At 54.9% G+C, this 54,408-nt stretch overlaps 2 protein-coding genes across 2 annotated transcripts; one reads left to right on the top strand and one right to left on the bottom strand.

Moving 5' to 3' along the window:
• Positions 1–17,928: 17,928 nt before the first annotated feature.
• Positions 17,929–33,268, top strand: FAM240C (family with sequence similarity 240 member C). The gene is made up of 5 exons (XM_081490641.1): positions 17,929–18,140; positions 23,751–24,070; positions 30,219–30,367; positions 32,025–32,231; positions 33,012–33,268. The coding sequence occupies exons 2-5, from the start codon at positions 24,035–24,037 to the stop codon at positions 33,037–33,039; spliced, it is 420 nt and encodes a 139-aa protein (XP_081346767.1). The 5' UTR covers positions 17,929–18,140; positions 23,751–24,034; the 3' UTR covers positions 33,040–33,268.
• Positions 33,269–50,349: 17,081 nt separating this feature from the next.
• On the bottom strand, positions 50,350–53,750 carry RTP5 (receptor transporter protein 5 (putative)). Its single transcript, XM_081488831.1, has 2 exons — positions 53,553–53,750; positions 50,350–52,043 (listed from the first exon to the last, which is right to left on the bottom strand). Exons 1-2 carry the CDS (start codon positions 53,702–53,704, stop codon positions 50,591–50,593), a joined length of 1,605 nt encoding a protein of 534 aa, XP_081344957.1. The 5' UTR covers positions 53,705–53,750; the 3' UTR covers positions 50,350–50,590.
• Positions 53,751–54,408: the final 658 nt, after the last annotated feature.

Here is a 54,408-nt window from a genome sequence, read left to right as displayed (position 1 = left end):
ATTTTTGCATCTCTCATGTCCGCCCACAAATAATGAGTAATACCAGCCCAATGTCAACCAAAATAGGTTTCCAGAATCGTGATTTGTGACACCTTCCTCTTTGATAAGAGTTTTCAGGATGTAGTCCCATGTTTGTGCTAGGTTGACATGGCATGACATATTAACAGGCTACCATGACATGCTAACCTTCTGTCAACAGGAGGGTCTGACTGTTTAAGGGCCACGTCAGGGAGCATGTGGTCTGTCTTCACCCCTGGCTGCAGGGGGACAAGACCAGCACAGGACAGGAAACCGGCCCGTGTCTATCTGAAGGGGGCCCAGGCCCTGCGACCAAGTTCACGTCGCCCAGAAAACCTTGGGGAACAACCGAGAAAAAGCAAGCACACCTGCTTCAGTGAGGGCACTCAGGCAGGAAGCAGACTCGGGACCGTGGGGAAGAGCATGTCGGCCCTGTGCCACACTGACAAGCTGATGCATCTGGTTCACGAGTCAGGGAGATCCGTTGCTCACACAGGGCAAGCAACCCCGCAGGTTTTCACTGGCCGCTCAGCTTTGGCATCTTTACCTGCTATTCAGTTGTGAAATATCACCTCTCCGTTACTGAAGAAGGGACTGCAGCCGTCACCCTTATGGTGGACAGCTCTCTGCGTGCTCTGGAGCCACCTGCCCTCTCCACGTCTCAACTGCCCAAAGCCGAGGGGCTGATTTATTTTTCTGTGTCAGTTATCTTCACAGTCCAGCTGTCTCTGTGGCCTTTGAGACAAGAGGGATTTATTCCATCTCAAGCTAATGTTTTGCCCACTTCTGTTACTATGCAAGGAAACATTTATCTGCTAAGAGCATGTTCTTAGGATACTTGAATTGATAAGGAAATACATAATCCCAGCAGTGTTCGTGTTTGCACACCTGATTCCATCCAGGAGCTTGTATAAGAACAAAGATATCATGATGCTCCATAAGTAAAATACATTCTAAGGTGGTGAGCACTTTGAAAACACCACTAATTGCCATATTAAGAAGGTGAAACTGTTGTTTAATTTCATAGACTAAGCACTATATATTTTGCTGGCTTATTTTTTCTCATTATAAATTTTAAAAGACGTTCAAAAAGTGAATAGAAACTTCCATTTTTAGCTAGAATGCCTCAACAAGAGTGAGACTTAATCTCTCACTATAGACAATGATAAAACCAAACCAACTATGTGGGGAAGTGCTTCCCAGCGCTGAGTGGCCCTAGACACTGGTGTGCGACCCCTCGGGAAGGAGACAAGCCCACAAAGCCCCAGACGCTTCCCCACAGAGCCCACAAGGAGGCGGAGGTCGGGGCCCACCGCAGGCCAGAGGTTTGGGGAAAGAAGAAGCCAGCTGTTTACAGCATGGAGAGGAAACAGCTGCCAATCTACCCATCAACAATCGGACGAGGACTTCCCTGGTGGTCCAGAGGTTAAGAATTCACCTGCCAGGGCAGGGGACACAGGGCTTGATCCCTGGTCCTGGAAGATCCACAGGGCAGCGAAGACCGTGCCTCATAGCTACTGAGCCTGTGCTCTCGAGCCCGGAGGCTGCAGCTACTGAAGCCCACACGCGTTAGAGCCGTGTTCCAAAGCAAGAGAAGCCACCACAACAAGAAGCCCACAACAAATACCAAGTGCTGCCAGAAAGACACAAATAGTTTTTAATTTTTTAAAAATCAGATGAAATACTAACTTCTCAGAGCAAAAAAAAAAAAGAATCATTACCAGCGGTTTCTCATTACAAAAAAGAAAGTTGAAAGTCACTCTTCCAGCACAAGGAAAAGTACACCCGATGGAAATTTGGAACTCATCCTAAAAAAAAAGAATGAGAATCGTGCAACAGTTAATCAGGGAAAGCTAATCCCTTGCTCACAGCTTAGTAAATGACAAAGTGGTACCTGAATTCAGTGCAAGAAAAGCAAGAGGTTTTGGAGAAACAACGCTGAGAAGCCTGGCCGGCCGTTGAAGCGGAAGCAGAGCGGGGCGGCCCTCAGACCTCACAGTGGGGCAGCCGGTGTGCCGCGGCGGAAGTGTCCAGACAAAACCATAAGGTCCCAGAAGAAAAGGCCAGGAGCTGTGGTCGCTCCTGGGAGGAGAAGGGCTCCTCCAACTGTGGTCAGACTCAGTGGGCACTCAGGGAAACGTGGAAGCATCCAACCACATGAAACTGTAAAAGCCTGGATGACAATCAGCATCAGAGAGACTGAGGGGGACACACAGGGATGGCGAGCCACAGAGACCACAAGAGACACTCTCCAGCCAGGCTGGGTCCCAGGGCGAGAAGGGCATGGGCGGGTCAGGACAAGGCCGCGGGGGACAGCAGCCTCCTGGGGTGGGGACACCTCCCACCCGTCCACCCTCAGTCCTAAAGACCAGGGGCTGCACAGAGACCGTGAGGATGAGGGTCTGCCTGCCTGGGGCCCCTCCTCTCTCCCACTCTGTCCGCCTGCCTTCGGCCAGGACCCAAAGGACCCAGCGGGCACAGCCCAGAGGCTGGGGGGCAGTTCCCAGCCGGGTCTTGGGGCACGTGGGCCACTGGCCTGCCAAGGGCATAGCAGGTGTCTAGGGAGAGTTGGGTCCCCCAGGACCCCTCGGGAATGGCCACCCTGGGAGGGGGGTTCAGACTGACAATGTGGACACCTGGACACTTCATTTATCTTTGGATGTCGTCGCTGGATAGTCACCTGCACAGCTGGGGCGCAGGGGTCCCAGCCCAAAGTTACCAGAAGCTCCCACTACGTGGGACCATGCTTCCTGGGAGAGTCCCAGGATCTTCCTGCTGTGGGATTGTTTCACTCCAGGCTGGCCTTCCCTCTGGGTGCATATTACACTGTGATCCTTCTTATATATGTGTCAGTTTATGGCAGCTTTTTAAAAAGCACCAGCATTACTACTGGGCAGGTAATGAGAAACCTTCCCAACTTCCTGTGGATTTTTATGTGCTTCACAGTTTTCTGCAGCAAGAAATAAAAAAGAAAAAATATATATAAGCTTGGAAATTCCAGACCGCCTTTGATCTTGGTTTTCTTGATTTTTTTACTTTTTGTTTCTATTGCTTCACTTTGCTCATCCTAGACTCTAGTGTATTTTCATTAGTGACTAATAAGATGGAAAAGCCAAGGACACATTCTGAGAACAGGAATATGCGTAGAAGGCAGCTTTCAGCTGCTATTCATAACAATAATCGAAGATTTCTTGAAAGGACTATCTCCAGCATACAGAGACCCCTTTTTCTCACCGAGAGGCACCAACCTTGAGAGATGGGCTTTGAGCAGAGATGAACGTGGCCTCGGCACTCATGGAGGCTCAGCTGCAAGTCCACCACGCCATGGACAGGACTGGTCTCAGGCAGGGGCTGGCCTGGGCACTAACTGGCCAGAACTTCAGAGAAATGCAGTGGTGAGACTGAATGGTGGTGAGACACAAACTTGAGCAAACCTCAGGAGGCAGTGAAGGGCAGAGGAGCCTGGTGGGCGCGCTGCCACTCATAGGGTCACAAAGAGTCAGACACGACCTAGTGATGAACAGCAGCAGAACCGCGCCCCAGGCTCAAGCCTGCTGTGATGCACGTGGGGATTCATATGCACTGCATGTTTCTTTTTACATGTGACATTGCTTTCGAATACCTTTTTTAGTTCTTTTTGATGGGGGCAGGGTATGAACACAAGTGCGTAATTTTAATGCAGTGCATTTGTCAATACTTTCCATAGTGGTTTGTACTCCCTAGAGTAAAAAAATAAATCACCTTGGAAAATTAAAAAAAAAAAATGCAGTGGTGAGGCAAGAAGCTGCAGCCTCCTCCAGGAGGAGGTGTTTTCCACTCTAATCACATTTTCCACCTCATCTGTGCATTACTCCATGCTTGCACCGGCACTCGGCAAGGGGGTCTAATTTCCCCCAAAATTAGCACATTTGTCTGTTATCTTTGGCCAAACTGCTGAGGTGATTTTGTTTTTAAGAACTTTCCAGTATCTACTCTTTGAGGGGAGTTATCTATAGTAAGCATGTTAGATCAATCATCCATTCTTATTACCCAGCACTTAACCAGAAAGTCAGTCACTTATGATCAAAAAGGGCATGTAAATAATCATAATTGTTAGATGGAGAGATGGATGGATCCACAAATGGCATGATAGATGGATGGACAGAAGAAAGGCTAGATGGATGGAGAGACAGATGGATGGAAGGAAGGATGGACAGATAGTTGGAAGGATAGATGGGTAGATGGATGGATGGAGAGACAGATGGATGGAAGGAAGGATGGACAGAAGGAAGAATGGACAGAAGGATGGACAGATAGTTGGAAGGATAGATGGGTAGATGGATGGATGGAGAGACAGATGGATGGAAGGAAGGATGGACAGAAGGAAGAATGGACAGAAGGATGGACAGATAGTTGGAAGGATAGATGGGTGGATGGATGGATGGAGAGACAGATGGAAGGATGGGTGGATGAGGGCAGCACCCGTGGGAGGGGCCTGGGGGCAGCACCCGAGGGATGGGAAGAGTCTGAAGGTGACCTTTGTGCTGACAACAAGCTACCATAATCTGAGGAAGGTAAATTAGGCCACGGCCATGCAGGTCCTTCAAGACAGAGGAATTGCAGAGAAGCTTCACGTCTGTCTGTGGGTAGCAGGAGAGCCTTCCTGCAGTGGCAGTTGAGTCTGGTTCCCACCGTGCCCTTCAGAGACGCCACAGCCCCCCAGGGCCCCCCTCCTCATAGAGTTTGGGAGGATGGAGCCAAGACAGTAATACAGAAGGGCATGAGCTCACCGCCCCCGTGAGAACGCCAAAATCACAACTAACTGCTTAAGAGCCATTGACAGAAATTGCTGAAACCTACCAAAAAAGATACCCCACAGCCAAAGACAAAGAAGCCACAAGAAGAAGACAGGAAGTTCACAATTAGGATGAAATTAGCAAGCTCTACCTTAGTTATTCCACCACAAGTGCATCATCTTGTGTGACTTTTCAAACAACCAGCCTTTCTGTTCGTTGATTGTTTTAAATTCTTTGTCTCTTTTTGATTTTACCACTTACTTGTTTTCTAAACATAATCAATATATTGGCTTTATTATTTTCTTCCTTCTACTCAGTTCAAGATAAATTTACTCAATTTTTCCAGCCTCTTCTGGTTAAATTGCGTCATTAATTCTGATTTTTCTCTTTTCAAACATAAACATGTGGTACAGAAATTTCCCTCTAAAACTACTTTAGCTTCATCCCGTGCTTGTTGAAATGCTGCATTTCATTTCTATTCACTACACTCTGTTTTCTAATTTTCCTGTGATTTCTCCTTTGACCCAGTAGATTATTCAGAAAGTCAGACACCTCATGCAGATGTGACAATGACTGAGATTTTTTTCTTTCTTTTGAAACTGGAAGCATGGACTGCAGCTGTTCAGACCATGCCACCCACAGGAGACCCACGGGCGGGATCCCGGGGGGCTGAGTGGGGCTACTGGGGGCGTCAAAGCCCCTGGGGGACCTGTAATCAGAGTCCGAGGCTGTCAGAGCGCCTCCCTCACAGGACGGACACCCCACTGGTCCCGGGGCTGTGGCGGAGCACGTGGAGGTGGAGTTAAACTGTCTGCATGACACCTGCCACCGCATCCCCTGGCCTAGCCCAGGTTCTGCCGCCCCAGGAGGAGCTACAGGGACCGCCTGTGCTGTCACACACAGACGTGTGCACACGGGCGAGGACCTGGAGGGACCATCTGTGCTGTCACACCCACACACATGTGTACACGGGGGTGGGTGTCGTATTGTGTCACATACAGTGTGTTGTGTGTGATGAAATATTTCACTGTCATGTGAGACGCGGGAACCATGATACTGGGTCTCACCCAAGCCATCAGTTCCTGGTTCCAAACAAGTTGAAAACTTGCCACAAAACTGTTCTCTCAACTGGGCTCTCACCCCCTCGACGATCGACCCCTCCGTGCAGCATAGAGAGGGAGCCGCCAGCCCTCCTGTGGGAGGAGTGGTACACGGGGCTTTCTCTGTGCACCTCTCCGTCCCTAGGTGCACATTCAGGGTCTGAACTGGTCTGGAGGCAGGAACACCAGACCGCGGCTGCAGGTGGCAGGAAGGAGGCCGAAGGACACACGGGGCACGCTCACATCACATGCACGCGTACACACGCAGCTCCCAGAGCCCGCGCCAGCGCCAGTCCACGCCGCCCGGGACCTCCTCCTCCTGGCCCCAGGGAGCCGGCCACACGGGTGACGTGGAGCCTAAGGGTCTAGATGGGCTCTCCTCTCCACAGGCTCCCAGGGGCCAGACCAGGTCAGCCCCCGGGGCTGGCCCCTAGGCAAGCAGCTGGAGCTCTGCGTCCCAGCGCCCGGCCGTGCAAGGCCATCAGCCCGTGGGGGCATCTGTGGGGCGAGGGAAGGACCTAGGCGCACTTCAGAAATTTTCAGTTGTTTTCCCTCATTTGGACTTTTGCTCTGAGTCAATAGTAGCATAAACACACGCTCACGCGAGCACACACACACACACACACACACACTTCAATCAAGAGCCAGCGGATCTAATCCACCAAGGCACCTGCATCAGCCTTGCTGTGGTGCCCTGAAGGAACCAGCTCCTCTCCAAAGAAATATGCATCCAGCCTGGAAATGCAGACACTGCACACGCAGTGCTCAGCTGCACTGGAGGAAACAAGCTCGTGTCCCCAAGCAGGGGTCAAGGGGAAGTCTGCAGATTCCGGGCACAGGGGCTGGACAGCAGGCACCATGACCACGGGAGGCCCTGAAGGAGTCGCCTCTCCTTGGAGACAGCCTGAGAATCTCATTAACCAAAATAGCTTCCAACGTCACAAGAAAAATTACAGTGTTTCAGGGACAAGACAGTTCAAGTAGAAATGTTACTTGTTCAGTTCACTGTGTTCTTTGGAGCAGAAAAGGAATAAAAATCTAAAATAAACAGCATTTAGTTAATGTCTGTGGCATTCCCTCTCTGCTCTCATATAACAGTTGTCAGCATAAACTCTAAAAATAACATGAATGCATTTTTTTTGAAGTTTACATCTGTGCTTTCAGCACTCACTTGGGAACATTTCCATGAGCTATGTTTTCCTCAGAACATCACTTGGTGTGGGTAGCTTTCTGCAGCGTGACTTCAAGATGAATTTCTCTGCCTCACTCTGAGCTTCCACCAAAATATTTGCTTCTGTCATTAAACCAGCCACTGGGTGAGAAAAAGCCAGCTAATCACTGTCTCACATGGCGGCCAGGGTCATACCCCGTGCCCAGGCACAGACATGGGGCTGACCATCCACTTGGCGGGGTGGAGACTGAATGTCCCACAGCGGCTGGTACCATCCATCCACCTGCTGGAGTCAGAGGCCGTGGGATGTGCCCTCCTCAAACCCACCCCAGAGTCAGCAGCTCCCCAGGCTGGGCAGCCTGTGCCACCCTGTCCCCCACCACAGGCAAGTGTGGCCACCCTGAGTCACAGAGTGGCCTGCGCGTGACTCCAGACATTCCCGGATACAGCCAGCTGGCCCTGACCAAGGCCAGCCCTCATGGGGGACCTACCAGAGGAGAGGCCGCCCAGCCCCCGGGCCGAGAACCTAACACAGCCAGTGCTGCTGGGGGACCACCGTGCTCCCGAGTGGGACGCCTGGTCCACCGCCAATGGACCCCCACCTCCAATGCCTGGGGTTTTCTGAGAGACCTCCATCCTGGACCCCAAAGCCAGGGGGCCCAGGGCCTCGCTTGGCTCAGGGTCCAGGGAAGGTGGAGCTGGATGGGTTCCGAGAGCTCCCTGCTCGCTCCGCTCATGGCCACGGGGCATCTGGAAGGGTCAGGAGCCCCCTAGACCCTCTCCCCTGCCCCAGCACTCCAGCCGCTCCCATGAAGGCCATGGCATCGGCCCAGGAGCAGCTGGGAGGCGACGACAGAAGTCTCCCGCCCGCCGCCCCTGCTGAACCAAACGTGAAACATCAGGCCCCCCGAGCAGGGACGGCGCTGACCTGGCCTCTGGCCCAGATGTGCCGCAGGTCCTGGCCAGGCGCCCAGAGCCAGGGGTGTGGTGACAACCCACCAGTGGGCAGCCCCGTCCCCGGAGCCCACCACGCACACAGGCCAGGACCCCGAGGCCAGCCACCCAGAGACGGGCCACTGCGTGCAGACCCAGAGGCGGTGGGCACCGTGGCCAGGGCCACAGCCTTGCCTCCCATCTGCTGGGTGAGAAGGAGGGGCCTGCGTCCCCACAGAGTGGACAGCCCCGGGCTCTGCAGAGCCAGGCTGGCCCTGTTTCCTGCTCCCACCTCCCACCCCCCACCCTGTACCCCTGCAGTGGCAGTCGGAGCCCCAGGTCCTGGTCGACTGTATGTCAGGGGAGGTCGTGGGGCCCCCCTCCCAGATGCCTGGTGTCCTGCAGCCCCTCGCCCAGGTCTGCACCACCGGGGCCCAGGCTGTCGGTGATTAGAGGCCCCCAGTGTGCACTGGCCAGGCCATTTCTGTAAGGACGCACTTTCTTCACCCACCTGTGGTCACCCTGCAAAGGCAGGCTGTGGGGGGCGGGGGCCAGAGTCCCTCCCAACCAGCCCTCAGCGGGAGGGTTGACACCGCCCAAGAAATGGGAACCAAAATGGGAGAACCGCTTCCCAGGAGAAGCGGGGTCCAGGCCGCGGGGTCGGGGGCCGGGGGCCGGGGGCAGGGGCCCGGGGACTCAGGGTGAGCTTCTGAAGGAAAACTTGGCTCTCAGGAAGCGCCACAGACGGCACACCTGCTACTCGTCAGGTTGAAAAGCTGGTGGGCGGCTGGGAGACGGTGACGTGGCCCCCCTTCACAGCTTGCAGATGCGGGGGTCTCCGCTGTCACCACAGCACAGGGCCTCAGTGTGGGCAGCAGATTGGAGCCGAGACTGTGAGGCCAGCGACAAGAGGTCAACTGAACACCAGCTGTCTGTCCACACGCAGTCATGGCACTGAGTCAGGGGGACGCGATGGCCAGGAGGTGGACAAGGTGAGTCCCATTGGCGTGGACGAGCACTGCATGGTGCAAGATGGGAGTCTTGGGAGTCGGGGCCTGGCCTAGCTGCCATCCCAGCAGAAACGAAGTGTGCCCAGCCCACGGCCACCCTGTGGTCTGTGACTGGACAGTGGACGGGAACAGCTGGGCCCGGGTCCTTTCCCTGAGCCCACGAGAGTGCCATGCTTTCCCTTCCTGCATAGCCGGGCTGGGAGCAGGTCCAGGTGCCCACTGGAGGAGCACACGGCAACCCAATCCAGTGTTCTTGCCTGAGAATCCCGTGGACACAGGAGCCTGGCGTGCTACACTCCAAAGGATGGCAAAGAGACAGACATGACTGAGCGACTAAACACACACACACGCCAGATGCCTGTGGCCTCCAGGCATCCAGGTCTTAGCTCCTGCAGTGCTCCCTAGAGGGGCTGGAGGTGGGGGAGGACTCACCCGGGGCACCTGGCCTGCTCCCGCCTGACACTCCCTTCACAGAAGGGGCCCCTTTTCCAGGCCCCTCACCCTCCTGCCGGGGCTCATCACCTTCTTCTGGGAGTCAGGACCTGGACAGAACCTAAGTGTGTTCACTTGTGTGTGCGTGGCATGCCAAGTCACTCAGTTATGTCCAGCTCTTGGCGACTCCATGGACTGCAGCACGCCAGGCTCCCCTATCCTTCACCATCTCCTGGAGTTTGCTCAAAAGCATGTCCATTGAGTTGGTGATGCCATCCAATCAGCTCATCCACTGTCGTCCCCTTCTCCTCCTGCCTTCAATCTTTCCCAGCAACAGATTCACTTGCACTTTTGCTTAAAGCACAAACAAAACCAAAAATATCCCAGCTCACCTCAGCCCCAGGAAAGCCAGTTTTCACATGAGGAGAACCTACATGGCCCCAAACCCAGTTCGGTACACTAGAATATTCCAGGGACTGGGTCTGAGATAAACCAACTCTCAGTTGAGAGCTGAGCAAACACAGGAGGCACAGGGTCTGAATCACAGCCCGGCGGAGGGGCGGAGTGTGGGGGTGCTGCCCTGCTCTTGCCTCACACTCACACAAAATCACACAGTCACACGTCACAGCTCACACTCAATCTACAAAAAATAAAATCAATCCACCAAGCCATCAAGGAGGATTCCATGTGAACAAGACACCCCATCTGTGTTTGTGTCATTCAAGGATTTTGCCCATTTCATCCAAGCGGTAGAATCTCCATTGATCATAACATTTCTTTCCTATCTGTAGAGTCTGTAGTGATGTATCTCTCTGATATTCTTCTCCCTTTTCTCTGTTTAGTCTCACCAGATATTTATCAACTGCCCTGATCGCAAAGAACCTGATTTTCATTTCATTAATTTTCCCCTATTGTTTTCTATTTTCTACTTCGTTGATTTTCCCCTTCGGTCTTTATTATTCCTTTTTTCTGCTTACTTTGTACTTAATCTGCTCTTCTTTCTCTAAGGTGGAAGCCAAGGTCATTGATTTGAGAGTTTCCTTAGTTCCAAACAGGTGTTTGGTGCTGTAAATCCCCCTAAGTACTGCACTAGTGGTATTCCACAGAGTTTGATGTGTTGGTTTTCAATTTTGTTTAGCTCAAAATACTTTCTAATTTTCCTTATGATTTTTCCTTGGACCCAGGTGTTGTTATAAATGTGTTATTGGTCTCCAAGTAATTTGGGAAATTTTCCAATAAGTCTGTGTTAATGATTTGTAATTCAGTTCCATTGTGGTCATAGAACATACTTTGTGTGATTTGATCTTGTTTCTACTTATTTAGACTTGTTTTAATAATCAAGAGAGAATCTTGCTTTATAAATGTCACGTGTGCACTTGGAAATGATGAGCTTTCTGCTGTCGATAGGTGAGTCTGCAGTGACTGTCAGTGGCCTCTACCGTAGAGCCTGGTGTCAATGTGGCAAGTCCAGGGTTTGCTCGACTAGTGTCAGCCCGGTGTATCTTTTCCTATGTTTCACTTCTCACCCACTCATGTCTTCATTCATAGTGTCTCATCAGCAGCTGATTCTTTATCCAATATGATCCTGGTCAGTGACAGTGAGAAACATGCTCAGGCCAGGTGAATCTCAAGTGGGCGAATCTCAGGCCAGGTGAGTCTCAGGTGGGTGAGCCTCAGGCCAGGTGAGTCAGAGTTGTTTGCACTCATCCTTCTGATGCTTCTTTCCTCACCTGCACATGTCAATCCACATTCCACTAGAGACTCCAGAGGAACTGTCTGCAGGTGTCTGAGCATCTCTGCCCCCCAGGTGAGCATTGGTACCCCCTCCTCCAGGGCCTGCAATCTCTTGGGGGGCAAGGAGGGGAGCTGTGCCAACTCAGGTCTCACCTCATTTGCTTTCCATCTCCCAGAGGCCACTGCCCTTCATTACTTGGTGTCCAGTGTAGTAAAACCACAGTTTCATATTTTTCCCTTATTTGTGGTTGTTTTCATTGTGAGAGTGAACTAGTTTCTTTTACTCCATTTTGGAAGGAAGTGCAAGGCCTAAAATGTCCTTCACTCTTTCCCCAAGTCAGGACAATAGAAGAATGCAGGAAGTGGTCTGGGGGGTTTTCATGCACTTGAAGGGCTCGTGGGATGCGTTGGATAATTCAGGTGGTCAGGACGGCCGGATCAGGTGTCAGCTGGTGCTAACAGCTGTGCTTACCCATGACTGGACACCAGCCAGTCAGCTTCCAGGGCCAGCCTGTGTCTCCCCCTTGGGAAAAACAATGGCAAAAGTTTGAACCCCACTTATGCAAGAGAGTGGAGGGGGGCAGTGTCAGCCTCTGACTTTTTCATGTTCCTTTAAAGTAAAACCAGGCACTGAGGCTCATCAGCCAGCAGCACCCCTGAGCAGGGACTGACCCCACCCCCCTCCCGGGGGGACACACGGCAGACAGACCACAGACCCAGCATCCTGCTGGTCCTCTCCAGCCCCTGTGAGGCAGCAGAGGATCCACGCCCCCTCAGATCAGAAGACGCTCCAACAGGAAATGACACTCTGGTCTCCCCTGAGGAACAGGGCCAGCCCTTCTGGTCCAAAGGAAACAACCGTCTTGAGCCTGGCCCTGCGTTTGAACCTGCGCTCCTATAACTAACCTGTCAGCCCCTCCCCACCACTAAAGGCTGCACCAACCTTAGACAAGTGCACATTCATGGTCAGCCTGCTGGGCACCCGAGGACAGGCACGGGCTGCCCAGTGATAAAAGAGAGGAGCTGACAGGTGGCAGCCATTCGCAGTGGTGGCCAGGATGTGGAGGGCTTAGCGGTGAACAGGCTGGTGGCCATAAGAAGCAGAGGGGTCTGGGCGAGGGTGGGAACAGGAGGCCGGCTGGGCACCCAGAGCAGAGACATCACACCCAGGGATGCCCCCCGCACGGGGCCGTAGGCCCTGCCTTTTCTAGATTGAAAGGGTGACCCCTGATCAAAACAGGACACACTGATTGTTAACTATGAGCCCTGAGTTCAGCATAAGGGCTGACAGCCAGACCCACGTGGGTTCAGAACCAAAATCCAGCAGCCTCCCCATCTCCCCTGTCCCTTTAAATGAGGCAAACCATGTGTTTATTTACTCTATTGTTTTAATCGTTGGGTGGATGGAAGATGGCAACCAACATCTCAACAATTTACCTCAAAGTCCCTGATTCTCTCCTCTCAGCCACTTGGTTTCAGACTCACTTCCTGCCGTGGCTGCACCAAGACCCAGCTCTCCTTCCCTGGTGGTGTTTGCTGGGGTCTCTCCTGGGGCATCTGGCCCCAAAACATCCTCATCCCCACAAGACCAAGTCCATCTGAAGGGCCCTCTACCAAAAACTAAGATAGCCGGGAGGCAAGAGGAGAGTTGAGGACACATCCTTGCAGGGTATAACCAGGGGCAGAAGACTGAAGTCTCCCAAACGTCCAACAAAGCCGAGTGAATTCTGAAGCAGGAACTCATCAAACACCATGTGGGTTTTAACGCGTCTAAGTGCTTGGAACAGCGTGGGAGGACGTGCTGTGTCACATGGGGACAGAAAGGGGCAAAACGATTGATTTTTCCTTCTCAGCGAGACAGGATGAAGAAGAGAGAAAGGGAAAGAGAGACCAGAGGGGAAGGAGAAAACACCGGTCACCTGCCAAGGTGACAGTTCACAGCATCTTCCAAGACATTTATAGTGTATCCCAAGGTGCAGGATTCTGTTCTAGAATTCCCCCTTCTTAAGTAATTTTTATCTCAGGAAAGTAACACATATGCCTGTTTAAGCAATTTTGTGACCAGAAGTTTATGACGAAAAGGGACTCACCCCTCCTCCACCTCTGAGGTCCACACCCAGAGGTGACTGCCTTCCACAGGGCGCAGGGTCATCCTGGGCCAGGAAGGACACAGCTGACTGCGTGCCTGTGAGAGCACGGCTATCACCCAGGGGCTCACCCAGTGAAGCCTGTGACGTGGGAGGCCGCCCCCCACCCCCTACTCCTCCTCCAAGTCAACACTGACGAGTCTCCTTTTCTTTCATCAGGAGGGATTCTGGAAGGGAGATGCGCTTCTCGCGTGTGTGAGACCTGGGGGGCAGAGCTAAAAGCCCAGAACCATATCTCAGGGTACCACCCACGATCACCTGGTTGAATCTTCAGTCTCTTTTGGACAAAATCCAGATCCCCTAGAAATGCATGTGACAAGCTCTGAAAGCCCACCTGTTTCAGTCCCCATGTCACAAATCTGATAAAATTAAACCTTAAATCTGCTTCAGCCACCCAGCAGGGCGAAGGCCTGGGGCTCAGAGGCAAAAGCGCTGTTGGAAATCACAGCAGAAAACCACTCCCAGAAACAAGATTAGTCTGGTCCCAACACAACTCAGCCCCAAAGGAAACACAAAGGAGAAGAGACTGAAAAGGAACAAATGGGGGGACTTGAGCTGCTTGGGGTGACACGAGCAGTGGGCTCAGGGGTCCAGATGGAGGAAGTGGGGAAGGAAGTTGGGAGGTGGCCCTGTCTGCAAGCCTGTGGGAAGTGGGGAGTGGTTGTTACACAGCAGTAGCTGACTGATGTGGGCCTGGTGACCACTCCCCCTTCCCTCACGTGGAGCGGAGCCACAGTGGCCCTCCAGCAGGAGCTTTGCTGTCAGCAACAAGTTCATCTGAGCGGACGGGGGCTGCACGTCCACCTGGACAAGTGCCCCTCTTTCTGCTCAGCTTCCTGACCTCGGTGATATGCCCCCAACCCGGTGCCAAATGGCTGGCACCCAGCACCTGGGCTGTCCTCCCAGCTGTCACCCGCCTCACTCCTCTGGGATGTAAGTAGCATGTGCTCACTCCAGGACAGCCTGAGAAGAGGCCTTCTAGCCTGGAGCAGGCAGCATTCCCCACAAACATTGAGAACTACTAAGGCAGGTGGGTCAGGAAGGAACCAGCGTTACAGATCTCAGAGCAGTAAACATGAGAGCAAAGTCTCCTTGGAATGGACATCGTCACCCTTCAGCCCAGCATCTGGGGTGCACCGCTCAGCTGACTGTCCCACGAGTAGGATGTATCCATTGGTAAAATGAACAAGTTATTAAAAACAGTAAATAGCACTGATGATAATGAGAGAGACATGAATGATGATTTGTGTATCTGAACTCATAATATCCAGGCAGACACAATAAGACATAAAGAAGCCAGACACACTGGTGATTAAATTCAACATCAGGATTTAGTTTCAGCAGAACATCATCCATGCCTTTAAATTAAAGCTGTTAGTCTGAAATGGGTTGATTTTGAGGGTCTGATTAGCACTGGTTTCCATCATTCAGCAGAAAGGAGGTGATGGGAGTGCCTGTTCCCATCTAGTTTGTCTGTACTCAGTGTTCAGTTCAGTTCAGTTCAGTTCAATCGCTCAGTCGTTTCCAACTCTTTGCGACTCCATGGACTTCAGTACACCAGGCCTCCCTATCCATCACCAACTCCCGGAGTTTACTCAAACTCATGTCCATTGAGTCGGTGATGCCATCAACCATCTCATCCTCTGTCGTCCACTTCTCTTGCCTTCAATCTTTCCCAGCATCAGGGTCTTTTCCAATGAGTCAGTTCTTCACATCAGGTGACCAAAGTATTGGAGTTTCAGCTTCAACATCAGTCCTTCCAATGAATACCCAGGACTGATCTCCTTTAGGATGGACTGGTTGGATCTCCTTGCAGTCCAAGGGACTCTCAAGAGTCTTCTCCAACACCACAGTTCAAAAGCATCAATTCTTCGGTGCTCAGCTTTCTTTATAGTCCAACTCTCACAGCCATACATGACCACTGGAAAAACCATAGCCTTGACTAGACAGACCTTTGTTGGCAAAGTAATGTCTCTGCTTTTTAATATGCTGTCTAGGTTGGTCATAGCTTTTCTTCCAAGGAGCAAGCATCTTTTAACTTCATGGCTGCAGTCACCACCTGCAGTGATTTTGGCGCCCAGTACTCAGAGGCTGCCCCTGTGCTACTCAGGGTCCTGGTCCTTGGGAGCTGCAATAATGAAAGCACCACAGACTGAGTCCAAGATCAAGCTGCCAGCCCACCTCCTGGTTGAGGACCATCAACTTCCATTGGTTCCTCACATGGGGAAGGGAGGGAGCTCCCTGGGAGGGGTCTCTGCTACGGGGCACTGATCCCAGTATGAGGCTCCACCCAAGACTCCACCTCCTGACACTGTTGCCCTTAGGGTAAGGATTCTGACACAGGAATCTGGGGGCCACAGACATTCAGACTGTGGTCTCGGGTTCAGGCACTATGACAATTTTGCCGGCAGGACCCTGAGCTTGAGAAGTGGGAGACTCTCTTATCACAGAGGCCATTCGGGGCAGGGGGCTGGATGGTGGCCAACCCCTACCACCCACACAGGTGGTTCTACCAGAAAGAAGGGACCTGGACTGACTCCAGCCCCACAGGATGGGCTGCTCCACCTGTCCACCTCTGCCTGGGTGAACCCAGGAGCCCACGACTCCTCACGAGAGCCCCTTGCCCGTGAGTCCTCCGCCTTTGTGAAAGCCCGTACCGGTGTGGGGTCAGTTACAGCCTCCACCCTCAAACTGTGACCCCAGCAGCAGCACCCCCAGAGTTTCAGAAATGCAGACCCTCAGGCCCAAATCAGATCCACGTTGTAAGGAGGCTCATGAAAACCGTGGTGAGTGAGGGTCCTCTGGTCCTACAAACCCTCTAATCCTGAAATCCTGTGGTGAGGGACCCCCTTCAAGCGTACACCTGAGTCTGTGTCTGTTTCCAGGCCCACTGAATACAAATCAGGGAGAGAGGGTAACATTTTGACACTTAGCTAACGCAGCTTCTAAACTGGTGCAATCACTAGGGAAACAGTATGAAGGTTCCTCAAAAAACTAAAAGTAGAGCTGCCATATGACCCAGTAATGCCCCTCTTGGACATATACCCAGACAAAACCATGATTCAAAGAGATACATGCACCCCAGTGTCACTGCAGGACTATTTACAATAACCAAGACATGGACATCAAGGCTGTATATTGTCACCCTGCTTATTTAGCTTCTATGCAGAGTACATCACGCAAAATGCCAGACTGGATGAAGCACAAGCTGGAATCGAGACTGCTAGGAGAAATATGTAAAACCTCAGATATGAAGATGACACCACCCTTATGGCAGAAAGTGAAGAGGAACTAAAGAGCCTCTTGATGAAAGTGAAAGAGGAGAGTTAAAAAGCTGGCTTAAAACTCAACATTCAGAAAAGCTATCATGACACCTGGTCCCATCACTTCATGGCAAATAGATGGTGAAGCAATGGAAACAGTGACAGACTTTATTTTCTTGGGCTCAAAAATCACTACAGATGGTGACTGCAGCCATGAAATTAAAAGACACTTGCTCCTTGGAAGAAAAGCTATGACAAACCTAGACAGCGTATCGAAAAGTAGAAACATTACTTTCCGACAAAGGTCCATATAACTAAATCTATGCTTTTCCAGTAGTCATGTATGGATATGAGAGTTGGACCATAAAGAAGGCTGAGCACCAAAGAACTGATGCTTTTGAACTGTGGTGCTGGAGAAGACTCTTGAGAGTCCCTTGGACTGCAAGGAGATCCAACCAGTCCATCCTAAAGGAAATCAGTCCTGAATATTCATTGGAAGGACTAATGCTGAAGCCGAAACTCCAATATTTTGGCTACCTGATGCAAAGAACTGACTCATTGGAAAAGGCCCTGATGTTGGAAAAGTTTGAGGACCGGAAGAGAAGGGGACAACAGAGGATAAGATGGTTGGATGCCATCATCAACTCAATGCACATGAGTTTGAGCAGGTTCCGGGAGTTGGTGACAGAGAGGGAGGTCTGGCTTGCTGTAGTCCATGGTGTTGCAAAGAGTCGGACACAACTGAGCGACTGAACTGAACTGAACTGAACTGATATGTGTGGAATCTAAAATATGACACAAATAAACTGATCTATACAACAGAAATGGAATGTTGGACGTGAAGTATAGATTCGTGGTTGCCAATGGGTGGTGGTGGGGAGGGATGGAGTGAGAATTTGGAATTAGTAGATGCAATTATATATAATAGAATGAATTAACAACAAGGTCCTGCTGTACAGCACAGGGAATTATATTCAACATCCTGTGATTAAACCATAATGAAAAAGAATGTCTATAACTGAGTCACTGCTGTACAGCAGAAATTAATACAACATTGTAAATCAACTATACTTCAATAAAGTACATTTTAAAAAACGAAATTTCACCTAAAAAACAAAACTAATGCAGCTCCAGGTGTCTGCACCCCCAGGCCCCAACCCCACCCCACCCCCCAGTTAACTGGCTCCTGGGGAAACCATGCAGTTTAACTGCCTTGGAAAGGCAGTTGGCTCACCTGCTTTAACAGATGAAATGCAGATTCACGGTGAAGTGGTTCATGGCTTCCTTCCTGTTCACTGATGAGCCCTGTGAACTGGCAGGAAAGCGCCTGCCTCCCCAGTTTGCCACTGTAAGTCACCCCAGTGACCCCCGGCCATCAGGACGATTGCTGGACATCGCCATTGTCCAGCGAGCTGAGGCAGGGGGAGGCCCTCTCCTGGGACCTGGAGCAGTGGCTCCCAGTGGCCCGTGGGCGGCCGTGGCCTGGGCTCTGCCCGCCCTCGAATAACAACCCAGATGAGTGGAGACCCGGCTCCCCTGCCCGGGGGCGCTCAGCAGGTAAGCCCTGCTCCCCAGCCCCTCTCCCCTCAGCCTGTGACCCAGGCCCTCCCTCTGCCTTCGGCTTGTAGACCAGGCTGGGAGGCTGAGGTCCCTGTCCCAGGGTCAGACCATCGGGGTCCTTGCTCCAGCATGGACAGTGGCTACTCAGAGAGGCTGGTTTGGGAAAGGGTGGTTGTGAGTCCAGTCATCTCTGGAGAAGCCGAAACCAGGCCCTGGGCACCTGCGGTGGACCCACAAACCCCAGGGCGCCCTTCGCCTGCCCGCCCTCTCATAAGTGTGGGTTGTAGCCAGCTTAGAGAAAGGACTCCCATCTGAACACAGTCCTGCCTCAAGTTTGATACAGCCTGGGGAGTTGGGGTTTCCCAGCCTTTTATCACATAATGCCTTTTAATGAAGTGGAATGGAAAATTACAAAACCAGTAGACTTCAAAAGTGAAATAATAAGAATAAAGGCAGTAATCTCGTTCATTTTCCAGGGGAACTGGGTTTGGTCATTAGAGTGTGTGAAAGTCCCTGTGCGTGAGCCATCTGTCTGTCTGTCTGTCTGCCTCTTTCTCTTTCCTGTGAACTCAGAAGCCCCCGCCTTGTCCATCGATACTGAGCTCAGGCTTCCATTCATCCACTTACCTCTTGAATCTGCTACCATGGACGTTTTCTGTTGTTTTCTAACAGGTTTATTGGGACACTGTTGACATAAGTAGCACACGTTTAAAGTGTGCAGCTTGTTAGCTTTTGATACACGTGCACCGGGAAACTTCACAACTAAGACAGTGAACACCTGCCCCTCTTGACACCCCTGCACCCCCCCCCACCATCGCCAAGGCAGTGTGCATGGAGGTTTAGGGTGAGCTGCTGGCTCAGTGGTGGGCCGTGGCTGCCAGGACCCAGGAGGAAACAGAGCCTTAGCGACTGGTACTGAGTCTTGTTAAAAACTCAGGTGAAGATGTGGCCTTAGGACAGATGTGTTTTAAAATATGGCCAAGTCCCTGCTCCACCGCAAATTCCTTGTCATCCTGGCCAGGAGCAGACAGGTCTTATCAGCATTTGCAGGTTGAAATCATCTCATCTTACAAAGAAATATATGGGGTTTAGCTTAGAATTACAAGGAGAAAAAAAGCAATCACCCAGAGAATTTAAGCAGCAGGTAGGGTTTTGTTTTTTTAATTCCACTTTTTTAAGAAGGGATGGGATTTTTCCACTCCAGGGTTTGGGGAGAGGAGGACAGAAGGGGACTTGGAACCCTGTCCATCCCCAGGATGGGTTTCCTGCCACGTTCCTGCTGTGGGTTCTGCCTCTGGGGCATTCACGGACACGGGCCAAGGGTCCGGATATCTAAGGACCACGCAGAACAGTCCGGCCTCCTTTGTGCAAGAGTCTGCACTGTACCCCAGTGGCTGGAAGCCATGACGTTTACAGGTGAGGCTGGCTCCTATGACTCAGCCACAAACGTGTGGGGTCACGGTGACCCTCAGGGACACAGGGTGAAGCTGCTCCAAAGTGATCAGGTCTTACCCTCGCCAGCAAGTCCTGGGTCCAGGACTCCCTCCTGCCCTGGATTAGATGGTTCTTGCTTCAGATTTTCAAAGGTACCATGGGAATCTGTCAGGAAAACAGTCGATTAGTATCGCATCTCTCTTTGCAATCTTGCTTAACAGAGGAAGCCTCCCCTTCCACAGAGAGCTCCTTCCATGGCTAATATGGACTGTCGAACAGCAGGCTTTGGAAACCCGGTGGAGGAGGAGCCTGTGCCCTTCAGAGCAGGCAGATACAATGCCTGTCAGAGGATGGGCCAGTTTTGGATGGAAAATGGAGGAGGAGACGTCTGCTTGCCCAGAATGCAGACACTGTTCTGCGTGTCTGCAATGCTTCCACCAACACCTGGAAAAGCTCACTTTCTTTACATTAATTCAAACCACATGACATGGCTGATTTCAGCCATTTTCTACCTTCAAACAAGGTCATTTCAAAACAGAAAATATATACAGGTCTGGGGGTGGGGGGTCCCCCTCCTCCTCCTCCTCCCACTCCCCAGACCCCAGCTTTGGAGAAGTGTCCATTCAGTTTCTCTGCCCATTTTTTGTGGGTTGTTTGGTTTTTTGATGTTGCACTTGCCTGAGCTGCTTGTATGCTTTGGAGACTAATCCCTTGTCAGTCGCATCATTTGCAAATATTTTCTTCCATCCTGCTGTTTTCATTCTGTCTACAGTTTCCTTTGCTGTGCAGAAGATTTTAAGTATAATTGGTCCCATTTATTTGTTTTTGTTTTTATTTTCATTACTCTAGAAGGTGAATCCAAAGAGAATGAAATAATGCCATTTGCAGCAATATCGATGGACCTAGAGATTATCATCTTAAATGAAGAAAGTCAAATAGAGAAAGACAAATATGGTATCACTTATATGTGGAATCTTTTAAAATGATACAAACAAATTTATTTACAAAACAGAAACAGACTCACAGACATAGAAAACAAACTTATGGTTATCAAAGGGGAAAGCTGGGAGGAGGGAGGATAAATTAGAAATTGTGGGTTAGCGGACACACTCTGTTAGTGCAGCACAGGGAACCCTACTCAATATTCTGTTATAATATTTCTGCTACGTGGGGAAAAGCTGAGGAAGAATGGACATATGTATGCGTGTAACTGAATCACTTTGCTATACAGCAGAAACTATAAATAACTATCATAACTGTAAATCAACTATATTCCAATATAAAATAAAACTGTTTAAAAAAAGAAAAATGCTACTTAGGCCTGGCTGCCTTACTAAGAGCTAATCCTGTACTGTTTGGAGACCTTCGCTCACACATCTTAGGATAAAGGGGGTTTGATGACAGCTGTTTCCTTAAAGCCTCAGCCTCCCAGGGGTCCCAGGAGCAGGCCACGGGAGGAGAAAGCGGTGCTAACGTGATCCCAGCAGGAGCGGGCACACTCCCCCGCTGCTCTCGGGGCCCATCGCGTCTCCAGGGGCCACCGAACAGAAGGCAGCTCGTCTTTCCCAGCGCTAAGCCGGCGCCAGGCACCGGGTCACCGAGCTAGTATAAAAGGGAGGGGCAGACTCAGCCCGGGCACTGGGGACACGGGAGGACGCCCGCCCACAGGAGCAGCCTGAGCAGCCGGGGAGGACCGCAGAGTAAGCCCCGGGTGATGCGGCCACGAGGGTGAGCCCGCCGTGGGCACACGTAGGAGCAGGCCACACGCGTGTCTTCTGGGGTCTATTTACCTTCATCCGCAGCCTTTCCCACTCAGAATTCTGGAGACCCCATCCCCAGCCTCCCTATCCCTGCCTCCCACCCCAGGACCGACTGCGGCGGGTCTGTCCACCACCCGCTGCTCTCTGGTGGCCTATTCTGTCTGTCTGTCTGTGTGTCTGCTTGCGTTCCTGCTCTGTGAGGAGTCGGAAGGCTGCCCTGCAGAGCTGGGCTTCCTTGGGGTGAGAGCTCTGAGACCCCACGTCTCTGGGAAGCCCCACAGAGAAGAGCAGCCCAACTCCCCTTAAAGTGCCAGGTTTCCCTGGGTCTGCATAAGCCCGGCGCCCACCCTGGCTCCTCCCAGAGGAAAGGCCCTCCGTGGAGTGGATGCCTGCCACGCAGTCAGCACCCCCGTCCCCTCCCATGCAGTCAGCCCAAGTTTTTGCCCATTAATTCGCCAGCTGCACTGACTCTGGAGGGCTCGGCCCTTGAGGATAAACTGCTGCATCTCCAAGCCTCTTTGGTCTACAGGGCCCCCCGCAAAGTGGTCACCCTCCCGCCCCCTTGGATCCCACCCCTACGGCCTTCACAGGCTGGCCTCGCCCCTGCATCCCAAGCTGGAGGTCACAGCAGCAGCAACACCCCGTGACGTTACAAGGAGCACTTGGAAGATGCTCCTGGTCCCTGTCCTTGGCTGCCTGGGCTGGGTTCCAGAACCTTCTGGAGCCCCGCACAGGGTGATGCATCTTGGAGGGGGGCTGGGCAAAGGCTCACATGTTAAACTTCAAGGGTGGAGGGCTGTCCCAGGAGGGGAGACAGCCCCCTTGTTTGCTCCCTGAGCCCCGGGACGGCCGGAGTTCCCAGGGCAGCACAGGGCTCGGGCAGCTGCACACCAGGCATGCCCGCATCCAGAGACCAAGGGCCTTCACGGTGGAAGGCAGCCTCCTCCTCCTCCAGCCTCCTGGAGCCCAGGCCAGCCTCCGTGGGGAGCGGTTCCTCCACCAAGCCCACTCCCTCTGAACTCGGGTCAGCAGCCCGGTGAGAGGAAAAGGCCAGGCTGACGAAGTGGCCCTGCATCCAGGCAGGCCAGGGCCCTGCTTCCCCCAGACGCGAACGTGCGGGAGTCACTGCCGCAGAGGCCCAGGGCCACGCTCATGTGTGCCGGGGAGAGAGGCCCTGGACCACACTCGCATGTGCTGGAGACAGAGGCCCAGGGCCACGCTCATGTGTGCAGCTGGGCTGTGATCAGGAGAGAGACTGAGGCCCCGGGGTGGCGGCGGGCAGGCTGGCCGCAGGCAGGCTGGCCACAGGCCATGCTCTCCTCGGGGCCCTCACCATTCGTGGAGGGGATATTGACCCGTTTCTTTTTTGTGGGGTCTTTTTAGTATCAGGGTGATGCTGACCTCATCATACAATGAATTAAGAAGCATTCCTGCCTCTTTAATCTTTTGGACTAGTGTGAGACGTATAGGTCTCAACTGTTCTTTAAATGTTTTGTAGAGTTTATCTGTAAAGCCATCCGGCCCTGGACTTTTGTTTGTCAGCGGTTTTTGTGGTTGGTTTGCTTGTTTGTTATCACTACTGATTCCATTTCATTCCCGGTAATCAGCCTGATCTAATTCTTCCTGATTCAGTCTTGGGAGATTGTATGTTATTAATACTAGGAATTTGCCCTTTTCTTCTAGGCTATCCACTTTATTGGTGCACAGTTATTCATAGTAATCTCCTCTGATCACTTGTATCTCTATGGTGTCAGTTGTAACTTCTCCTTTTTCATTTTTGATTTTATTTATTTGAGCCCTCTCTCTTTTTCTTGATGAATCTGGATAAAGGTTTATCAATTTTGTTTATCTTTTCAAAAAACCAACTCATAGTTTCATTGATTCTTTTTCTACTGTGTCTGTTGGGGGGTCTCTTTTCATTGATTTCCACTCTCTCTGATTGTTCTGATTTCTTTCCTTCTAATAATCCTGGGTTCTCTTTGCTCTTCTTTCTCTAGTTCCTGTAAGCATGAGGCTAGGTTGTTTGTTTGTTGTTCTCGTTTCCTGAGGCAGATTTGTGTCACTGTAACCACATTGATTGTGGATTGCTGTGCTTCCACTTTTATTTGTCTCTAGGTATTGTTTTTATTTCCTTTCTATTTCTCCTGTGATACATTGGTTGTTTTGGAGCATGTTGTTCAGACTTTATGTTTGTTGGTTTTGCAGTATTTTTTTTAATTGATTCGTAGTCTCATAATGTTGTAGTCAGAAAAGATGTTTGATATGATTTCAATCTCCCTAAAATTGTTGAGACTTCTTTTGTGGCTTGGAGAATGCTCCACGTGCACTTGAAAAGAATGTGTATTCTGCTGCTTTCGGATAAAATATATATGTGTGCATGTGTACATACGTAAGTAAGCTATGGTTTTTCCAGTAGTCCTGTATCGATGTGAGAGTTGAACCGTAAAGAAGGCTGAGCACCGAAGAATTGATGCTTTTGAACTGTGGTGTTGGAGAAGACCCTTGAGAGTCCCTTGGACTGCAAGGAGATCCAACCAGTCCATCCTAAAGGAGATCAGTCCTGGGTGTTCATTGGAAGGACTGATGCTGAAGCTGAAGCTCCAATCCTTTGGCCACCTGATGCAAAGAGCTGACTCATTGGAAAAGACCCTGATGCTGGGAAAGATTGAGGGCAGGAGAAGAAGGGGATGACAGAGGATGAGACGGCTGGATGGCATCACCGACTCGATGGATGTAAGTTTGAGCAAGCTCTGGGTGATAGTGAAGGACAGGGAAGCCTGGCATGCTGCAGTCCATGGGGTCACAAAGAGTTGGACATGACTGGGCGACTGAACAACAACATGCATGTGTATATCTATTAAGTCTATCTGGTTTAATGGATAGTTTAAGGCCAGTGTTTTCTTATTGATTTTCTGTCTAGATGATCCATCCCTTTGATATGTTAGGTGTTCAAGTCTTCACTATTATTGTGTTACTGTCAATCAATTTCTCCCTTTATGGTTACTATTTACTTTATGTATTTAGGTGCTTCTATGTTGGGTGCAAACATATTTACAATTGTTATAACTTCTTACTGGATTGACCCCTTCATCAGGTAATATACTTTTTTTATGTCTTGCTGCAGTTTTTGTTTTAAAGTCTATTTTGTCTGATATAAGTAGATTTCCTTTCATTTCTGTCTGCACGGAATACCTTTTCCCATCACCTCACCTTTAGTCTGTGTGTGTCTTTAGCGGAAGCGAGCATCTGGTAGGCAGCATACATGGGTCTTATTTTTCCATCCATTCAGCCACTCTATGTCTGGAGCATTTAGTTCATTGACATTTAAAGTGATTATTGATAGGTATGTGCTTACTGCCATTTTGTTAGTTGTTTTCCAATAGCTTTTGCAGTTCTTTTTGCTTCTTTTTTGCTTCCTTCCCTTGTGACCTGATGAGTATTTAGTGTTGTGTTTGAATTCCTTTCTCTTCTTTGTGTGTGTGTCTGTTACAGGCTTTGATTTCTGGTTATCATGAGGTTCATATATAACAACCTATAGAAATACAAGATTACTTAATTTGATGACCTCAAGTTCAAATGCATTCTAACAACCCTACATTATTGCCCCACACATACATGTTTAGTTTGCTGATGTCACATTTTACACCTTAACCACTTATTATGGACATAGATGATCTTAATGCTTTTGTCTCTGAATCTTCCTACTAGATTTGTAAGTTGCTATTCTATTACTTTTACTCTATGTTTGCCTTACCAGTGAGATTTTTTTTTCTTTCATAGTTTTTATGGAGAAGTCCCTTTAACATCTCTTGTAAGGCCGATTTAGTGGTGCTGAACTCTTTTGGCTTTTGTTCGTCTGTAAAGCTTTTTCTCTCTCCTTCAAATCTGGACGATGGCCTTGCCGGTTAGAGTAGTCTTGGTTGTAGGTTTCCTTTCATCACTTAGTATATATAGCACCACTTCTTTCTGGCAAAGTTTCTGCTGAAAGGTCAGCTAATGGTCTTATGGGCATTTCCTTGTAGGTAACTACCTGCTTTTCTCTTGCTGTTTTTAAGATTCTATCTTTGTCTTTCTTTAGTTTTGCCACTTGAACTGTAACATTGACGCAAGCCTCTGAGTTGCTCGTGTCTGGGGCTCCCTGCGCCTCCTGGACCTAGACGTCCCTTTCCTGTCCCAAGTCAGGGAACTTTTCAGCGACGATTTCTTCAAAGACGTCATCTGCTCCTTTTCCCCTCTTCTCTCACTCTGGGACCCCTATATGTGATGTTGTTATAGAAGTCTCTTAAACTAGCCTCATTTTTTACTCTTTTTTTCTTTTTTCTGTTCAGCTCAGATGATTTCACCACCCCGTCTTCCAGATCACAGACCCCTCCCTTCCTCTGCATGATGTAATCTACTGTTGATTCCTTCTAGTGTTGTTTTTTTTCCAGCAGCTGTTTTCTTCAGCTCTGTTTGATTCCTCTTTACATTATCTCTCTGTTGAAATCCTCACTGTGTTTCTCCTTATTCTGAGTCCGTGAGCATCTTTTTGCGCATAACCGTGAGCTCCTTATTAGGTGGATGGCTGATCCTCACTTTGTTTAGTCCTTTCCCTGAGGTCCTCCGCACCCTGCTTTCGCCTAACTCTCTGTGTTCGTTTCTCTGTGTTGGGGTATTTGGTTACTCTTCCCAGTCTTGGATGAGAGGTCTTAGGTGAGAGATGTCCTTTGGGGCCCAGCGGCATGCCCCACCCCAGTCCCCAGAGTTCCATGCTGCAGGAGGGCCCCTCTGTGGGCCACGTGGACCCTTCTGTCATGGAGGGCTGACTACGGCAGACCCCCTGAAGGGCAGGGCAGGCCTCCTGAACAGTGAGCCATGTGGCCCCGGTGGGGCGTGGAACAGCGGCCAGCCCCCCACGTAGCTGACCTCCAACCTGGGGGCACTCAGGGTGCGTCCTAGAGCAGCTGAGTGTGGGGCTGGGGGAGCCCCCAGGGCTGGGGCTGGACCCTGGACTTGCTTGTGGGCAGGGCTAGGTCCCATGCGAATGGCTGCCCAGCAGTGGTGGGCGGGAGAGGACAGGTGCTGACAGCTCGTGCGAGCTAAGCCGCTGGCATCAGAGGCCAGAAAGAGGGCTCCAACGTGGTGCCGGCCAGTGCCAGCGTCCACATGGCAGAGCAAGCCTCCCACAGGGGCTGCGGCCAGCATCTTGCCCCAGGGGTGTCCGCAGTGCCCCCCCGCCGGAGGTGCCCCAGGATCAGCAGGTGGGTCTGACCCCGGCTCCTTCAACCTGCCACCCTCTCTGGGTCCCCCACAGCCTGGACAAACAGAGTCTGTCACCGCAGCCCTCTGGGTCTCCTGAAAGGAAGCCAGACATTCTGGGAGCTCATCTTCCTGGTGCAGGAACCCCATGCTGAGGAGCTCAACGTGGGGCTCAGACCGACCTGCTCCTCGGGGGAAACCTCTGTGATTGGGAAACCCGCTCCCCTCCTGAGTTGCAGGCTGCAAGGAGCGGGTCTCCACACACTGTGTCCCCACCCCCCACCTGTCTGGCTGTGGCTCCTCCATTACATCTTCAGTCCTGGGGACCCCTTTCTGCTAGTCTTCCGGCTGTTCTCGTTGACGTCACTCTGAAGTGGTTATTACTCTGAGTGTCTGTGGGAGGAGGTGAGTGCAGGGTCCTCCTTCACCATCTGCCCCCCCAGCACTGCTAGTTTCGGAGCTGTTACTGCCTCCACCCGCGGAGCTCACTCATTGCCTCACTTGTTCTGCGAGTACACGTGCGTGGCCTCCAGCCTCCTGGAGGAGCACAGAGGCCCCAGGGCCCTGCCAGGCGGTCAGGAGGGGTGGGGTCCTCACAGTGGAGACCTGACGTTGGAGCAGGGCTCATCCTTAGGGGCTCAGAAGGGGCCGCCCCCAGGCCGAGGGGGATGGCCGCACGGAGTCCGTGAGTGAGCAGGGGTCTCCCCTGGGGAGTTTTACCATCACAGTGGAGCCTGGCCCCAGCTAGGCTGCACGTGCCCCCACATCTAGCCTGTCCCCCGCCTTGGTGAGAATGTGGCAAAGGAAGCCCAGCCTCTTGTGCCAGGGTGAGGACCAACCTCGACCACGGCCCCCGAAAGACGGTTGCTGGGTGCCAGGTGGGCTGTCCCACCCAGGGCTCCCGGCACAGAGGGCAGTGCCAGGGAGCAGGCGCACCCCACCCTGTCCTCAGCAGGTTGGCACGGCAGCCCTTCTGGCCCTCGCCCCTGCCGGCTCCACCCTCTGCCCTTCTCGCCTGCGAATGTCTCCCTGCTCCTCCATCAAACCCCAGCAGGTGCAGGCTCGGGCTCGGTGCGCCGGGCTTAGTCACACGGCCTCGCAGACCCCGATCCAGCAAGCCGGCAGCTCCAAAGACTTAAATGTGTTTCTAATGGACCTGCTGCCAGCCTGCGGCTTCTCCTTTAGTTTTCATAAGCCCCCTGTGCCCGAGCTTGGAGGGCTGGTCTCCCGAGGTGCCCTTGGACTGAGAAGCGGGCGGCTGGTCGTTTCCCTCTCTTCTCCTGGTTCCCGCACCAGTACCCCTTCTCCTGCCCTGCGCCCTGGCCCCCAAGTCACAGGGAACTCGGCCCCTACCTGCTTCCACAGGAAGATCTGCAGGCTTCGAGCCAGCTTCCCCTGGCTCCCCATTGTGCACCACGTGGGCAAGGGCTGGTCTTCATCCAGAGCTCATGGCCTTCAGATTCCTAGCTCCGGTCGCAGCTGCTCACAGCCGTGCCCTGTGTCCCGAGGGTCAGCCAGTGTCCAGGCCTCAGAGGTGGCTCCACAGCACTCACCCACGCACACGCATGCAGCGTGCAACACACACAGGAGCTCCTTTTGCACCTCAGGCTGCCTGGGCACGGTGGTGAAACCCGACCCTGTACTCTGAGGCCACTGGGGGCTCAGGGAGCCTCTTCTGCACAGGGGCTCCGCTGGTCTCCACGCCCATGGCCTCGATCCCACACGTGGCCCAGCCCTTGGCCTTGAGGCCCTGAGCACTTACAATGCTCTGCTCAGCCAGACCCCTGCCCAGACGCAGAGGCACAGATGCCAAGCGCCACGTAGATGAGGTGTCCTGTGCCCACAGCTTCTAACAAAGGTCCCAGATTGTGCATCTCACCATCTTCCCACCAAACACAGCTGCAGACTTTCTCTAAGCAAAGCTGCCTCTCCATCCCTTCAGACAAGAGCATCTGTCATGTGGGTCTGAGCCCGGGGTGAGGGTTTCCTTCTGGCCCATCGAGAAACCCCGTGACAAATGGCAGCACATTCAGCAGGGTCAGGGTCCTGCTGGGGAGCGGGTTCTCCCAGCCACGCCAACCACGGGCACCACACGACCCACACTACAAGTGCCAGCTCAGGACAAACACCTGTGCCTGAGACTGAATTCTCAAAGTCGAGTCTGACCAGCTTAGGGGGTTTGAAAGCCCAAACATGCCCTAAGAGTAGAGACAGTCTGCACTGGGCCCCTTCTTCACGACTTGCGGTTAGAAGCCAGGTGGACGGAGTAGCAGAGAAGCCAGCACTGGGCGGGGGGCCTTCATCCACTGCTGCCCCTGACCTGCTCCTCCTCTGCTGGGAGGAAGCTGGTGGGTCCTGCAGTTCCCACAGTCAGAGGTTTTAACAACAGCCAATTCCAGATGAAAAACCTTGCATTCTGTCCCCGGAATCTTACCTTGATCTCAGTTCCTAATTATGCCAGGGGTGCCTTTGGAATGACCATGGCTGGTCTCAGGGGTCCACGGGGGGTCTGGGATCTCCCGTGAGGCTCCCTTGGACCAGGGTCCACCTTGCATCTTGAAATGAAGGGTCTTGATAGAAAACATGTGATGCAGCAAGGCCCGTAGATGAGGCTGTGACTGCATCGGACAGTCTGCCCCTCACGGTCCCCAGGGAGGGTGGCAGGGTCGGCAGGGGTGGGGGCAGAGGGAGCTGCGGTTTCTGTGGGAAGGCCCAGGGCAGGCAGGTGGAAGGTGGGCAGGTGGGATTCCAGGGGTCCCAAGGTGCAGGGCTGTCCCTGTGTCTGGTACCCTGTCCTGGGTGCGGAGGGCAGGTGGATCGTGGCCCAGAGCGTGGGTTCTCCCGAGGAGGAGGGGAGGGTTCTGGATTGCTTGGTGTGTATTTCCAAAGTGCACCCAGAAGGCCCAGACCCAGCACTGGGGCGTCAGAACAAGGCGTGTGGGGGCGGGTGTGCAGGGCGGACACCAGGACCTCAGGTCCACAGACGCCGGAGACACGGTGAGCACAGTGACAAGCTGGGAGGGACCACAGACTTGCAACAGAAGGTGACATGTGTCCTCCTGGAGGCTGACTCAAAACCCAGGTGTGGGCTGGGTGGGTTCCCTTGAGGCCTCACCTGTTGGCCGGTCCCAGGTCCAAACGGGGCGTCCCGCTGCGATCTGTGTCCCAACCACCTCTCCTATCAGGACACGGGTCCTACGGGTCAGCCCCCCTGGTGACCTCATTTAGCCTTAGTCGCTTCCATCGCGCCCTGCCGTCCTGGGGTCGGACACACAGCTCAGCCCATGGCAGCCGCTCGGGGCTCAGGCACCACACCCACCCCGGCCATCTCCGCTTGGGATCAGCCACACGAGAAGCAGAGAAGAGTCGCTGTCACTTAAGTTTCCAAACTCTCAAAGGCCCCAAATGGGATTTACCATCAGCTGCTGCTTCCCCTAATCCAGAAAACTGGCCCAGAAGGCGGCAAGGCCGCTGGTTGTGACTGTGCTGTGAGTGACTGACAATCCGACCCCCCAGAAAGGTGCAAGGGGGCGAGGGAAACGTGTGGGGCGGAGCCACCTTCTTACCGGTAAGGAGCTGGTTTCATGAGCTCTCGCGCCAGTACAGCACGGCATGACAGGTCTGCACGTTCTCCTTTATCCAGAACATGAGCAGAAGCTACACCATGAAGAACCACCGAAGGGTTACCTACGATGCCGACGTGCTAAAGATGTTCTGGGAGAAAAAAATCGAGCTTCACATGGAACAACTGCAGAAGGAGGACATGAGGATCCGCAGGAGCGCCCTGAACAGGTGAGCTCGGTGCCAGCAACCTGGGGGCACAGAAACATACCTCTGCCAGGGCTGCCAGCCTTCAGGATGCAGGTGCCCACAGACCCCCCCACCACCCACTTCCTACCCCCGATCAGTGTCACCTGAGGAATGGGTACGAAGCACTGAACATCAACCTTCCTTACGCAGCTTCAGATCACATCACTGAGTCACTAGTGGGAGAGAGGAACACCCTATCCTCCTGCTCCCAGCCCTCCATCACCCCAGCCCTCCATCACCTTATCCCTCCATCACCCATCCCTCCATCACCCATCCCTCCATCACCCATCCCTTCATCCCCACTCTTCTGAGGGTCTTGTGGGAAGTTGCCCTGCAGAGTTCATCTGATTTAATCTGTTTTTCTGACAGTTGCTCCAACTGGATGCAGGATCAATCAGCAAGTCCATCCTGCTCCTTGTCACACATGTGCTTGACTTACAGACTCAAAGCCGACTCCACTTTCTTTCTGAGTGGATGCCAGGGGCCTGTGGGTGTTGAGGGGTGTGTCCTAGGTGACCCTGAGCAGTGGACAGTTAAGAGGGAATGTTAGCACATAATTTGCACCGAGACAAAGACTCAGATGGCCAGAAACTTCCAAAGTGGCCCCAAGCTTAGTCCCCAAATAGCACCAGCAGCTGCTGCCCTGGGAGCTGGGCTGGAAAGGCAGATTCTTGGCGACTGCGGAGGGGTCAGCCTTGGTACTGACCTTGCCAATGGCCAGAGGTCTGGTTGCCATGCTGTCCCCCCCGCTTCATCCAGTGCTTCTGGCCACACGGCACAGGTGTGGGGCTGTGGTGCCTCCTGTCCATATCGTGTGGCCCCCCAGAACTGGTCACTGTACTCATCTGGCCTCCTGGGGTGGAGGTCCTGGCACAGAACCCTCATCTGAAGGGCTCTTGGCCCAGGATCCCTGCTGAGTCTCCGTGGCCTCCTCCCTGCCCTTCGGGTACCATCAGGCCCTGGACATTCTGGGTCTCAGCCGACGGGGTAAGGTCCCAGGAGCAGGCTGTGGGTCAGCACTGCCCCGACAGTCACTGAGGCCCTGGGCGGAGCTGACATCCTCACCTGTCGGGAGAGACGTGTTGGTGGTGGGCCTCAGCCCGCCCCCAGCCCCGCCCCTGGGCAGCAGCTCCGCCCTCGTCCCCACGCCTTGGGCAGTCAGGCTGGGGTGGGGGAGGCGCCCTCCTCCCTGTGCGGCCGCTTCCCACCAGTTTGCCCAGCAGCCCCGGAGGTCGGTCCAGGCCAGGCTCCCTCCAACCCAAATCCCGTGCTCACATGGGGCCCAAGAGCATGTTGAGTCTAGGGGGGCCTGACCCCTGGGCCGGGCCTGTCTCCCCCGGGTCACCACTGGGCGTCCTGCTGTGTTCCCCACAACAGCTCTCCGTCCCAGGAAGCGAGCGCCCGAGGGCCCGCGTGGGGGTGCTGGGTGGGGCAGGCCGACCAGGGCGCTGCGTCCCGGCCTCTGGTCCTGCGGGGACCGGCCTGCCCCTGGCTGCGCTTTCCCCTCGGGGAGGAGCCCACGGGGCCCGGGGCCCTTCCTGGCGGGCAGGCAGGGCCCTCGGACGGGGCGGGCACCGGGCACGGGCCGCTGGCAGCCCGGTGTGCCGGGTCCTCACTAAGCCCAAATGGCCGCCCTCAGGCTCCGCGACGACTGGGCTCGGCAGCTGGAGAGGAGGAACCAGATGCTGCAGAGCTCCCAGGAGGCGCCCCAGCGGCCAGCCCCGCCCTGCACCCCTGCCCTGCCCGCCGGGGACCAGCCCTCAGCCCAAGAGCAGCCGCCCCCTGCGGCCCCCCGCCGCCCTTGCAGCAGCCCAGCCCCTGCGTGGTTTTGCGTCTCTAGCGCGATGTAAGCGCCCAATAAAATCTCAGATGAGTGGATATTTTATGCACATTTTTCTTCATATCTGTACAGTGTACACACACTAAAAGTGAACATGATGTTACTAACTTACAGCAAGTTAGAGAGAAACCGCCGGGCTGTGGGGACTTAGGCAAATTTAAACACAATTTAATTCACCTTTGATCAAAATGTCTGCAAAAGCTCAGCCTAAGGACAGTGCCGGACTTGAAGCTGTGTAAAGCCGTGTGTTCCCCAAATTCTTTTAAAGTCCTCACTCACCACCACATCATCTCAGGAAGCTACGCAGCCTCGTGCTCACTTGGGTTTGGAGGCGCCCGTCTCCGGAGCCGCAGAGGCCAATAAGGCTGGGATCCAGTGCTTCAGTGTTACCCCTGCCCCGCCCCCCCCAGCGGGGGCTGTGACCTCCCTGGGTCCCCAGATGACAGGGGCTTGAGCCCACAGCAGAGGCCAGGCTGAGACAGGAGGACCTGGTGCAAGCTGGACGCCCGCCAGGGGCTGCACCCCCTCCACACGACCCACAGTGGGAGCCACCACGGCGCCTTGCTGGAAGGGCAGGACTCCCGGGATGGGGCTGGGGCCCGGCTGTGCTGTCTCTGCAGATTGTGTAACGGGGAGAACAGATCGGACTCCACCTTGGGCCTTTAACCTTTGTGTTCCGGCGGCTTCACTATGAGTTACCGGTGTTGGCTATGGCTTGAAATACACAGGTCAGCACGCTCTCAAGTCTCCGACGTTTACAGGTGTAACACTTTCTCATTCATACAGAGACAAAGAGTTGCAGAACAGAGAATAACATTTTCCCACTGGAGGTTTACAGAAACATCATGACCTGACCTATGTGGACAGCTGCGAGAACAAAGGATTCGCATAGCAAGAAGTTCACCACAGCCAGCCATACCCTAACCCTTTCAGTATAGAAGGAGCCTGAATTCTAACTCGGCCGGGGCGGCTCTTTGGGACACTGGTCCGCCATTGTCTCCATCTGCTGGCTTTCTGAATAAAGTCGCTGTTCTTTGCCAAAACAATTCATCTCCCCTTTTATTGGGCTGTTGTGCGGCGAGCAGTACAGGTTTGGACTCCGTAACAGTTGGGTTTGGGTTCTGTTTGTTCTGACCCCCCAATCCAGTTGGCAAGGAGAGGGAGGGGTTGTGGCAGCTTCTCCAGAGACTTAGCCAGAGGAAAGAAATGCCAATACAAATGGCCACGTGACATCCAGGGCATTTCCAGAGCTGTCCACAGTAGACTGGACCACAAGAGAATATCCTGCAGAAAAGGTCCAGAACCTGACAAGCATGGGTCCTTGACTCGCCAAATGGCCCAGTGGAGAGGACCCAGCAAAGGTCCAGTGCAACACCAACCAGCAAACACATGTTCTTGGGTCACCCTGCAAGCTGTCCATCAGAGCTCGTGACTCAGGACATTCCACTGATGAACACGCAGGGAATGTGGTGATTAATAGCCCTAAAAATAGCTGGAGAATAGAAGTCCGTCACTAAGACTTGAAAAGCCCCAAGCTGCTGCAGGGTAATTTCATCTGATGATGTGCTTCGAGTTCCACGCTGTCAACACGGATAAACAGAGATGTCTGCTTAGGCTGTCTGGGGGACAGGCGTGTCCGTGCGGCAGCCCGGCTGGAAGGCTGTGTGGAACCCCGTCCTCAGGGCCCGCCACGCTGCGGTGACCCGCTGACCTTCCTCCTCGTGGCAGAAGCCAGGGTGGTGTGGAGACAAGGCTCTTCACCAGCCGCAGCTTCTCCATCACTGATCTTTGTCAGGGCAAAGCAGAGCTATGCTCGGAGACTGGCGGGTGCTTCATGCAGGGTGGGGACCGAGGAACAGGGTGGGGCCCCACCTGGGCGCTCAGGACCTCACTCCCAGCCCTTTTGCAATTTTCCATGTGTGCAGAGTATATTTAGGGGCTGGACTTCAAACACCTACTCTTTTTCTTCCGGAGGAGATTTTGAGACACAGAGAAACGGGGTCAGTGCCTGGAGGAGACACAAAGAGCGAGCCTCTTCCGTCCACAAGGCCTCGCCCTCCCCCAAGACCTGGAGCGACTGAGGAAGGCCATGCGGCCCAAGGGCTGGGGGTCCCCCGGGCTGCCTGGACTCCGGGGCGGCCCAGAGTCAGGCTCGTCTGCTGTCGTGTGGGGCGCTGACGCCCGCTGCAGGGGGGTCTGTGCGGCTCCTGCTGCTCTCAGGGAGCTGGGTCCCTCACTGTGCCATCAGCTCTCCCCAAAGCGCCATCGCTGCTCGGCTCTGACTTATCCGAACCCAACGGGACAACGCCTGCTAGCTAACTGAACCCTGGAAAGGTTTGCCGGATTCAACGATGTTGAGCAGAACCGCACATGCTGAATAGTCACTGCGGCCCTGAGTCCATGACTGCTCGTCCTCCAGAGGCAAGTCGGGTTGGGGAGCTAAGGGACTGCCAGGCAGAGCTCCGGGGCCCGGGGCTTCCCTCCGCCCTGCTGGTCCTTGTCCCTGGGTTTGGTCCTCATCCCTGGGTCTGTGTGGGACTCCGAGTGTTCCCCGTTCTGGCAGGACCACAACCCACAGCCCAGAAACCCCCTGACACCATGGTCAGGCATCATAATGTTTCTACCACTTCCTTTCAGTAGAACACAAGAGGGTCTTGCTGCCACGTGAGTTACAAAGAAAACTCGTGCTTTTCAGAGCTGTTTGGACCAGGAATGCAGGTGAGGGATTGAGGGGCTGTCGACCTGGGAAGCGAAGTGCTCACACGGGGCTGGCCTTTGACTTTTAGATCCCTGGGTGGCACCCTGGAGGCTCCCTGGAGGAGGGCCCCCCGGACGGGCGGTGATGCTGGGACGTGACAAGCCAAGAGCAGAGCCAGCTACAGGAGGAAGGCCTCCTAGAGGAGGCTGGCTGTGTACTGGGTCTCTTTCCTCAGCATTCATCTTTAATAATAAGAGCATTTCCCAGGCTAGCCAAAGTTAAGTTACTATACTTAACAAAAAAGTATAAAGACTCTTGAACACCAGCTATTGCCAAGTCCTTCTTCAACTGTCCCCGGTTCCTGGGACAGCAGCTTTGTGTGCACGAGACTCACATCACATAGGTCCCTCCCCGTGGCTCTCGGGGAAACCAGCACCCTGGGGACTGTTCCCTCCCGACCCGTCACTGGTGCGCTCATCCATCCTCTCTCCTTCCTCAAAGATGGACACTCCCTCCAAGGGCTCAAGGGGCTTGAGCTAAACACGGAGGCTGGATGGCCTGCCACCCGAAACCAGCACCTGGGCACCCTCTGAGTGAGGCTGAGTCCACGCCTGCCAGCGTCCAGGAGACACAACCCCCCAGTGCCTGAAGCCCAGGTCCCCAGCAGTCACCCCTCTGAGGGTCTGATCACAAACCCTCACCTTGTCCCAGGGGTCACTTCCAGCAGCTGACACTGGGGACTCTCTAATCTGTCACCCCTTCCATGTTCATTAGACAGCATCCCTTTTTCAAGTGAGTCCTCCTCATGACTGGAGTGATTTACTCAGACTGACTCTAGTGGGAGCAGAAAGCAGGGCAGTGTTTCATTGTCCCTTTGACACCAGCAATCAGAGAAAGAGTCGGCTCAATTTCTGCACTGTATCCCTTCTCATACTTTCTCTTCTTTGAGTATCACCACGGATTTGTGGATTTACATAAACTAGATGCAGTCAATCAACCCTGAGCATCACTCTTCCCGATGCTCAAATTGTCACAGATTTGACCAGTGAGATCCTTTTCAAACAGACTTATTTTTGATGGAACTCCATTAATCTTTGTAACGTCCCTGGCTTTCTGGAACAACAAAAGATCCTAAACTGGTATTCACCATAGCTGCCCCAGAACAGAAAATGAATAAGCAAATTGTGGTACATCCAATTGTAAAATAATAGAAATAAAAAGTAGCAAACTGTTCATACATGTATCAATGGGGGTAAACCTCGAAAACAGCAGGTGTGGTGAAAGTAGGCAGGGATGTGACAAAGACGTGCCCATCCTGCAGGTGACATTGGTGACATCCCAGAAGGGGCACAGCCCTTCCTGGTGGAAGTGGGACCCTGGTCCCCTCTGGGCAGGGAACCAGTGCCAAGAAGCCTGGGGGCCACGTGGGGTGGGGACGCTCCGGGTCTTGTTTGGGTGGAGGTTACTCGACACAGTCCTCAACTGCGTCCTGAGGGCACATGCTTTACTGAACATGAATTTCATCCCAATAGAAAAGGCTTAGGGCAGGGAGATGGCCCATCTGAGGGGACACACTGTCCCCAGGGAGGCAAGTGCTGGGTCCTGGGCAGGGCAAGGGACTTCTCCCACCCAGGGTTCTGGGCTCCCTGGTCTCGAGTGTTGTCCGCTGGGGCCTGCTGTCCCTCTCCTCCCTGGGGGACCCTGACCCACTCCTGGGACAGCTGAGCAGCCCATGGGCCCTCCGCCCAGGCCTCTGACTACGGGCTCCACTCAGCCTCCCCAGCCCCACAGCAGCCACCAACCCATGTGGCCCTCCCCCGCCAGCACGCCCTCTGGGACCCCAGCCCAAGGTGAGCCCTTGTGGGGCCCCTGGTCCTGGGAGGGAATGGGTCCCAGGGCCTTGGCAGCAGGCCCCAGGGGCAGACGGGGGGCCGTCAGAGTGGGGTGCAGTGTGCTTGCCAGGGGCTCTAGAAGGCAAGACGTTGGCAGGACTAGGCAGGGGAGATGTGGGGGCTTGGCCAGACCCCGAGGGGCATCCATGGACATGGTCGGGTGAGCAAGGGGTCAGGCCCCACCCTTGTGCAGAGGACAGGGCCCAGCCCAGGACGAGAGTCTGGGGGGGACGATGCGGGGGAGGGTGCCCCGCCCTGGCCCCACCCAGGGGCAGTGACTGACAGGGCTGCTGCCCAGTGGTCCCCGAGGAGAGAAAGCCATGCGAGCAGGATGAATTTAAACCCAGTCTAGGACGCAACCCAGCACTGTAAGCAGACTTTTCTCCTCCTGGGGAGACAGAGACTTTGTGCAGAATGCTCGGGGCCACCTGATCCGAACCGTGGTCAGCAGGACGATACCCCCCGTCAGTGTCCATGTACTGATCCCAGAACCTGTGAGCATGTGACATTCATACCCAGTGACTTCTTGGACGTAGTTAAGTTAGGGGTCTTGAGATGGGGGATCATTCCAGAAGAACCAACGTCAGCACACGGGTCCTTGTAGGAGGGGGCAGCTGACTGGCTCAGAGGGATGCCTGCACCCATGTGCACCGCCGTGTCATTCACAAGACAGTGAAGAGTCTGTAGATGGACGGATGGGTAGAGAAGACACGGTGTATATACATACACAACTATTCAGCCATGAGAAGGAAATCCTGTCATTTGTGACGACAGGGCTGGACCTTGACAACATTAAACTGAAATAAGCCAGACAGGGGAGGAGGTGGCTGGATGGCATCACCGACTCAATGGACTTGAGTTTAAGCAGACTCCAGGAGTTGATGATGGACAGGGAGGCCTGGAGTACTGCAGTCTATGGGGTCGCAAAGAGTCAGACACAACTTAGCAACTGAACAACTACAACAAAGCCAGATAGAGAAAGATGGAAGCCCTATGAACTCACGACATGTGGAGTAGAGTGGAAAATGATCCAGAGAGTCGATGGTGTTACCTGCTGCTGGAGGGGGGAGCAGGGAGATGTGGGTCAAGGACACTGATTCCAGCTCTAAGTTCAGAACCTCTGGCACTGATGCCCAGGCTGGGGACTCTAGTTACGGGACTGCACGATATGCTTGGAAGCTGCAGAGAGAGTGAGCCTTAAATGTTATCTGCACCCCCTCCTCACACACACACACACACACAAAAGGTACCTATGTGAGGTGATGGAGATGGTAGCTAACCTTACTGTGGAATCATTTCATGACATGTACATGCATCAAATCACCACCATCGGCTTACAAAATCTGTTATATTGATTATATCTCAATAAAGCTGGGAAAAGTTGGGAGATGAAATGTTGTGGCCACGAGCTGTGAGCTGAGCCAGGACTAGGGACCTCCGGAGGAGACAGTTTGGATCTGGGGCCAGAGACGAGGCTTAATAACTCGAAGCTTTTGTGTAGCAAAGTTTTACTGAAGTATAAAAGAGACAGAGAAAGCTTCTGAGATAGTCATCAGAAGGGGACAGAAAGAGTGCCCCCTTGCTAGTTTTTAGCAAGGCATTTTATACCTGCTAGCAAGCTGCTAGTCAGATAAATGGAACACCTCGAGACTGAGACGGTTGCCCGGGCCCCTCTCCCACAGCGGGCATTGTGAGGCAGAATGGCACCAGGGCAGTCATCTTCGGCCGTAAAACTATTGACGTGCATCCTGAGGAAAAGCAGATTTCCAAGCAAATTCATAGTTTCATTAACATAGTTTAACATTTCCATGAGTAAGACGCACTGGTTCGCCGAGCCACTATCAACTCAAGGTTTGAGAAAAAGGCTAGTCTCAGGCAGAACTGATTTGAAGAAAGGCGGATGCCAAAGCAGATTCACAGTTTCACTAACGTAGCTTCAGCTCAGACGGTAAAGCATCTACGTGCAACACAGGAGACCCGGGTTCCATCCCTGGGTCAGGAAGATCCCCTGGAAAAGGAAATGGCAATCCACTGCACTATTCTTGCCTGGGAAATTCCATAGACAGAGGACCCTGGCGGGCTACCATCCGTGGGGTTGCAAAAAGTTGAACACAACCGAGCAACTAACACACACACACACAAGAAAAATGCATTGGTTTACTGAGCCATTAGCAGCTCAAGGTTAAGTTCAGGCAGAATCAAGTGTTATCATGACAACACAGAATTAAAAGAAGCCTCCTTTAATTTTCTATAGAGGAGGGAAAGAAAAAAGTCTTCCCCTTGCAGTTTATTTCCTCCTGCTGCTTGGGACCTCTGGCATTCCTACCTGTTAACCCTCTCAGAGGCGGAAAGGTCAGAGTCACAGAAGATGAGAGGTGGAAACGGAGACCAGAGGGACCACGGCAAAGGGTTCGCGGCCCCTGCAACCTGGAAACGGCCCTGAGGACACCTCAGTTCCAGCTGGAGACCCTCTCCAGAGCTGGAAGGAAGTTCATCCGAGCTGTTTCAAGTCTCTAAGTTTATGATGATTGTTACAGAAACAGCTGTACCAACTAGCCGTATCCTCTGTAGCCTCAGGTGGGGAAACTGGTTAGAACACAGGGTGGATATGACCAGGAGAGAATTTCCCGAATGCGGCTGCAGAGACTGAAAAACAAGGGGCCACGAGGAGCAGGGAGGCCCAGGCGTGAACCCGGGAGGGTAGGGGCAGGGCGGGTATCGCCCACCTGGATGGTCACCACGGGCGGCTGAGCAGGGGCCATGGGGCCGCCCACAGGTCCACGTGGCTGCCGAGGACACGGGGGAAGCAGCGCCGGTCCAATTCAGCTCCTGGACACCCCTCCCCGGAGGCCACAGGGCTGCAGGTGCATCGGTGGTAACAAGGCCAGTGTTACACACACACTTCGCCCTTCACTGGCAACCGGTTAGAAGCACGTCTCAGAACCCCCCCTGGGCTTCCCTGGTGGCTCAGCTGGTAAAGAATCCACCTGCAATGCAGGAGACCTGGGTTCCATCCCTGGGTCAGGAAGATCCCCTGGAGAAGGGAGAGGCTACCCACTCCAGTCTTCTGGCCTGGAGAATTCCGTGGACCAGTCCACGGGGTCGCAAAGAGTCAGACACAACTGAGCAACTTTCACTTCACTTCATAAAATCCATAAACAGTGATTATTCTTATGCACAAACGGGAGAGGAGACGATGGGCCGGAGACCCTCAGCAGGCGGGCAAGCCTCCTGCACCCACGCCTCGGGTTCAGCCCGGCCCCCTCCCAAAGCACGAGCACAGGGGACCGTTCTCCACCTGCACAGACCCTTCCGCTCCTGTCCCGAGGACCTGCCCGCCCCCCGCCCCCAGGAGATCCGACAGAGCCCTTCCCGGGGGGCCGAGGACGGTAACAGGGAAGAGCGCGCAGGGCCGAGGCTCCGAAAGCCAGGCTGGGGGCATCCGCGTAAAGACACAGCCCGCCTCCCTGCTCACGCACCGCAGAACAAAGCCCTGCCTCCCCCCGGACCCTCTCAGGGTAGTTTCAACTACGGTGGCAGGACCGGGGTGCTACGTGGGGGGGACCTCGGGGGCCTCTAGCAAAGGAGCCCCACTCAGGGCAGCCCCGTCTGTGGACGAGAAGGCAGAGCACAGAGTGGCCAGGATGAGGGACAGCGGCCCTGGGTCAGGACCCCCCGCCGTCACGGGATGACAGGCCTTCACAGTCCCCCTGGGAGGGGCTGACTCTGCTTCTCCGCCCGCGTGGGTTCATCACCCTCAGAGGGTCTAATCGTGCCCCAGGCCCAGCCCTGCACTGAGGCCCCGCCTACACTGAGGCCCCGCCTGCACTAAGGCTGCAGCCCGGCCCCACCAAGTACCCCCACCTGAGGCCATGTCTTCTCCAATCCCTCCAAGCCCCTGTGTGCAGGCTGGGCTTCTCACAGCTGCAGCTTTGAAAGACACTTGAAGAATGATGCCTAAAACAGCAAGGCGTTGCTGGAGAGGGCCCCAGAGCCGGCCCAGGTCATCCTGAGGCCAAAGGCGCTGTCTGAGGGTGCCCACCGAGGGTGTCTCATGCCTCCCCGGGTTCTGTTAGCAGAGCCTCATCCTCACTGGAGGGGTCTTACCCCAGGAGGCAGCCTCTGACGGCCCCAGCAGAGCCAGACACAAGCAAAGGTCGCCATGGAAACAGCACAAGTGTTCTGAAATGAACACTTCACTGATGGGCTTAACTGCAGATAAAGGCAAGAGAGCCAGAAGGCAGAGGAATCATCGCACCATGGAACAGAAGGCAAAATAAAGGAAGAGCAGCGCCTAAGCCCTGGGTACCACTTGGAAAAAAGTACTGAGGGTCTTGTCCAACAAGGCGCCTTGGAGGGGAAAGGGAGTGAGCATGCGGGCAGAGAAGAGCCCGTGGCTCTGGAGCGAGGGTTGCCGCTCCGAGGCAGCCCCAGGGGCCCCCATCCTCCCCAACTCTGCTGTCTCCGTTCCCTCTCCTGGTGCGTCTCCAAGAGATTCTGAGCTGTCCACGCCCCCAAACTCCTTCCCAGCATCTGCTTCCGGGGAACCCGGCCTGGGAGCTGTCTTGTGTTGCAGAGTTTATAGACGTGACACACACTTGGAACCACACTGCCGTGAAGCTCTTAGCTTTTGTGAGATGGCAACAGCCAGAGGCTTAAGACACGTTGTGAGTAACTGCCAACAGAATCACCCGGCGAGGCACAGCCAGAAGGCCAACAGAGATAAATGAGCAGGCAAGCGGCCCAGTGCCCCCGGGGGCAGAGGCAGGGCTGGGAGAGCCTTCCTCTCTGCCATCTTTGCTGGAAGCTGTCTCAGAGGCCGCACAATAAAGACAATGAAAGGGCTTCCAGTGGTTAAGCGGCGGCTGTGTTTTGGTTGGACGAGACTGTCGTAGCCACATGTTCCGCGAAACAAACTCACTCAGAAGGACAATGCAGATAGTGGAGTGCAGTTTATCACACTGACCGGCCCAAGGCAGAGTCTCCTGTTAACCAAGAACCCCACCAGTTTTTGTGAAAACCTTATATACCCTAAGTATACGTGCTCAAACCCACCTCCCCAAATTCTCTGAAACTAGTCTGAACAAAGGAAAAGAAAGATAAAAAGTTAACCTGTGATTGGTATGCCTTAAGCCTAGGTAGTTAACAGTGGACAATTGTCAATAGGCCTGTGATCATACCCCAATAAGCATAATAGAATTTGATTCTATACGGTTACACAGATAATATGTTATTCTTTTAGGTGACAGAGAGTCTAGGTACCGGCCCTGGGGCTCTTCCATGGGGGGGGGGGTCTGCTTTTTTAGTTGGTATGTCCTTTACATAGATACTGGGCATATAGCTCAAAGTCCACAGTCTGGCCGAGATGGAGTCCTGCTTTCAAGATGGAGTCTGTTCTGTCTGTTTCTGCCTTCAAGACTTCTTTCAAAAACTAAAGAAAAATTAGCAGAAATAAAGAGCCTGGCACTGCCCTAACCGGGGAAGTTCTGGCAGCCGCTGTGAGTGACTCCTGCGGGGCTGGGGGGCGGGAGCCGGGGTCCAAAGCAAGGAGCGGGAAGCCGGGCGGGTGGGCGAGGCCTGAGGCCCGCCAGCCTCTCCCGACCCTCACACCCCCTAGGTGAGCCCGGGGTGGCCGAGGGCCCGCAGTCAGAGACCCCCGCCTCTCAGGAGCAGCCGGAAGAGGACGGAGCCCCGGGGGGCCCCCGCCCCGGCCTCAGGGACACACTGAGGGGAGGGGGCATTGCCAAGTCCCGCCGCCGGCGGCTCCTCGCGCCGCCAAGACGCACAACACGAACCGAGGCCGCCCCCTGGTGGCCCCGCCACCCGGGACCCACGGCCCGGCCCGCGCTCCCCGAGTCCACCCCACGGGGGCAGCAACTGCGTCTGCTCCTGACCCCCAGGGACTCGGCCACGGCTCACCCCGGGCACCGCCCTCCTACGGCGAGCAGGGGCCTGGGCCGGCGAGGGCGGGGCCAGGGGTGCGGGGCGGGGGGCCCTGCAGGAGCCGCCCTCTGGGGACTGCGGCCAGAGCGCAGAGATCGCGGGGTCTCCCAGCCTGCCACCTGCCCCTCTCTCCAGCTCCAGCTCCTGCCCCGGACCCCCCAGATCCCTCCAGGGCAGAAGGGCTCAGCTATGGCCTCAGGCTGGGTTGGCAGTCTACCCACCTGGACCCCAGGGGGGGCAGCGCCAGTGGACCCTCCACTGAGGTCAGGAGATGGAGCTCCAGCAGCCAGATGTGCACTGTATGGCTTCCAGCCGGGCCCCAAACCCCCCACCAACCCCCACGGGGGGCCTGAGGGCAGGAGGAGCCCCAGGAAAGTCAGGCCCCCACGTCCTGTGTGGAGGGAGCTCCCACCCTACACACCGGGCAAGGGGAGGGACCTGGCCCAGCAGAGCCGCCCCCGGGGCCCACCTGCTTTCTGCACGGTGCCCCCTGGGCTCACACATCCCTGAGTCCCAGGAGGACCCTCGAGGGGGGGTGTGCTCCCCGGAGTGTCACCCAGGGTGGGCACGGGAGGAGGAAGGGAGGAGGCACTGAAGTACCCGGGCTGCGGCGGCGCCAAGGGGTCCCGGCGTCCGCTTCCCTCCGTGTGCTCCCCGCTCTCCTCCTCTCCTAGAGGAAGCGTCTCGGGGGTCTCGCTCATGGTTTACTTGGGTTTAAAGGACACACATGTCCTCCTCCTCTGTCCCCTGCGGATAACCAGAGCTGCACGCCGGGCTTGTGCTGTGATGGGAGTGAAAAACCCCAGGAGACCAGGCAGGTGGGCTCGGCTACTTGGTGAACGGACGTATCCTCTCAAGAGTAACTGGCAGAGTTCATCTTCTGGGCTTCACAGATGTTGCACTTTTTACAGAGGGAGGGCCTGTGGGGCCCTGAGTCCAGCAGGTCTGTCAGGGCCACTTTCCAACAGCATCTGCTTGCTTTGTCTGTGTGTCACATTTCGGTAATTCTTGCAACGCGTAACCTGTTTCATCCTTGTTATATTGGTCACGGTGGGATGGGATCATGATCTTTGCTATTACAATTTTATTTGTTTATAATAGCAACATAATTCTATTACAAATTGCATCCGTATCGGAGGCGACCTCAGTCCACAAACGCTGCGTGTGCTCTGACTCCCCAACCCGGCCGTCCCCGCCCCCACCCCGGGCTGCCCTTTTCCCTGAGACAAAACAACCTTGAAACCAGGCCCATCAACCAGCCTGAAAAACCTCCAAGTGCTTGAGTGAAAGGAAGAGTCACAATTCTCCACTTCAAATTAGAACTTAGACGCGGCGAGGCTCAGTGAGGAAGGCACATGGAGAACCGACACACAGTGAGACAGGCGTCCTGCCCCTGAGGAGCAGGCGGGCTGTGAGCGCAGAGGGATCCAAAGTGCCGCTCCACGAGCAGAGAGCGACGGGAAGGTGGGACGGCCTCCGTGCTGGGCTAGAGAAGGTCAGACCAGCCACAGCGTTCCCTCTGTTGCTGTTCGGTCGCCAAGTCTTTGCACCCTCACGGACGGCAGCACCCTTGACCAAAGCCTAATCTCGAGAAGGCCCCAGCTCTCCTCGAGCCTGTGAGAGCTGAGAAGGGCGAGGAAGCTGCAGAAGGGAAGTGTGAAGCAGCAGAGAGGGCCCACGAGGTGGAAGGAAAGGAGCGTCTCCTGACAGAGAAGGGAGGGGCAGGCAGCGAGCACCGCGCACCGAGCACTGCCCTGGGGACGGCAGCGGGTTCCCAGAAGCTCCAGCTGAGGCCTCGGGAGGGCCGCACGTGAGCGACAGGTTTTAATGTGGCTGAGCCAGCCCTCCACTGGAGGAAGACGCCATCTAGGACTCGCACAGGGAGGCGAACTCAAGGTCTGGCTTCAAACTTCAAAAGACAGGCGGACTCTCGTTAGGGGCTGATACAGCTCGTGACGTGAAGTTGAAGCCAGTGCTCATTTACCACCTGAAAATCCTAGGTGCTCAAGAATTACGCTTTATCTACCCTGCCTGTGCTCCACAGACAGAACAACAGGGATGTGAGAGGATGGACTCCGATCTTGGAAGTTCTCCTGCGGGTCGACGGTTACAAGCAGGATGGCTGCTACAGAGAAACCATTCGTGAAAGGAAAGGTCAATCAGGGAGGCAACGCTGACTGCCGTCTGGTTCTAAAACCCCAGTCTTCAGCAACCACCACCCTGATCAGTCAGCAACCAGCAACATCAAGGCCAGAACCTCTGCCCACAGAACAGGTGCAGACGCCGGTTAGCATTTTTTAGCAAAAAAGTGTTTTTTAACTAAGGGATGTACATTGTTTTTTTAGACATAATGTTATTGCACACATAATAGACCATATTATGGTGCACACATACTTCTTATTTGCACTAGGAAACCACAAAATTCATGTGACTCACTTTATCACAGTGTCTGGAACTGAACCCCCAGTATCTCCACGACTACACCCCAAATCCTATTTTGTTTTATCTCGAGGTAAGCATACTTACTGCTTGATAACCCTGAGAAGAGACTTGCGGAGAAAAACAGCAGATGCCCCAGCGGCACCCGGGAGCAGATGGTGGAAGCAGTTCTGAGCCCTTGTTCCCAGGAGTCAGGGTTGTTCGGGTTACTTTCATAATGAAAAGGGATGCTGTGGTTCAAATCACGTGTACCAAGCGTGTGGTTCTTGTGAGGGCCCAGGGAGCAAGCCCAGCCTCCAGAGACTGGAACATTTGTCATATTTCCTGGAAAAGGCCATTGTCCTGCCCAGTCCACTCAAGGCCACGTGGCAGGGGGATCCCGCACTCACTAGCCTGGTTCTGACTAGAGCTGTCAGACTTTCTAGAAGGCAATGCCAGACTGCCTGACTGATGAGAACATGTAGACTATGAAACAGATGTGTTCCTAATTGTCGATGAAAATTAATCCATAGTTAATCCAAGAAAGAAAGAGAAAACGTCATTCTAGCCAAGCTCAGGATTATAACCCAGAGACAGACCTTCCAAAAGCTCTGAAGACGGTTCCGATGTTAGAAGTCAAAGCTCACGTACATATGTTTTTGAGACAGAGCTACGCATCCTATCACACGTTAGTGAGTTTACACATCCAGGTCTGCACACACAAAGTGAGTCAGGGTCCTCGTGGCCCCACACCGGACCAGGAAGGAAGACTCCTGAGGAGGGCGAGCTGATGCAGCCGCTCTGCACACACTAAGGGGGCGGGGCCCAGACAGACAGACTGTCCTCTAATCTTTCACGGGCCGGTGGGGCCCAGCCGCCCAACGGGTCCCTGCAGGGCAGGTGCTGAGACAGGAGATCTCCCAGATCACCTTCCCCACCCTCATCCGAGGGAGGATCACCCACACTCTCCACCCCAGCCCGTCCTCGGGAGGTGCACCGACACTCCTGATCAGCTAAGCGGGGTCGGCCGGGTCAAGCCCCTGCCCGCACGGCCTGAGGAGGGGAGGGGTTTGTGTCCCCCTTGCTGTGTCCTGTGGCCTCTCCCTAGAGGGCAAGAAATCGGGAAACTCTTCACACTTTGAGTCCCCCAGCTTCCGATGAATTAATAGTAATTACATTTAAAACGTGTCTGCCTTTAGTCCTTTCTGAGGCTTTCTAGACAAAAACAGCTATTGATTGCTCCACGATATTTGATTGGGCCCAACCTGGTCGCTCAGGCTGCACAGGGCTGGGTGCAGGCTGTCCTGGATTCGAGTCCCAGACTCCCCGGGGTTTTAACTGGAGTCTGTGGCCTGAAGAACTCTGACTTCGCACTAGAGAGCCCTCATGCCTCAGTACTGGGGGGCATAGTGCACTTCCTGTTCCTGAAGCAATTCTCAGTGAATTTTTAAGTAAGTGAAATTTAATTATTCATGAGGGCTTTCCTCCTTGTTGAGTGGTAAAAAAAAAAATCCCTCTGCCAGGCAGGAGACGCAGGTTCGATCACTAGGTCGGGAAGATCCCCTGGAGGAGGAAATGGCGACCCACTCCAGTCTTCTCACCTGGAGTATCCCAGGGACAGAGGAGCCTGCAGGTTTCAATCCATAGGGTCACAAAAGAGTCAGATGCAACTAAAAAACAATATTATTCATGAAAATTAATGCTGCTGATACTGACAATGGGTGGAGTTTGTTGGGTTTTAAGGAACCTGCTGATTGAACAGTGAACAGTTAAGTAACAGCAGTGCCTTCTGGAATTCCAGCTGAGTTACTTCAAATCCTAAAAGCTGATGCTGTTAAAGTGCTGCACTCAATATGCCAGCAAATTTGGAAAACTCAGCGGTGGCCATAGGACTGGAAAAAGTTAGTTTTCATCAAATTTCCAAAGAAGGGCAATGCCAAAGAATGTTCAAACTACCGTACGATTGCACTCATTTCACATGCAAGATAATGCTTAAAATCCTTCAATCTAGGCTTCAGCAGTATTTGAACCAAGAACTTCTAGATGTACAAGCTGGGTTTAGAAAAGGCAGAGGAAGCAGAGATCAAATTGCCAACATCCACTGGATCATAGAGAAAGCAAGGGAATTCCAGAAAAACTTCTATTTCTGCTTCATTGACTACTCCAAAGCCTTTCACTGTGTGGATCACAGCAAACTGGAAAAATTCTTAAAGAGATAGGAATACCAGACCATCTTACCTGCCTCCTGAGAAACCTGTATGTGGGTCACAAAGCTACAGTTAGAATCGGATATAGAACAACACACTGGTTCAAAATAGGAAAAGGAGTACATGAAGGCTGTATATTGTCACCCTGCTTATTTAACTTATATGCAGAGTACATCATGCAAAATTCCAAGCTGGATGAAGCACAAGCTGGAATCAAGATTGCCTGGAGAAATATCAATAACTTCAATTATACAGATGACACCACCCTTATGGCAGAAAGTAAAGAGGAATAGTGGAACTCACCTTGATGAGGTTGAAAGAAGAGAATGAAAAAGCTGGCTTAAAACTCAACATTCAAAAAACTAAGATGATGGCATCCAGTCCCATCATTCATGGCAATAGAAGGAGGGGGCATGGAAACACTGACAGACTTTATTTTTGGAGGCTCCAAAATCACTGCAGATGGTGACGGCAGCCATGAAATTAAAAGACACTTGCTCCTTGGAAGAAAAGCTATGACAAACCTAGACAGCATATTAAAAAGCAGAGGCATTACTTTGCCAACAAAGGTCCATCTTGTCAAAGCTATGATTTTTCCAGTCGTCATGTATGGATGTGAGAGTTGAACTATAAAGAAAGCTGACCGCTGAAAAATTAATGCTTTTGAACTGTGGTGTTGGAGAAGACTCTTGAGAGGCCCTTGGACTGCAACGAGATCCAACCAGTCCATCCTAAAGGAAATCAACCCTGAATATTCATTGGAAGGACTGATGCTGAAGCTGAAACTCCAGTACTTTGGCCACTGGAAAAGACCCTGATGCTGGGAAAGGTTGAAGGCAGGAGGAGAAGGGGACGACAGAGGATGAGATGGTTGGATGGCATCACCGACTCGATGGACATGAGTTTGAGTAAACTCCAGGAGTTGGTGATGGACAGGGAAGCCCGGCGTGGTGCAGTCCATGGGATCGCAAAGAGTCACACGACTGAGCGACTGGACAAGTACCTTCCCGACATCACAGGGCTGCGCTTCCGCCATCGGACACACGAGGGCGCGCAGGACCGCGCGGCGACCGGGCTGGCGCTGCGGGAGGGGCCGTGAGCACCGCCTAGGGCCCGCAGACGCGAAGGAGCTCGGCGCGGGCTGGGTCCCCGCTCTCCGTGATGCTGCGTCTCTCCCACCCCCCCACCCCCACCCCGCAGCTGGAGGGCCCTGGGGTCTCCGCGCTCCCGGCTCCGGTCCTCCTGTGCGGTCACACCCGAGGGGATACACCTCTTGGCCGGCTCCCAGGGCGAGGGGCGCTGAAGGCCCAGGGGCTGTAAGGCGACCACAAGCCCCTCTGCATCCCCGGGGCGGCAGCCGCGGGAAGGGCAGAGCTGAGGTCCCGATGCGGCTGCAGGGCAGGGGGCACACACGTCACTGGGTCCAGCAGGCCCAGGACTGCAGCGACAGCGCGGGCCAGTGGTGTCGGGGGCGGGCAGGTCACTGCAAGCCTGGGGGCCTGGATGACCATGGGGAGACCTCAGAAGCCGGGCGCCGGTGTGAGCCCCCTACCCTGGAGGGGGTTGTCCAGAGGCAGTGGCCCGAGACCCCCAGGACCAAGGGTAACTCCTCTCTCGATCCCCTAAGTCAGGCGCCTGGAGGGAAGCTCGTTCCACCTGCAGGGATGGTGGCCAGCCCTGAAGTTCTTGGCTGCTGCCCTGTCCGGTCTGAGCCATCCAGGGACAGCTTTGCATCTCAGAAACAACTTCAGTTTATCTAGAAATTGGAAACCATGCGGTGACCAGCACTTCAGTGGGGGCTGCCCCAGGGGAGGTCACAGGTCTGAAGACAGAGGACACACCGCTGTGGGCACCACAGCCCCGGACAGCCGTTTCCAGAGGGGGGGTGTGCATCCTGCCCTAGGAGTGAGGTCTCACCCAGTGTAGACAGACCGTGAGGGTGGGAGGGTGGGTCCTGCCCTAGGAGTGAGGTCTCACCCAGTGTAGACAGAACTCTGGAGTTGTGTCCTGTTCCAGTGCTCAGTGTGTCAGAGATGACAGGGCCTGGCCGCGTTGCTCTGGCAGGTTCTGCTCAGCTGTGTGAGTGGCCAGCCTCAGGTCCGCTGCAGTGTGGCCGTCCACGTGGCCTGGAACCTTCCAAGCTCTGGTGTCCTGTGGGGTCCCATTGGGCAGGATGCTGACGTCAACGCCCAGCCCCTCCCCTCCGTCCAGGCAGCCGCTCTGTGGGAACCTCTCCCCTACCTTCCCCCTTATCTGGAGTCGGCCTGAGGTCTAATCTCCCAGATCCACCCTGGCCCATATGGACAGAGGGCCCTGCAGCAAGGAGGCTGGCCACCTACCCTTCCCCACGAGGCAAGCCTTCCCAAACCTCCCATCTGACCGGGGACCCAAGTCTCGGACCCCAGGGCCTTCCAAGCATTCTGCAGCCCCCCCAGAGCCCTGGGCCAGTCTACATGAGGGAAGGGACAGGGTGACCCCGCCCAGCTGCCCACAGTCATCCCCCTGCTGCCTGGGACCCAGGTGGCCCAACACCCCTGCCCCTTAGAACTGGATCCTGGGCCGTTAAGATGAGAATCCAGGGTGTAGACACAGGGAACCTTGAGCAGATGGTGCTTCTTGAAAAGCACTATGGATGAAAATGTTCCCGGGAACCATGAACAAAATCTGGTAAAGTGCTGTGTGGTCCCCTGCCCCTCGCTCAGGGAAGGTGCCTCCTCAGCTCCTGGGGCCCTGGGGGAGGCGCTCACCAACCACACCTGGAGGGGCTTTCATCTTCCCGAGGAGGTGGTGTTGGCCTCCCCACTCTCCGCAGCTTGTGCTGAACTGGCCCGAGCATCCCATCCAGAGATCCAATGCCACCGCACGAAAGGGTCACTGGGGGGACTGGGACCCCGGGGGTCGGCTGGCCCCTGTGCCCCACCACCCTCCCCTGCACACCCTCAGTTCAGCCGAAGACCATGTGGCTCCTGCCTCTTAACTCTTATTTTATTGGAGCATAACACACGTACAGAGCGGCTGGAACACACGCGGTCAGCTCAGGGGGTGGTCACGGTGTGAGCTTCCACGACACTGGGACTCACGGCGGGAGACGGAACACGGAAGCAGGGTGGCCGGGGAGGCCAGGGGACGGGGGTCGCCACTTGCTGGGTGCCAGGGCAGCCCCCCCGAGAGGGGGTCCCCCAGGGGACCGACGGGAGGTACCGCCCTTCATACCCACGGGGAGCGGTCGGGGCTGAACTTGCACAGGTACATTATCCAGAGGATGCAGACAGCCAGCGAGACCCAGATCCAGACCTCTTCGTAGGGGTCAAAGCAGAAGCCCTCAGCCCAGCAGAAGCCCTCCTCCCCAGGGGGCGGGGGGCGGGCCGCCCGGGGCCCCAGCTTCCGCTTCTTGGACGAGCCCCGGAGCGCCGGGCTGTTGCCTTGAGGGCCCCTGGCCTTGCGGCCGGAACTCTTGCTTTGAATGACGCTGAAGACAGAAAAAGGGACCGTGACGGAGCCCTCGCCCAGGGGCACCCAGCCGCCAGCGTCGGTTCCCGGGAGGCACTCACGGCCCACGGCAGGGGGGCCGCAGCCACCAGCCACCTGCCCTTTGCCTTCGGGGCCACCGGCAGAGGAGGCCGTCACTCTGCCCTCGTAGGCAAACATGAAAGGGAAGGTGAGGGAGCCATAGATGAGGTCGAACGGGTCGGCGTCTTCCAGGAGCATGTTGGTCAAGGAGGAGGGAAAGGTGACCGAGCCCTCCCCGTTGTCCATGAGGCCGACGATGTAGGTCATGGGCCGCGGGCTGCCTCCAACCGGGACGAGCCTAGTGCTGCTGGACGGGGCGCCGCAGTCCTCGTCCTCGTCCCTGTGCCCGTCCTCGTCGGGTTCAGAGACGCAGCCGAGCCCTTTGTAGATGAAGCCTGTGGTTGCCTTCGTGCCGCTGAGCAGGAGCCCCTTGCCATGGAAGACGGGGGCTTTGATGTTCACTGGGAAGCATCTGCCCTTGGACGTGGCCTTGGAGCTGGCGGGCAGGTAGAGGCAGCCCCTGCCGATGATGGCAGGCTCACCCGCCAGCCCCCAGGCTCTGTGCCTGAGGGAGAAGGGGATGGTGATGACCTCCTCGTCCCGGCCACAGAAGTCCCTGCCCTCGGCGATGGGGCTCCTGATGAAGTCGGCCACGTACAGGGGAACGGCGATGGCGTCAGGGGTGCAGCCCCGGGGGCGGTCGACCAGCAGCCCGCGGCCCAGCGTGCGCAGCTGCCTGCCAGCGGCGGGGGCGGCGTCGCTGCTGGAGTACAGGGTGAACCTGCCCTTGATGCTGCCGGGGCCCCTGCCCTCGGGCCCCCAGGCGGGGTCAGGCGGCTGCTGGAAGAAGCACACCCCCAGCTCGCAGGCCTCACAGCGCTCCCCGAAGCGGACCTCGGGGCCCTGGTCAGAGCCGGGACCCTCAGCGTAGCACTTGTGTGCGATGAACCGCACCAGCTTGCCCAGGAAGAGCCGCACGTTCAGCAGGCTGACGCGGCACTCGGCCCCGCCAGGCGGGCACAGCCGGCACCTCTGGCCCCAGACCCGCATCTTGACCAGCCCGCGCCGGCCGGCCTCGTCCCACCACAGGTGGAAGAGCACGTGCACGTGGGCCGAGGCCCACCCCCACTGGCAGCGGCCGCATTGGAGCCTGCGGAGGAGAGAGGCAGGTGGGCTTGGGCTCGGGCTCGGCCCGAGCCTGCCATGCGCGCCCCAGCGTGTGCGCGCCCCCGCGGCCCCAGCTCGTGCGCCCCCCCCCACCGTGGCCCCACAACCTGCCTTGTGCATCCCCAGACCCCCAGCCCATGCGCGCCCCCCGCGTGTGCGCGCCCCCGCGGCTGCAGCCCATGCGCCACCCCCGTGGCCCCACAACCTGCCTTGCGAGCCCCCAGGCCTCCAGCCCATGCGCGCCCTCGCGTGTGCGCGCCCCCACAGCCCCACAACCTGAGGATCCCAAACAGACGCCTTTCATCCTTTGGCCCCAACACGTCCTGGGACTGCACGTCCAGCCCTCACCCGCAAGGGTGCTGCTCTGGGGGCCAAAGGCCCTGTGTCCCCATCTCTCCAACTGAGTGACCCTCGGACCGATCCACCGGACCTTCCCCTGATGGTGGGCTTCCAGCCCTCCGCACCCCCACCTGCAGCCTCCAGCCACGCATGGCTGGGGAGCACCTAGACATGCATGGTGTCCTTGGGACTGAGCTTCCTCCTTTATTTGTTAATTAAGCAGCGCGTCATGGCTGGACACGGAGACATGGTCTGCACTAGTGACCGTCCCACCAGCTGGCACGTCTATGTCTGTGAAAATCAAAAACCAACCAGTGCTCAGGGTGCTCCGTCCAGCCCGTGTGCAGCGGCTCCTCCGGGGGACAGTTACGGGTGGGAAAGTGCCCCCGATGCTGTCACTTGCTGACACCTGGGAAAGCCAGCCTCTCACTGCACTCCTGACCCCTGGCGCTTCAGACGCTGGGGAGCGGGGGCATCCATGTCAAAGGACAGCTGCCCATGGGGTCCACACGGCCCCGTCTCCCACCGGCCCCCTCCCGCCTGGCCCCTAGGAGACCCGTGGCTTGGCCCGTGGCTGCTTGTCTGATGTTGGCTGTCCTCATGAGGGAGGGCACGGCTTGCGTGGTGACCCACGGTCCCCAAGGCTCCTGATGTGGCCCCCGCTCGGCCACAGCCCGGGCCAGGACCGCCTCCTCCCTCTTGGGCCCAAGCCCTCTCGGTCCATCCGCTCAGGCCCTCTGCAGGGCAGGGCAGAGACCCAGCCCTGCTCCCTCTGTCAGCGCTGCCATGGAAACGAGGAGATGCTGCCGTGAACAAAGTCCGCCACAGGCGGGTGGCCATACCCCCTCCCACCAGCTGCCCCTGGGCCGGGCCCCAACTGTCCTGGAGGTGCCCAGCAGGCAGGGATTCAGTTCGCCTGTGCTGCAGGTAACGGACATACTGCTCCCCCAACACCCCTGCTGCCGGGAAGGGACAGGGAGCTCCTGGCCCGCCCACCCACCTGTTGGGTGCCAGGGACAGGCAGACACACACCCACCCGCTCCTGCCTCCCTCAAGTCTCAGGCCACACCCAGCACTGGCTGATGGTGAGGCAACCTCACGCCCCCCCACCCCCCGCCTCCCGGGACCCCACAGGAGGCCCCCCCAGCCGCACCTCGAGAGCCCCCGAAGCCGGTACTGGAAACCACTGCTGTCCAGGTGCCCCGAGGCCAGGTTCTCCTGGGCGACCAGCTCCCAGGTGTCCTGGGGCTTTGTCTGGGCCATCAGCTGGGCCAAGGTCTTGGCCCACACGTCCGCCCCGTCCATGCTGTTGCTGGGTCCGCAGTGCGGTCTGAGGGCTGCACCAGCTCGGGCTCCAGGCGAGCACCCACCCGCCTCCAGCACTGGCCAATCACTGCCTTGACAACCACCCGGTCTCCATGGCAACCGGGTTTGTCTCAGAGAAATGAGAGATGGGCCTCTTTTTCTGATCCCTTTGAGTATTTTTTATTATGCAAGCAAGTGGGTTTCATTTTAGGAAAAATTGGAAACAGGTAAATAAAAAGGACAACACACACAACAATAAAAGTCGCCCGTCGTCCCCGCTGCAGGGCGGACGTCCTCACGTCTCGGGTGCCTGCAGGGAATCGCACCGAGCACCGAGCCCTCAGGCCTGCTCCACTCACCGAGCGTGCGGTACCCCTGCTTCTGAATGTCTGACGTTGCCCGGTCTGCAGCAGGGGCGCAGTCCACCTACCCGGCCTCGATCCTTGAACTCCGTGCCAAGTCTTTGCCGTCACGAGCAAAGCTGTAAGGAACTTTACTGAACATGTATCATTGTGAATTTTCCCATTACTTTTCTCCAAACTTTTTATTGGCTAGAAACTCACCTTTATGTTAAAATACCTTAAACACAGTCAATGAACAGCTTCACAAATGCCTCTAAGCTCTTAGCTCAGCACCTGAAGGAGCCAGGCCCCCATAAGTATCCGCGTGTCCCCACCCCGCAGAGCCTGCCCTTTCCCGCCGGG

This window comes from Giraffa tippelskirchi, chromosome 5, assembly GCF_054371585.1.
Source record: "Giraffa tippelskirchi isolate mGirTip1 chromosome 5, T2T-mGirTip1v1.2.pri, whole genome shotgun sequence".
In the NCBI taxonomy this organism is placed as follows: Eukaryota; Metazoa; Chordata; class Mammalia; order Artiodactyla; family Giraffidae; genus Giraffa; species Giraffa tippelskirchi.
The sequence above is the reverse complement of the archived record's forward strand: the minus strand, read 5'-3'. Positions and strand labels throughout refer to the sequence as shown.

Coding starts and splice junctions, on each gene's coding strand:
- FAM240C (XM_081490641.1), top strand. CDS start 24,035: ATGAGACGGCTGGATGGCATCACCGACTCGATGGAT. Junction 24,071..30,218: donor GCATCACCGACTCGATGGAT/GTAAGTTTGAGC, acceptor TCCTTTATCCAG/AACATGAGCAGAAGCTACAC. Junction 32,232..33,011: donor TTTTGCGTCTCTAGCGCGAT/GTAAGCGCCCAA, acceptor TCATTCATACAG/AGACAAAGAGTTGCAGAACA.
- RTP5 (XM_081488831.1), bottom strand. CDS start 53,704: ATGGACGGGGCGGACGTGTGGGCCAAGACCTTGGCCCAGCTGATGGCC. Junction 52,044..53,552: donor CGGCTTCGGGGGCTCTCGAG/GTGCGGCTGGGG, acceptor TCTCCTCCGCAG/GCTCCAATGCGGCCGCTGCC.